The sequence below is a fragment of the Apium graveolens genome, chromosome 7, assembly GCF_009905375.1.
Source record: "Apium graveolens cultivar Ventura chromosome 7, ASM990537v1, whole genome shotgun sequence".
Lineage (NCBI taxonomy): Eukaryota > Viridiplantae > Streptophyta > Magnoliopsida > Apiales > Apiaceae > Apium > Apium graveolens.
The window spans coordinates 130557443-130629531 of NC_133653.1; the positions used below are offsets into that span (position 1 = coordinate 130557443).

At 37.2% G+C, this 72089-nt stretch overlaps 1 protein-coding gene and 1 non-coding gene across 3 annotated transcripts; both read left to right on the forward strand.

Annotated features, from left to right (window-relative positions):
- Nucleotides 1–34594: 34594 nt before the first annotated feature.
- LOC141676391 (small nucleolar RNA R71) lies at nt 34595–34701 on the forward strand. Its single transcript, XR_012556984.1, has one exon. It is a non-coding gene; the product is annotated as a small nucleolar RNA R71 (small nucleolar RNA).
- Nucleotides 34702–41818: 7117 nt separating this feature from the next.
- Nucleotides 41819–58600, forward strand: LOC141672466 (uncharacterized). Of its 2 annotated transcripts, XM_074479077.1 has the most exons (15): nt 41824–42282; nt 42645–47571; nt 47644–47832; nt 49168–49282; nt 49887–50940; nt 51157–51604; nt 51871–51924; nt 52004–54845; nt 54953–55066; nt 55213–55343; nt 55572–55664; nt 55775–56044; nt 56174–56753; nt 57455–57530; nt 57640–58600. In XM_074479077.1, exons 1-15 carry the CDS (start codon nt 42005–42007, stop codon nt 57737–57739), a joined length of 11271 nt encoding a protein of 3756 aa, XP_074335178.1. In that variant the 5' UTR covers nt 41824–42004; the 3' UTR covers nt 57740–58600. The 2 variants fall into 2 exon arrangements, 1 of the variants encoding a protein (XP_074335178.1); XR_012555536.1 differs by lacking the exons at nt 56174–56753; nt 57455–57530; nt 57640–58600 and having other exon boundaries at nt 41819–42282; nt 55517–55664; nt 55775–55912.
- Nucleotides 58601–72089: the final 13489 nt, after the last annotated feature.

Consider the following 72089-nt stretch of genomic DNA (forward strand, 5'->3'; position numbering starts at 1 on the left):
CTTTTTATCGACTTATAAGACTATAAGACTCTAGACTAACCTTTACCCCTACTATAATTACGATCACACAAACTTATGATTACACATAACTTAATCTCATACATATCAAGTAATTCCACATAGTCACATAATCACATAATGGCATGGCATATACTACTAGTTATTTATGAAAGGAATATGTCCTAAGTCCAATCATGTATTAGGATTTAGGAATAACTTTTATGTAATCTGTTTTGATTTCATTGATATTAATAAAAGACTTGTTTTGTTTTTATTACGGGCTCTATCTATTTAAGTGTTTAAATAAGATATATCATAGTTTAGAGTAAAGCTTTTTATAGATTATGATGATATCATAATAGTGAGACCTAAAAAGATGATAACTCTAAACTTAAATAGTTCCTGGTCATAGGATTACTAACTGGTAATTAATAATCCGCAAAGATCGGTACATACTATGCTTGCTTCATTATGAAGGATGTCTGTTCTCATAGACATTTATGTGGTGACACTATAGCTAGTATGTAGGTGCTTATTATAGAATAAGTTCACTGAACATGACTCGCACAGCTGAACAGCTGATGGAGTTCACTCACGTGTCAGCAGTTGTTCACATAGTGATAGTTGTACAAGTATCCTTAGACTTGAGGTCATCATAGTCATCTTGTGTACACTGAACTATGCTTTGGTTTAGTTCTTAGTCTCCAGGGACAATTATTAGGGCTCTACTGGGTATAGAAATTTGTACACGAAGATAGTGTATGATCAATAAAGGATCTACCCCTTCCAGTGAAGGAAGTGAATGTTCAAGGCTGATCCACTTATGCTAGTTCAAGAATCTCTGGCCAGAGTGAATGAAATTAGAAAGGAGTTTCTAATTTGCATAGAACTAAGCATAGTAAATAGTAAGCAAGTGATTGAATTAGATAGGCTTGACACGAGATCCATGCCTTGTATTTAATCGGGACATTGTAGGGTAGAAGGAGTTTATTGTACGGTAACTATTCACTGAATAGGTTCTTGGTATTCTAAGCAGTGAATTCATATTATCCGGATAGTCGCGATATGCTGAGAAGTATCCCTCACGATGTAGAATAAATGTGATTAATTAATTAATCATATTTAATAAATTAGAGAATTTATATAAATAATGATAAAATAGTTTTATTATTATTTATTTCTACTACCGGCTTAATATTGAACCTACAGGGTCACACCATAAAAAGAGAATGATTTAATGGTGAAGGAATTAATTAATAATGGCTAATAATTATTTATTTGTGAAATAAATAATTAATTGGAAAATTTAATAATTGATCAAATGAGATTTAATTGATTATAAATTAATTAAGAAAAGTTCTTAATATTATTAATTAAGGATTTAATTTTTGGAAATTAAATCAAGAGAGAGAATTATTTCTAAAGTGTTTAGAAAAAGGATTAGTAATTAAAAGGTGTTTTAATTATTAATGAGAATAATAAATGGGATGATAATAATAATATTTATGGGAAAATTTCAGCTGAAAATTTTGCCTATAAATACACTATTATAGACCCTATTTTATTCGAACCCACATCAAACCCGAAAACCCAAAAAGTTTGGAAAACCCAATTCTCTCCACCTCCTTCCTCCTCCTTAACATCGTTTTCTTGGTGGATACCGGTGGAGTGCTTCACACTTGAGGAGCAACTGCTATGGATCTCTGATCGTTGTCTCCGAATTATTTTAAAAGGTTAGATTCGATCCCTCGAATTTTTATTCATGATCTGTATGCTTTTATTTGAATTTTGTATGTATAAAAGTGTTTTGCCATGCCCCCGCTGCGTTAAAAATCCAACAATGGTATCAGAGCCAGGTTGTATGCATATAGATCTGTGGTAAAAATTTCAGAATTTTATGTGCTTGTATGAATTAATTATGATTTTTACAAGTTATATTATGGATTAATTTTGTCTGATGAGAAATCGTTTCTCAGAATAATTTTGATTGTTGATCTGGGTTCTACAAGTGTTGTAGATCGTCTGGGTATTTTTTTCATAATTTTATGATGTATAGATTTTTTATTATGAATTTTTGAAGTTATTTTAATTAAATTTGTAATTAAATAATCATATATATATATATATATATAAATTGCATGTATGTATATATATTTGTACTGTCTGTGTTGTATTCTCTCTTCTGCTGCACGGATAGAAAAGCTACCGGTACAGGTCAGTTGTCAGGCATGGCAACCGAGAAAAGAATCTGTCAGGCGGCTGTAAAATAAAAAATAACAAATAAAAAATATAGGGGTGTAACGCATTTCGGGAATGCGTTACACACCTGTGGCGCATTCACGGAATGCGTTACTCCCTTCTAATGGCTTAGAAGGGGTGTAACGCATCACCGGAATGCGTTACAGGCCTTGTAACGCGTTCCTGTAATGCGTTACAGCCCGTCTGTTGATTTTAAAATTGATTTTCTGGAAGTTTCGTAACTCCGTTTTGGGCGTGCAATATACCGTTGGATTCGTTTTTCCGAGACGGATCTAATGGAGTGATCAATTTTAGTTTATATAAAAGTTTTTGAACTGTTTATATTTCCATGAAGTGTTTTAAAGCTGTTTTTAACTGTTTTAACTGCTTTTAAATGCTTCATGTGATACATAGAGATGTATAATGCTTAGACTAATATGCTAGATGATGTAACATGCCTACCTTGATGTTTATTCATGTTGATATATGTGATATATGCTTAGTTTATCATGCGATGATAGATTTAGGTGAACTTAAATAAACATAAGGCGTTTGTTAGACAACCTAGTATAGTGAAATTGTTTCATAACCTTAATGATAATATTATGAATACAATCATGAGATTCTTGTGTTTATGAAACACGTAATTGAATATGAATTTTCGATATGAGAGAAAGGATGATTCTGTCAACAACAGATTTCTATCTGTAAGAAAGGGTTATTAAGTGACGCCTCTTGACAATGCTCCACCCGATCTGGGAATCATCTGATTATTGATTTGAAATATTTAATTTAAAAGGAAGAATCTCTTTATAATATGATTATGATTGTAACGTAATATAATCCCTCTAAAATTAAATAATATCAAGTAGTAATTGGCCAATGACACAACGGGCTTGTGTCGGTCATAGCCTTCCAACATGATAGAAAAGTAGTTCTTATTTTTGAATCACTGTCGGTTCGTGCTACAGCCGAGGGCTTTGATTTCGAAATAAGAAATACTTGTCTATTACATAGAGATGTGTACATTGAATAAGAATCTAAAGGTCGGTACGTGCTACAGCCGGGGGCCTTTGGGGACTGATTCAACTGTATGGAATGTTGGGTTAGACTTGACTTAGAATATTGAGTTTGTCGTGCTACAGCCGAGACTCAATTATTCAAGAGGCTAAAGTTTGATTAGGGAATAACATGAGATGCAATTGACAAGAGTTGTCTGCCTATTGAACATTACATGGCGGTTCGTGCTACAGCCGGGGTCGTGTAATGGAATGTAGGATCCCTATTCCCACTAGCATTACGAATGCTTAATTTTTCACATAGGGGGTTGAATAAATTAGGAAAACTAGTGGGAGCCACTTATGAATAAAGACCCGATTCATATAGTGTTTTGAAATGAAATCGAATATTTGCTAAGCGTTGTTATGTGTTTATCATTTACAGATTTACTTTGTACGTTATGTCTTCTGCACTATCACTCAGGAGCATACTAGATGCTCACAAATTGACTGGTCCTAATTATGCTGACTGGCTTCGAAACTTGAGAATTGTTCTCAGGATTGAGAAGCTGGAATACGTGATTGACTCACCTAAGCCTACTGAACCTGCTAGCGATGCGCATAATGATGAACATGTTGTGTATCGTAAGTGGATAGATGATACAAATGTTGCTCAATGCATCATGCTAGCTTCCATGAACATTGAGCTACAGAAGCAACATGAGCATATGGATGCTCACACTATCCTCATGCATCTACAAGAGTTGTATGATGTGGCGGGGAGGATAACTCGATAAGAGATATTGAAGGAGCTGTTTGGTTGTAGGATGTCTGAGGGATCATCTGTGAATGACCATGTACTTAAGATGATCAATTTGATTGAACGTCTTGGACAACTTGGTTTTGCCATGGATGGGGAGCTGAGCCAAGACTTGGTCTTGCAATCGCTTCTGAGTTCGTTCTCGCAGTTTGTTGTGAACTTTCACATGAATAAGTTGGATGTCAGCCTGCCTGAACTCCACAACATATTGAAGACTGCGGAATCGAATTTTCCCCCTAAGAAGAGTTCTGTTCTTCTAATTGGTGAAGGTTTCAATCCTAAGAAAAGGAAGAGGAACTCTTCCAAGAAGAAGAAAGTAGGTGAAGAAAAGCCGGTTCCACCAAAAGCTGAAGACCCTAAGAGCAAAGTTGTTTGCTTTCACTGTAACAAGGTGGGGTACTGGAAGAGTAACTGCAAGGTTTACCTTGCAGAATTGAAGAAGAAGAAGGGTAGTGAGACTACCGCTTCTGATTCAGGTATGTTCATGATAGAAGTGAATATATCATTAAATCAAATTTCTACTTGAGTATTAGATACCGCCTATGGTTCTCATATCTGCAATTGTTGCAGGGACCAAGGAGAAGTAGGACTCTTGAAGAAGAGGAGGTGATTCTACTGATGGGAAATGGAGCAAGAGTTGTTGCTGAAGATGTAGAATCATTTCATTTACATATGCCTACGGGCAAGACTATTGTTTGAAATAATTGTTATTTTGTTCCCTCGATTGTGAGGAATATTATTCCTATGTTAGACTTGGCTGGATTTTCATTTATTATTGAGAATAATGAATGTTCTATTCTTAGAGATAATATTTTTTATGGACTTGGTACTTTAAATAATGGTCTATTTATATGTGACATAATTTACTTCAGATTGAACAAACTAATAAAAGAAAAGGGATGATGAAAATCTCACTTTATAGTGGCACTGTAGTCTCCATTTAGTAGACATGGAGAGAGGGCTGCAAATTTGCTAGGAATGGTACACACAGATGTATGTGGACCAATAACTAAGCAAGCCATGGGTGGATTTTTATACTTCATTACTTTCATAGATGATAGATCTGGATTCGGATATGTGTTTGATGAAACACAAGTCTGAGGCCTTTGAAAAGTTCAAAGAATATAAGTATGAAGTGGAGAAACAACCAAACATAGTATTATAACTCTTCGATTAGATCGAGGTGGTGAATACTTGAATGGAGAGTTTCTAGATTATCTCAAAGTAAATGGTATAGTCTCCCAGTGGACTCCTCCAGATTGGTATCTGAAAGGAGAAATCGAACTTTGTTAGACATAGTTCGGTCCATGATGAGCTATACAAATCTTCCAGTATTCCTCTGGGGTTATGCATTGGAAACCTCAGCATATTTACTGAATAAGGTGCCTTCCAAATATGTTCCTCAAACTCCGTATGAGATATGGAAAGAAATGAAAATGAGTCTTAAACACGTTAAGATTTGGGGATGTCCAGCTTATGTCAAGAAAGTTGACCCAGATAAGCTGGAATATCGATCCGTAAAATGTAGTTTTGTGGGATATCCTAAAGAGACTTTAGGGTATTACTTTTGCACCGATCATCGGGTGTTTGTCTCCAGACATGCTACCTTCTTGGAAAAGGAGTTTATCCTTGAAGGAAACAGTGGGAGCAAAATTGAACTTGATGAAGTTCAAGAAGCACAAACTACTACGGATCAAGTGGAAACACCTGTTCTGACTGAACAAACTTTTGTGGAACAGCCCATTCATAGATCAGGGAGAGTGTCTCGCCAACCTGAGAGGTAAGATGGCCTTGTCATTGAGAATGATAATGAGTTGTTGATCATTGACGATGACGACCCTGTGACCTATAATGAGGCTATGAGTAGTGTTGACTCAGAGAAATGGCATAGTGCCATGAAATCCAGAATGGAATCTATGTATACGGTATACAAAAGATAGATTATAGCAGATGGCTAGGTGGAGACCTATAAGGCCATGCTTGTGGCAAAAGAATTCAAACAAAGGTAATGGATTGACTTTGATGAAACCTTTTACCTGTAGCCCTGTTAAAATCAGTTCGGATTTTGCTTGCGATTGCTGCTTACTACGACTATGAGATCTGGCAATTAGCCAGATGGTTTTCTTTCCAAGAGAAATGAAAACCTAGTGTGTAAGCTGCTGCGAACCATATGTGGTTTAAAGCAAGCTTCTCGAAAGATGGAACATTCGTTTTGATGAGACAATCAAAGAGTTTGGTTTTATCAAAAACGTAGATGAACCATGCGTTTACAAAAGGGTTAGTGGGAGCGCGGTAACATTTCTTGTATTGTATTGAATTAGAGTTGACACACATAACAACATAGCAGACCCACTCACAAAGCTACTTTATGAAAGTCACTTTGATCTTCATGAAGACAAGATGGGTATTAGATACCAGAGTGATTGGCTTTAGTACAAGTGGGAGATTGAAAGGAATATGTCCTAAGTCCAATCATGTATTAGGATTTAGGAATAACTTTTATGTAATCTGTTTTGATTTTATTGATATTAATAAAAGACTTGTTTTGTTTTTATTACGGGCTCTATCTATTTAAGTGTTTAAATAAGATATACCATAGTTTAGAGTAAAGCTTTTTATGGATTATGATGATATCATAATAGTGAGACCTAAAAAGATGATAACTCTAAACTTAAATAGTTCCTGGTCATAGGATTACTAACTGGTAATTAATAATCCGCAAAGATTGGTACATACTATGCTTGCTTCATTATGAAGGATGTATGTTCTCATAGACATTTGTGTGGTGACACTATAGCTAGTATGTAGGTGCTTATTATAGAATAAGTTCACTGAACATGACTCGCACAGCTGAACAACTGATGGAGTTCACTCACGTGTCAGCAGTTGTTCACATAGTGATAGTTGTACAAGTATCCTTAGACTTGAGGTCATCATAGTCATCTTGTGTACACTGAACTATGCTTTGGTTTAGTTCTTAGTCTCCAGGGACAATTATTAGGGCTCTACTGGGTATAGGAATTTGTACACGAAGATAGTGTATGATCAATAAAGGATCTACCCCTTCCAGTGAAGGAAGCGAATGTTCAAAGTTGATCCACTTATGCTAGTTCAGGAATCTCTGGCCAGAGTGAATGAAATTAGAAAGGAGTTTCTAATTTGCATAGAACTAAGCATAGTAAATGGTAAGCAAGTGATTGAATTAGATAGGCTTGACACGAGATTCATGCCTTGTATTTAATCGGGACATTGTAGGGTAGAAGGAGTTTATTGTACGGTAACTATTCACTGAATAGGTTCTTGGTATTCTAAGCAGTGAATTCATATTATCCGGATAGTCGCGATATGCTGAGAAGTATCCCTCACGATGTAGAATAAATGTGATTAATTAATTAATCATATTTAATAAATTTGAGAATTTATATAAATAATGATAAAATAGTTTTATTATTATTTATTTCTACTACCGGCTTAATATTGAACCTACAGGGTCACACCATAAAAAGAGAATGATTTAATGGTGGAGGAATTAATTAATAATGACTAATAATTATTTATTTGTGAAATAAATAATTAATTGGCAAATTTAATAATTGATTAAATGAGATTTAATTGATTATAAATTAATTAAGAAAAGTTCTTAATATTATTAATTAAGGATTTAATTTTTGGAAATTAAATCAAGGGAGAGAATTATTTCTAAAGTGTTTAGAAAAAGGATTAGTAATTAAAAGGTGTTTTAATTATTAATGAGAATAATAAATGGGATAATAATAATAATATTTATGGGAAAATTTCAGCTAAAAATTTTGCCTATAAATACACTATTATAGACCCTATTTTATTCGAACCCACATCAAACCCGAAAACCCAAAAAGTTTGGAAAACCCAATTCTCTCCACCTCCTTCCTCCTCCTTAACATCGTTTTCTTGGTGGATACCGGTGGAGTGCTTCACACTTGAGGAGCAACTGCTATGGATCTCTGATCGTTGTCTCCAAATTATTTTAAAAGGTTAGATTCGATCCCTCGAATTTTTATTCATGATCTGTATGCTTTTATTTGGATTTTGTATGTGTAAAAGTGTTTTGCCATGCCCCCGCTGCTTTAAAAATCCAACAATTTATACTATAATGTCATCTAAACACCTAAGCACATAAGCAAGTAACACATAAGAACTATTATTGACCTTGACTAACCCTAAAGATGATGTGCAACACTCGGACTCTTCACTTCTAAGTCCTAATTACAATGAACACCACTAAGGTTTCCGAATGCCACTCGAAAGGGTGCTCTCGGGTTTCTTGCTGGAAATGTGGTGTTTCCACATTGGGACTTCATTCCAAACCACTTCATACAGGTTGTTAAGACTCTAAACTAACTTCTAAAGTTTATGAGACTCAAAGGCCTCACTCCTAAAGGTTTACGAAGGTCAAAACTCTCATCGAAGTCCCCTACTAGCAACAGTTTGCACATCCTGTGCTCTTAAGCCGATATCTCAACTTCTACTCGGGAAATTCTAACAAAACCAATTCCAATAGATTCTTAAGACCTATACCTAACTCTAAAACTTGGTTTCAGGCCAAGGCCTCACTTAGGCCTCTCTAGGCTTCTGCCCAAAGTTGACACTTGTCCAGCCTTCCTCGAATTCACTCTGCCCTGTTTTCACTCAAATAAAACTCACTTTTATCATTCAATTTTTAATTCTAAAGGTTTTTTAAGCTTTCTAGAGATGCATTACACTTATTTAAGCCAAGGCCCCATGAAGGCCTAGGTCAGGGCATGGTTAAAATCGACCAAAGTTCAAGCTTACGCAATTCTGCCCTGTTCTGAGTTACTCTCAGAAATGTGTGTGTGTGCCTACCTAAATGCAAGTTTTTCAATGAATCAAAACCACTGGACTGAAGTACAACTCAAGTCCTAACTCCAGTAAACTTGGGCCTAGCAAGGCCTTACCACAACTCACCTAAAACTGCCTATACTTGTGGTGAAAAATTCTGCTACAAAGTGCCTAGTGTACCTCCTTCCACTTTAACTCCCAAATCAACGCCAAAACCAACATGCAAGGCCAAAAATCTATCCTAAATTGTACAAAACCCTAATAAATATCATTCTATGGAAAAATACGAGCATGAACTTAATCATAATAGTCATTAACCGAGGAAAAAACAAAGAGCATAGCAGAGTAGATTTTACGTATAAAATTTTAGGCAAATATTTGAACCAAAAACACATGGTAACAACTTGATGGCTACAAGATTTAATCATAAATCATTATAGCACATAACATACTAGCATTTTAGAGCAAAAACCGTGGCATGCATTGCACAAAAACTCATATTCAAATCTGAAAGAGATATGTCCTAAGTCCAATCACGTATGAGGATTTAGGAATAACTTTTATGTAATCTGTTTTGATTTCATTGATAATTAATAAAAGACTTGTTTTGTTTTTATTACGGTCTCTATCTATTTAAATGTTTAAATAAGATATACCATAGTTTAGAGTAAAGCTTTTTATGGATTATGATGAGATCATAATAGTGAGACCTAAAAGATGATAACTCTAAACTTAAATAGTTCCCGGTCATAGGATTACTAACTGGTAATTAATAATCTACAAAGATTGGTACATACTATGCTTGCTCCCTTCAGGAGGATGTCTGTTCTCATAGGCATTTGTGTGGTGACACTATAGCTAGTATGTAGGTGCTTATTAGGGAATAAGTTCACTGAATATGACTCGATAAGTTGAACAACTAATGGAGATTACTCACGTGTCAATAGTTATTCACTAGGTGATAGTTGTACAAGTGTCCTTAGACTTGAGATCGTTAAAGGTATCTTATATATAATGAACTGTGCTTTGGTTTAGTCCTTAGTCTCAAGGACATCCATTAGGTCTATTCTGGGCATAGGGATTTGTGTATAGAGATAGTTAATATCAATAGAGGATCTACCCCTTCCAGTATAGGAAGAGAATATCCTATGTTATTCTTAGTATGCGAGTTCTGGAATCTCTGGCCAGAGTGTATGAAATTAGAAAGGAGTTTCTAATTTGCATTAATATGAACTTTGCATTATGAATAAGAAATCATATGATTAAATTTGATAGGCTTGACACGAGATCCATGCCTTGTATTTATTCGGGATATTATAAGGGTAGAAGGAATTCATTGTACGGTAACTAGTCACTAACAGGTTCTTGATATTCTAAGCAGTGAATTCATATTATCCGGATAGTCGCGATATGTTGAGAAGCATCTCTCACGATGTAGAATAAATATAATTAATCAGTTAATTATATTTAGTGAATTTTAGTATTCATGTAAATAATTAATAAAAGTTTATTATTATTTATTTCTACTACCGGCATAATATTGAACCTACAGGGTCACACCATAAAAGAATATTTTCATTGATGAAATAATGAGAGAGAGAATTATTTTCTAAATAGTTAAGAAAAGAAATAATGATTAAAATAGTTTTAATTATTATTAAAGCATTTTATGAAGATAAAATATGGGGGTTAATATATATAAAGATATATTATAAAACCCTAGGAGAGCCCTATAAATAGAATGAGATGGATGGCTCATTCAATTGACACACAATTTTTGTTTTGTGAAAACCCTAGCCTCCATCTTCTTCGTCTCTCTCTCTCTCCCAAAAACTCCATTTTATAAAAGCTCGGTTTTATAAAACGTTCATCGAAGAGGATCGTTCTTGGTGGATACCGGTAGAGTGCTTCACACACTGAGGAGCAACTGCTAGCACTCCAATTTTATAAAGCTTTGATTCACGAGGTATGATTTCAATTCCTCAGTTTTTCCCTTTTATACGTTTTTCTATATGTGCGGTACATGGTTTTTACGGAATAAATGTTATTGCACGCTTCCGCTCATTCGTAAATTCCATCATTGGCATCAGAGCTAGGTTCTGCATATAGAGATTCATATAAAAAAATTTAGAATTTTTTATGCATGTATGGATTTATAATGATTTTCGCAAGTTTATTTGGATTTAATTATGAATTAATTCGAAATAATTTTTGCATGAGATTTTGACTACTGATCTGGTTTCTACAAGTGCTGTAGATTGTCTAGGTATTTTTTTCATAATTTTGTGATGTGTAGATTATTTGTTATGAATTTTTAAAAATTGTTTTAATTAAAATTCATGGAATAATTATGCATGTGAATAAATATGATTAAAATTTGCACTAGGACACATGGCTGATCTGGTAATTTTCTGCTATTCCCTGATTTAAGAAATCATATTATTTTGATTTTTATTAATTTATTAATTAAATGTTAATTGATTTATTAATAATAAAATTAAAATAATAAAAATATGAATAAAGAGTTATTAATAAGGGAGTAAAGGAAAGGGGGGTTATTTTTTTTTTGTAACAGCAGAAAGACAAACAGGCAACGACAGGAAAGTACAAAAGAAAACAAAAAAAAACCTGCTTCTGCTGCAACGGTCAGGGGCCTGGGCGCGTGTAGCGCACGCGCGGGGAAAAGGGGGTCGCACATTTACGGGATGCGTTACACACTTAAAGGCTCAAAAGTGTTGTAACGCATTACCGGAATGCGTTACAGCCCTTGTAACGCGTTCCTGTAATGCGTTACAGCCCATCTGTCTTCTTTAAATTTGATTTTTGGGAGTTTCGTAACTCCGTTTTGGGCGTGCAATATATCGTTGGATTCGTTTTTCCGAGACGGATCTAATGGAGTGGTCAAATATTTTTTATATAAAAGTTTTGAACTGTTTATATTCCCGAAAGTGTTTTAAAGCATGTTTTAATTGTTTTAATTGCTTTTAAATGCTATAATAAATCCATACATCATTATATCAATGTGTGACATGATATTAATTGCATGCTAACTTGTATATTTATTTTTATATATGAGATATATGCCTATGTTTACCATGCGATGATAGATTTAGGTGAACTTAAATCAATATAAGGCGTGCTCTAGAAAATCTAGAATAGGAATCGTTTCTTGCCTTGACAATAATATTATGAATACAATCATGAGATTCTTATGTTTATGAAACACATAATTAAATATGAATTTTCAATTTTGAGAGAAAGGATGATTCTAGCAACAACAGATTTCTATCTATAAGAAAGGGTTATTAAGTGACGCCTCTTGACAATGCTCCACCCGATCTGGGAATCATCTGATTATCGATTATTGATTTGAAATATTTAATTTAAAAGGAAGAATCTCTTTATAATATGATTATGATTGTAACATAATATAATCCCTCTAAAATTAAATAATATCAAGTAGTAATTGGCCAATGACACAACGGGCTTGTGTCGATCATAGCCTTCCAATATGATAGAAAGTGGTTCTTATTTTTAAATCATTGTCGTTTCGTGCTACAGCCGAGGGCTTTGATTTCGAAATAAGAAATACTTTTCTATTACATAGAGATGTGTACATTGAATTAGAATCTAAAGGTCGTTACGTGCTACAGCCGTGGGCCGTTGGAGACTGATTCAATTGTACGAAATGTTGGGTTAGACTTGACTTAGAATATTGAGTTTGTCGTACTACAGCCGTGACTCAATTATTCAAGAGGCTAAAATTATATTAGGGAATAACATAAGATGTAATTGATAAGAGTTGTCTGCCAATTGAACATCACATGACGTTTCGTGCTACAGCCGAGGTTGTGTAATGGAATGTAGGATCCCTATTCCCACTAGCATTATGAATGCCTAATTTTCACTTAGGGGTTGTATAAATTAGATAAACTAGTGGGAGCCACTTATGAATAAAGACCCGATTCATATAGTGTTTTGAAATGAAATTGAATATTTGCTAAGTGTTGTTATGTGTTTATCATTTACAGATTTACTATATTCGTTATGTCTTCTGCACTATCACCCAGGAGTATACTAGATGCTCACAAGTTGACTGGTCCTAATTTTGCTGACTGGCTTCGAAACTTGAGAATTGTTCTCAGGGTGGAGAAGCTGGAATATGTGCTTGACTCACCTAAGCCTACTAAACCTGCTAACGATGCACATAATGATGAACATGTTGTGTATCGTAAGTGGATAGATGATGCAAATATTGCTCAATGCATCATGCTAGATTCCATGAACATTGAGCTACAGAAGCAGCATGAGCATATGGATGCTCACACTATCTGAAAGGAATATGTCCTAAGTCCAATCATGTATTAGGATTTAGGAATAACTTTTTATATAATCTGTTTTGATTTCATTGATATTAATAAAAGACTTGTTTTGTTTTTATTACGGGCTCTATCTATTTAAGTGTTTAAATAAGATATACCATAGTTTAGAGTAAAGCTTTTTATGGATTATGATGAGATCATAATAGTGAGACCTAAAAAGATGATAACTCTAAACTTAAATAGTTCCTGGTCATAGGATTACTAACTGGTAATTAATAATCCGCAAAGATCGGTACATACTATGCTTGCTTCATTATGAAGGATGTCTGTTCTCATAGACATTTGTGTGGTGACACTATAGCTAGTATGTAGGTGCTTATTATAGAATAAGTTCACTGAACATGACTCGCACAGCTGAACAACTGATGGAGTTCACTCACGTGTCAGCAGTTGTTCACATAGTGATAGTTGTACAAGTATCCTTAGACTTGAGGTCATCATAGTCATCTTGTGTACACTGAACTATGCTTTGGTTTAGTTCTTAGTCTCCAAGGACAATTATTAGGGCTCTTCTGGGTATAGGAATTTGTACACGAAGATAGTGTATGATCAATAAAGGATCTACCCCTTCCAGTGAAGGAAGCGAATGTTCAAGGCTCATCCACTTATGCTAGTTCAGGAATCTCTGGCCAGAGTGAATGAAATTAGAAAGGAGTTTCTAATTTGCATAGAACTACGCGTAGTAAATGGTAAGCAAGTGATTAAATTAGATAGGCTTGACACGAGATCCATGCCTTGTATTTAATCGGGACATTGTAGGGTAGAAGGAGTTTATTGTACGGTAACTATTCACTGAATAGGTTCTTGGTATTCTAAGCAGTGAATTCATATTATCCGGATAGTCGCGATATGCTGAGAAGTATCCCTCACGATGTAGAATAAATGTGATTAATTAATTAATCATATTTAATAAATTAGAGAATTTATATAAATAATGATAAAATAGTTTTATTATTATTTATTTCTACTACCGGCTTAATATTGAACCTACAGGGTCACACCATAAAATAGAATGATTTAATGGTGGAGGAATTAATTAATAATGGCTGATAATTATTTATTTATGAAATAAATAATTAATTGGCAAATTTAATAATTGATTAAATGAGATTTAATTGATTATAAATTAATTAAGAAAAGTTCTTAATATTATTAATTAAGAATTTAATTTTTGGAAATTAAATCAAGAGAGAGAATTATTTCTAAAGTGTGTAGAAAAAGGATTAGTAATTAAAAGGTGTTTTAATTATTAATGAGAATAATAAAAGGGATAATAATAATAATATTTATGGGAAAATTTCAGCTGAAAATTTTGCCTATAAATACACTATTATAGACCCTATTTTTATTCCAACCCACATCAAACCCGAAAACCCAAAAAGTTTGGAAAACCCAATTCTCTCCACCTCCTTCCTCCTCCTTAACATCGTTTTCTTGGTGGATACCGGTGGAGTGCTTCACACTTGAGGAGCAACTGCTAAGGATCTCTGATCGTTGTCTCCGAATTATTTTTTAAAGGTTAGATTCGATCCTCGAATTTTTATTCACGATTTATATGCTTTTATTTGGATTTTGTATGTGTAAAAGTGTTTTGCCATGCTCCCGCTGCGTTAAAAATCCAACAATGGTATTAGAGCATAGGTTGTATACATATAGATCTGTGGTAAAAATTTCTGAATTTTATGTGCTTGTATGAATTAATTATGATTTTTACAAGTTATATCATGGATTAATTTTGTCTGATGAGAAATCGTTTCTCAGAATAATTTTGAATGTTGATCTGGGTTCTGCAAGTGTTGTAGATCGTCTGGGTATTTTTTTCATAATTTTATGATGTATAGATTTTTTATAATGAATTTTTGAAGTTCTTGTAATTAAATTCATAATTAAATAAGTATAAATATATGTATATATAGTATATATATATGTTTATATTGTCTTTGCATCTGCTGTGTTGGGACTTGAGACTGCTGTACTGATGCTGACAAGAGAAGACGGAGAAGTCTGACATGCACGGCGTTCGAGACAAGCAACGGCGGCTGCTCAAATAAAAAAAAATAAAAAATAAAAATAGGGGTGTAACGCATTCCGGGAATGCGTTACACACCTGTGGCGCATTCACGGAATGCGTTACACCCTTGTAACGCATCACCGGAACGCTTTACAGGGCTTGTAACGCGTTCCTGTAATGCGTTACAGCCCGTCTGTTGATTTTAAAATTGATTTTCTGGGAGTTTCGTAACTCCGTTTTGGGCGTGCAATATACCGTTGGATTCATTTTTCCGAGATGGATCTAATGGAGTGATCAATTTTAGTTTATATAAAAGTTTTGAACTGTTTATATTCCATGAAGTGTTTTAAAGCTGTTTTTGATCGTTTGAATTGATTTTAAATGCTTCATGTGATACATAGAGATGTATATTGCTTAGAACAATGTGCTAGATGATGTAACATGCCTACCTTGATGTTTATTCATGTTGATATATGTGATATATGCTTAGTTTATCATGCGATGATAGATTTAGGTGAACTTGAATGAACATAAGGCGTTTGTTAGACAACCAGTATAGTGAAATTGTTTCATAACCTTAATAACAATATTATGAATACAATCATGAGATTCTTGTGTTTATGAAATACGTAATTGAATATGAATTTTTGATATGAGAGAAAGGATGATTCTGTCAACAACAGATTTCTATCTGTAAGAAAGGGTTATTAAGTGACGCCTCTTGACAATGCTCCACCCGATCTGGGAATCATCTGATTATTGATTATTGATTTGAAATATTTAATTTAAAAGGAAGAATCTCTTTGTAATATGATTATGATTGTAACATAATATAATCCCTCTAAAATTAAATAATATCAAGTAGTAATTGGCCAATGACACAACGGGTTTGTGTCGTCATAGCCTTCCAACATGATAGAAAAGTAGTTCTTATTTTTGAATCATTGTCGGTTCGTGCTACAGCCGAGGGCTTTGATTTCGAAATAAGAAATACTTGTTTATTACATAGAGATGTGTACATTGAATAAGAATCTAAAGGTCGGTACGTGCTACAGCCGTGGGCCTTTGGGGACTGATTCAACTGTACGGAATGTTGGGTTAGACTTGACTTAGAATATTGAGTTTGTCGTACTACAGCCGAGACTCAATTATTCAAGAGGCTAAAGTATGATTAGGGAATAACATGAGATGTAATTGACAAAAGTTGTCTGCCTATTAAACATTACATGGCGGTTCGTGCTACAGCCGGGGTCCTGTAATGGAATGTAGGATCCCTATTCCCACTAGCATTATGAATGCTTAATTTTTCACGTAGGGGGTTGAATAAATTAGATAAACTAGTGGGAGCCACTTATGAATAAAGACCTGATTCATATAGTGTTTTGAAGTGAAATCGAATATTTGCTAAGTGTTGTTATGTGTTTATCATTTACAGATTTACTTTGTACGTTATGTCTTCTGCACTATCACTTAGGAGCATACTAGATGCTCACAAATTGACTGGTCCTAATTATGCTGACTGGCTTCGAAACTTGAGAATTGTTCTCAGGATTGAGAAGCTGGAATACGTGATTGACTCACCTAAGCCTACTGAACCTGCTAGTGATGCACATAATGATGAACATGTTGTGTATCGTAAGTGGATAGATGATGCAAATGTTGCTCAATGCATCATGCTAGCTTCCATGAACATTGAGCTACAGAAGCAACATGAGCATATGGATGCTCACACTATCCTAATGCATCTACAAGAGTTGTATGATGTGGCGGGGAGGACAGCTCGATATGAGATATCGAAGGAGCTGTTCGGTTGTAGGATGTCTGAGGGATCATCTGTGAACTCCACAACATGTTGAAGACTGCGGAATCGAATTTTCCCCCTAAGAAGAGTTCTATTCTTCTAATTGGTGAAGGTTCCAATCCTAAGAAAAGGAAGAGGAACTCTTCCAAGAAGAAGAAAGTAGGTGAGAAATTGCCGGTTCCACCAAAAGCTGAAGACCCCGAGAGCAAAGTTGTTTGCTTTCACTGTAACAAGGTGGGGCACTGGAAGAGGAACTGCAAGGTTTACCTTGCAGAATTGAAGAAGAAGAAGGGTAGTGAGACTACAGCTTCTGATTCAGGTATGTTCATGATAGAAATGAATATGTCATTAAATCAAATTTCTACTTGGGTATTATATACCGCCTGTGGTTCTCAAATCTGCAATTTGTTGCAGGGACCAAGGAGAAGTAGGACTCTTGAGGAAGAGGAGGTGATTCTACTGATGGGAAATGGAGCAAGAGTTGCTGCTGAAGATGTAGAATCATTTCATTTACATATGCCTACGGGCAAGACTATTGTTTTAAATAATTGTTATTTTGTTCCCTCGATTGTGAGGAATATTATTCCCATGTTAGACTTGGCTGGATTTTCATTTATTATTGAGAATAATGAATGTTCTATTCTTAGAGATAATATTCTTTATGGACGTGGTACTTTAAATAATGGTCTGTATAAATGTGACATAATTTACTTCAGATTGAACAAACTAATAAAAGAAAAGGGATGATGAAAATCTCACTTTATAGTGGCACTGCAGTCTCTATTTAGTAGACATGGAGAGAGGGCTGCAAATTTGCTAGGAATGGTACACACAGATGTATGTGGACCAATGTCTACGCAAGCCATGGGTGGATTTTCATACTTCATTACTTTCATAGATGATAGATCTGGATTCGAATATGTTTTTGATGAAACACAAGTCTGAGGCCTTTGAAAAGTACAAAGAATATAAGTATGAAGTGGAGAAACAACCAAACATAGTATTATAACTCTTCGATCAGATCGAGGTGGTGAATACTTTAATGGAGTGTTTCTAGATTATCTCAAAGTAAATGGTATAGTCTCCCAGTGGACGCCTCCAAATTGGTATCTGAAAGGAGAAATCAAACTTTGTTAGACATAGTTCGGTCCATGATGAGCTATGCAAATCTTCCAGTATTCCTATGGGGTTATGCATTGGAAACCTCAGCATATTTACTGAATAAGGTGCTTTCCAAATCTGTTCCTCAAACTCCGTATGAGATATGGAAAGAAAGGAAACCAAGTCTTAAACACGTTAAGATTTGGGGATGTCCAGCTTATGTCAAGAAAGTTGACCCAGATAAGCTGGAATATCGATCCGTAAAATGTAGTTTTGTGGGATATCCTAAAGAGACTTTAGGGTATTACTTTTACACCGATCATCGGGTGTTTGTCTCCAGACATGCTACCTTCTTGGAAAAGGAGTTTATCCTAGAAGGAAATAGTGGGAGCAAAATTGAACTTGATGAAGTTCAAGAAGCACAAACTACTACGGATCAAGAGGAAACACCTGTTCTGACTGAACAACCTTATGTGGAACAGCCCATTCATAGAACAGGGAGAGTGTCTCGCCAACCTGAGAGGTATTATGGCCTTGTCATTGAGAATGACAATGAGTTGTCTATCATTAATAATGACGACCCTGTGACCTATAATGAGGCTATGAGTAGTGTTGACTCAGAGAAATGGCATAGTGCCATGAAATCCAGAATGGAATCTATGTATACGGTATACAAAAGATAGATTAGAGCAGATGGCCAGGTGGAGACCTTTAAGGCCAGGCTTTTGGGAAAAGGATTCAAACAAAGGCAATGGATTGACTTTGATGAAACCTTTTACCTGTAGCCCTGTTAAAATCAGTTCGGATTTTGCTTGCGATTGCTGCTTACTATGACTATGAGATCTGGCAAATAGCCAGATGGTTTTCTTTCAAAGAGAAATGAAAACCTAGTGTGTAAGATACTGCGAACCATATATGGTTTAAAGCGAGCTTCTTGAAAGATGGAACATTCATTTTGATGAGACAATCAAAGAGTTTGATTTTATCAAAAATGAAGATGAACCATGCGTCTACAAAAGGGTTAGTGGGAGTGCGGTAACATTTCTTGTATTGTATTGAATTAGAGTTGACACACATAAAAACATAGCAGACCCACTCACAAAGCTACTTTCTGAAAGTCACTTTGATCGTCATAAAGACTAGATGGGTATTAGATACCAGAGTGATTGGCTTTAGTACAAGTGGGAGATTGAAAGGAATATGTCCTAAGTCCAATCATGTATTAGGATTTAGGAATAACTTTTTATATAATCTGTTTTGATTTCATTGATATTAATAAAAGACTTGTTTTGTTTTTATTACGGGCTCTATCTATTTAAGTGTTTAAATAAGATATACCATAGTTTAGAGTAAAGCTTTTTATGGATTATGATGAGATCATAATAGTGAGACCTAAAAAGATGATAACTCTAAACTTAAATAGTTCCTGGTCATAGGATTACTAACTGGTAATTAATAATCCGCAAAGATCGGTACATACTATGCTTGCTTCATTATGAAGGATGTCTGTTCTCATAGACATTTGTGTGGTGACACTATAGCTAGTATGTAGGTGCTTATTATAGAATAAGTTCACTGAACATGACTCGCACAGCTGAACAACTGATGGAATTCACTCACGTGTCAGCAGTTGTTCACATAGTGATAGTTGTACAAGTATCCTTAGACTTGAGGTCATCATAGTCATCTTGTGTACACTGAACTATGCTTTGGTTTAGTTTTTAGTCTCCAGGGACAATTATTAGGGCTCTTCTGGGAATAGGAATTTGTACACGAAGATAGTGTATGATCAATAAAGGATCTACCCCTTCCAGTGAAGGAAGCGAATGTTCAAGGCTCATCCACTTATGCTAGTTCAGGAATCTCTGGCCAGAGTGAATGAAATTAGAAAGGAGTTTCTAATTTGCATAGAACTGCGCATAGTAAATGGTAAGCAAGTGATTAAATTAGATAGGCTTGACATGAGATCCATGCCTTGTATTTAATCGGGACATTGTAGGGTAAAAGGAGTTTATTGTATGGTAACTATTCACTGAATAGGTTCTTGGTATTCTAAGCAGTGAATTCATATTATCCGGATAGTCGCGATATGCTGAGAAGTATCCCTCACGATGTAGAATAAATGTGATTAATTAATTAATCATATTTAATAAATTAGAGAATTTATATAAATAATGATAAAATAGTTTTATTATTATTTATTTCTACTACCGGCTTAATATTGAACCTACAGGGTCACACCATAAAAAGAGAATGATTTAATGGTGGAGGAATTAATTAATAATGGCTAATAATTATTTATTTGTGAAATAAATAATTAATTGGCAAATTTAATAATTGATTAAATGAGATTTAATTGATTATAATTTAATTAAGAAAAGTTCTTAATATTATTAATTAAGAATTTAATTTTTGGAAATTAAATCAAGAGAGAGAATTATTTCTAAAGTGTTTAGAAAAAGGATTAGTAATTAAAAGGTGTTTTAATTATTAATGAGAATAATAAATGGGATAATAATAATAATATTTATGGGAAAATTTCAGCTGAAAATTTTGCCTATAAATACACTATTATAGACCCTATTTTTATTCCAACCCACATCAAACCCGAAAACCCAAAAAGTTTGGAAAACTCAATTCTCTCCACCTCCTTCCTCCTCCTTAACATCGTTTTCTTGGTGGATATCGGTGGAGTGCTTCACACTTGAGGAACAACTGCTAAGGATCTCTGATCGTTGTCTCCAAATTATTTTTTAAAGGTTAGATTCGATCCCTCGAATTTTTATTCACGATTTATATGCTTTTATTTGGATTTTGTATGTGTAAAAGTGTTTTGCCATGCCCCCGCTTTGTTAAAAATCCAACACTATCCTTATGCATCTACAAGAGTTGTATGATATGGCAGGGAGGACAGCTCGATATGAATATCGAAGGAGCTGTTCGGTTGTAGGATGTCTGAGGGATCATCCGTGAATGACCATGTACTTAAGATGATCAATTTGACTGAACGTCTTGGACAACTTGGTTTTGCCATGGATGGGGAGCTGAGCCAAGACTTGGTCTTAAAATCACTTCCGGGTTCGTTTTCACAGTTTGTTGTGAACTTTCACATGAATAAGCTGGATGTCAGCCTGGCTGAACTCCACAACATGTTGAAGACTGCGAAATTGAATTTCCCCCCTAAGAAGAGCTCTATTCTTCTAATTGTTGAAGGTTCCAATCCTAAGAAAAGGAAGAAGAACCCTTCCAAGAAGAAGAAAGTAGGTGAGAAAAAGCCTGTTCCACCAAAAGCTGAAGACCCCAAGAGCAAAGCTGTTTGCTTTCACTGTAATAAGGTGGGGAACTGGAAGAGGAACTGCAAGGTTTACCTTGCAGAATTGAAGAAGAAGAAGGGTAGTGAGACTACCACTTCTGCTTCAGGTATGTTCATGATTTAAGTGAATATGTCATTAAATCAAATTTCTACTTGGGTATTAGATACCGCCTGTGGTTCTCATATTTGCAATTCATTGCAGGGACTAAGGAGAACTAGGACTCTTGAGGAAGAGGAGGTGATTCTACGGATGGTAAATGGAGCAAGAATTGCTGCTGAAGCTGGAGGATCATTTCATTTACATATGCCTACGGGCAAGACTATTGTTTTAAATAATTGTTATTTTGTTCCTTCGATTGTGAGGAATATTATTTCTATTCTCATGTTAGACTTGGATGGATTTTCGTTTGTTATTCAGAATAATAAATGTTCAATTCTTAGAGATAACGTTCTTTATGGAAGTGGTATTTTAAATAATGGTTTGTATGTATGTGATGTAGAGCATGATTTACTACAAATTGAACATACTAATAAAAAAAAGGGATGATGAAAATATCACCTTTTTGTGGCACTGCAGACTTGGTCATATTAGTGAAAATAGACTGCGGACATTGCATAAGGAAGGGTTACTTGACCCCTTTTGATTTTGAATCATATCCTACATGCGAGTCCTGTCTACTGGGTAAAATGACCAAATCTCCATTTAGTGGACATGGAGAGAGGGCTGCAGATTTGCTAGGATTGGTACACACAGATGTATGTGGACCAATGTCTACGCAAGCCATGGGTGGATTTTCATACTTCATTACTTTCATAGATGATCGATCTAGATTCGGATATGTGTATTTGATGAAACACAAGTCTGAAGCCTTTGAAAAGTTCAAAGAATATAAGCATGAAGTGGAGAAACAAACCAAACATAGTATTATAACTCTTCGATCAGATCGAGGTGGTCAGTACTTGAATGGAGAGTTTCTAGATTATCTCAAAGAAAATGGTATAGTCTCCCAGTGGACTCCTCTATATACTCCACAGTTGAATGGGGTATCTGAAAGGAGAAATCGAACTTTGTTAGACATGGTTCGGTCTATGATGAGCTATGCGAATCTTCCAGTATTCCTGTGGGGTTATGCATTGGAAACCTCAGCATATTTACTGAATAAGGTGCCTTCCAAATCTTTCCCTAAAACTCCATATGAGATATGGAAAGAAAGGAAACCGAGTCTTAAACACGTTAAGATTTGGGGATGTCCAGCTTATGTCAAGAAAGTTGACCCAGATAAGCTGGAATCTCGATCCGTAAAATGTAGTTTTGTGGGATATCCTAAAGAGACTTTAGGGTATTACTTTTACACCGATCATAGGGTGTTTGTCTCCAGACATGCTACCTTCTTGGAAAAGCAGTTTATCCTTGAAGGAAACAGTGGGAGAAAAATTGAACTTGATGAAGTTCAAGAAGCACAAACTACTACGAATCAAGTGGAAACACCTGTTCAGACTGAACAACCTTCTGTGGAACAGCCCATTCGTAGGTCAGGGAGAGTGTCTCGCCAACCTGAGAGGTATTATGGCCTTGTCATTGAGAATGACAATGAGTTGCAATCATTGATGATGACGACCCTATGACCTATAATGAGGCTATGAGTAGTGTTGACTCAGAGAAATGGCAAAGTGCCATGAAATCCGAAATGGAATCTATGTATACGGTATACAAAAGAAAGATTAGAGCAGATGGCCAGGTGGAGACCTTTAAAACCAGGCTTGTGGCAAAAGGATTCAAACAAAGGCAATGGATTGACTTTGATGAAACCTTTTACCTGTAGCCCTGTTAAAATCAGTTCGGATTTTGCTTGCGATTGCTGCTTACTACGACTATGAGATCTGGCAAATGGCCAGATGGTTTTCTTTCCAAGGGAAATGAAAACCTAGTGTGTAAGCTGATGCCAACCATATGTGGTTTAAAGCAAGCTTCTCGTAGATGGAACATCCGTTTTGATGAGACAATCAAAGAGTTTGGTTTTATCAAAAACATAGATGAACCATGTGTCTACAAAAGGGTTAGTGGGAGCGCGGTAACATTTCTTGTATTGTATTGAAAGAGAGTTGACACACATAACAACATAGCAGACCCACTCACAAAGCCGCTTTCTGAAAGTCACTTTGATCGTCATAAAGACAAGATGGGTATTAGATACCAGAGTGATTGGCTTTAGTACAAGTCAGAGATTGAAAGAGATATGTCCTAAGTCCAATCACGTATGAGGATTTAGGAATAACTTTTATGTAATCTGTTTTGATTTCATTGATAATTAATAAAAGACTTGTTTTGTTTTTATTACGGGCTCTATCTATTTAAATGTTTAAATAAGATATACCATAGTTTAGAGTAAAGCTTTTTATGGATTATGATGAGATCATAATAGTGAGACCTAAAAGATGATAACTCTAAACTTAAATAGTTCACGGTCATAGGATTACTAAATGGTAATTAATAATCTGCAAAGATTGGTACATACTATGCTTGCTCCCTTCAGGAGGATGTCTGTTCTCATAGGCATTTGTGTGGTGACACTATAAGTAGTATGCAGGTGCTTATTAGGGAATAAGTTCACTGAACATGACTCGATAAGTTAAACAACTAATGGAGATTACTCACGTGTCAATAGTTATTCACTAAGTGATAGTTGTACAAGTGTCCTTAGACTTGAGATCGTTAAAGGTATCTTATATATAATGAACTGTGCTTTGGTTTAGTCCTTAGTCTCAAGGACATCCATTAGGTCTATTATGGGCATAGGGATTTGTGTATAGAGATAGTTAATGTCAATAGAGGATCTACCCCTTCCAGTATAGGAAGAGAATATCCTATGTTATTCTTAGTATGCGAGTTCTGGAATCTCTGGCCAGAGTGTATGAAATTAGAAAGGAGTTTCTAATTTGCATTAATATGAACTTTGCATTATGAATAAGAAATCATATGATTAAATTTGATAGGCTTGACACGAGATCCATACCTTGTATTTATTCGGGATATTATAAGGGTAGAAGGAATTCATTGTACGGTAACTAGTCACTGACAGGTTCTTGATATTCTAAGCAGTGAATTCATATTATCCGGATAGTCGCGATATGTTGAGAAGCATCACTCACGATGTAGAATAAATATAATTAATCAGTTAATTATATTTAGTGAATTTTAGTATTCATGTAAATAATTAATAAAAGTTTATTATTATTTATTTCTACTACCGACATAATATTGAACCTACAGGGTCACACCATAAAAGAATATTTTCTTTGATGAAATAATGAGAGAGAGAATTATTTTCTAAATAGTTAAGAAAAGAAATAATGATTAAAATAGTTTTAATTATTATTAAAGCATTTTATGAAGATAAAATGTGGGGGTTAATATATATAAAGATATATTATAAAACCCTAGGAGAGCCCTATAAATAGAATGAGATGGATGGCTCATTCAATTGACACACAATTTTGGTTTTGTGAAAACCCTAGCCTCCATCTTCTTCCTCTCTCTCTCTCTCCCAAAAACTCCATTTTATAAAAGCTCAGTTTTATAAAAGGTTCATCGAAGAGGATCTTTCTTGGTGGATACTGGTAGAGTGCTTCACACACTGAGGAGCAACTGCTAGCACTCCAATTTTATAAAGCTTCGATTCACGAGGTATTATTTCGATTCCTCAGTTTTTCCCTTTTATACGTTTTTCTATATGTGCGGTATATGGTTTTTACGGAATAAATGTTATTTCACGCTTCCGCTCATCCCTAAATTCCATCAAAATCACATAACATATTTGTTCGAAATATCACTTATACTACGACATGCAAGAATTAACTTCAACTTTTTGTGTAAGAAATCATAGCATGCAAGGATAGAAACTTTGTAAAAACACATTTTAAAAGATCATAGGTTCTTTAAAAGTCACATGCAAAGCTTCTTACTTTTTGAAATCAAATAAAACTAACACACAAAACTCAAAAACCCATTCGGCTCCGTGGAGTCATTGCCGAATGCTTGAGGCCAAGATTATGGCTTGAAAGTAAAAGCATAACACTTCATCAAGACCATCTCTTGCTCAAGTTTTATAAGCCACAAATAGTTCAACTCTAGATTCACAAGAATCAAAGTTAAACCCTTGGCTTTAGCTACATGCAACTAAGAAAAACTCACCTTAAATGATGATATGAAACCAAGTGAAATTAACCTTGCTTAGAGGGGTTGAAATATGCAAGAAGACGAAGAAATGAAAAGAAAAAAATGAGAGGAGGGGTTTTAGGTTCGGCCGAGAGAGAGGGGGGAAAGAGAGAAGAGAGTGAAGTGAAGTGGTGGTGGAGAAAATGAGGTGAGTGGAGTGTATATGTTTGTTTATATCCCATTAAAATGGTAGTGGAGGTTGAACTTACCAATTTGTCCTTTATCCACTAATAGCCAACTATTGCATGCAAGGTTTTATTGGTCGTTTGCTTGGTCAAATGGAGTTAGTGGGGAGTGAAATAACAATCCTATCCTTGACTTCTATTTGAGTGGAAATTGCATGCAAGGGTATGCTTGTAATTTGATAACTAATAAAAGTAAAATTTAAAAGAATGATTTTTAGTAATTAAAATACAAATCCATAAATCACCAAATAAATACCATAAATACTATGAGATTTTAGAAATTTAATAAAATTGTTTTCAAAAATTTCAAATAAAATTTATATTAAAATAAATTTCTATTATTAATATACTAACAAAATAAATCACGAAAAATATAATTAACACACTATAAATCACACAAATAATTACAAGTAACTTGATTACATTCCATAATACTAAAATAAAAATTTATCGCCTAATCACAATTATTCAAATATTACTAAATCGCGAGAAATCTCTATTATTTACTAATCGCGTAGCGAAAATCTTACTCGCGTACGAAAATTACACGTTTAAAATATTCCAGCAATACTCGCATTGCCATACGACTAAATTACACACAATATATAACGAATTCGCATAATCGGCCTTATAACACAGGACATTTTTCGAATATATATATATATCGTATTTATAAAGATAGCTCTAATATTTACCAGTTGTCACACTTTCATCCCAACCTGGCGCGGCCGCGCGGTTCACCAGCGCCCGCCACGCGCTTCACCAGCGCGGGCGCGCCGGCCTTCTGGAAAAACTTATGATTTTGCTTCCCTTTTATTGCTGGTTCTTGACGGTCTTTGCGCAAGCGATCTTCATGACACCTTCTTAACACCCTTTTAGAATCAAATCAATGCTAAATCACCTGGATCCCTGATATATGCATGAAATACAAAACACTACAAAAACACATCAAAAACATAAGTATCTCGAGTACAAAACACCAATTCAAGCCTTTATAGGACGTTCTAAGTGGACATAAATGCCACTTAACACACCCTCAAACTTGAACCGATGTTTGTCCTCAAGCATAAATAGACCCAAAGAACAAGAAATAAAAATATGCATGAATGCAAATATATGAATGCAACGATCCCAATAGAATAACTTAACCAACCAACAAGCAACATATCCACAAATGCAGATATTCGCACAAGTTCAATTAAATCTCACAAATTAATTCACAAACCAGAAGCATGCGTGTGTGCAATTTCTTAACAGATATACTATCGCAACTAGATCAGTAATCATGACTAACTACTCATCAAGGCAATCACAAGGTTATAAATAGAATAAAAGCTAAACTCAAAATGACTTACAGCACTTCAATTCTTATATCAGAGTTATACATGGATTCATGCTTTTATTCACAACACATAAACAACACAAATATACTTATTTGACTGTGCAATGAGTGAGGCCCACAAAAGACTTATACAATAATACCCATGTAACGAGCGTTAGGTTAGTGGATCCCAGACTATAAAAGCCTTAGGTCACTAGGCACAAAGTCCCCTAAGAACTTAATAACTCGAGTATAAAGAACCCACTCGTGATCAATTATGCATAACACATTTTTTTTCTCTTTTTTTTTTCTTTTTTTTCACATAATTTATAAACGAGTGTGTTTCGCTCCATCTCGTTCAACCCTAGACTACTCATATAAAATGAGCCGACTACTAGCCATTTGACACCTAGCCACAACAACTAGCAATGAAATCCAATTTTTTCCAATTTTTAAATTTTTATGTTATTTAATCATTAAGAGAATATCCTAAATTCTAAATATAAACATGTGACTGAACCTCGACAAATAAACAAGACATGACCATGATCTAGCACGCAAGCAACCTATAAGACTTAACATTCCTAAATACGACATCACCATACTAGCATCAATATCACAAATCAGTTGGAAAAGTAAACTAGGGGATCATGTTATAATGCAAATGCATGAACTATATACAATATACTAAAAAAACAAAAAAAATTACTACATGGCAATTATGCAACTATACGAACTACACTATCATGAATATGTAAACTTTATGAGACACACACAAATATATATTCCTTAACTACTACCCCCAAAATTAAATTATTCACTGTCCTCAATGAAGGTAATAGTAAGGAATCAGGCATACCTACTCAGAATCAGGGTCATCACCCTCATGGTGTGGAGTGTCAAGAGTGTTTGGAGGCGGGTACACAGAGTCCTCACCGAATACTGGCCACTGGATATCAACTCATGTAGCTTTGAATGCAGTCCTCAACGCCTGGGTAAGGTCCTGTGCAAAATGACTATGGATGTCATGCATCGCATCCATCCTCCTCATCAAGCGCTTATACTACGCTAAACTCAAACCAGCATTATCATGTGCTTCCTCCTCCTGCCGATGCTGCTGTGATCACGAAGGACCAGCCTCTTCACCCAACTGAGCTCTCCATGATGCTCTCCTGGCCTGAGAAAAACCGCCAGCATACATCTGATCCGCTGGATGGCCACCCGATAAATGGTCATTAGAATAACCAAGCCCTTTCAGATCAGACTTACCACTGTACCACTCTTGCATACTCAACAACATCGAACTATCAATTAAGGCACTCAGAAGCTGTTGCTGCTCGTGTGTGGGCCAATGAACTTCAACCTCCATACACAGCTTCGTCACAATAGACGCATAGGGAATAGACCCCGTAGTACTGCCTCGCAGAAACCTCAAGATACCCTAATGAATCACCATCCCTAGATCCACATAGTCGTCCTGAAGAATCCCTCACAACAACCGTGCACGCTCTACAGTAACATCATGTACGTGAGAAGATGACATGATGTTGTCACAAATAAAGGAATTCCATGCACGTGCAAACCTGTTCATGCACGAGGTCGGGAAAGTGACATACTCGTTCGTACCCTTCTTGAACTTTCGGTGAGTCTCAGGCACACACAGTATAGCAACTATCAAATCCAAGTTAAAATCATCCCCCGTCTTCTCATTCCAGTTATCCTGATTCGGCCTCCTCTCGGGCTGCTCAATCACCCTCCGAATCACCTCAGCATTATACTCTGCAGTCAACCCCCTCACCACTGAAAATCCGTTCTTCTCCACCTTTGCATTCACGTAGAACTCGCGAACCACACGCATAAGTACCGCAACGGGTGTCTCAAAAAAAACAATCCACCCCATCTCCATAATCATCTCCAGCAACTTACCATCCCTCCCCGATGGCAAAAAACCTCGCTCCTTGGTTATAGACTTCGAAAGCAGCCTCGTATACTCCGCCTCAGCCTCCGGAGTTGAAAACCCAGGCCTCACACCACCCATACTCGAAGAATCGGTGGTGCTGCTGTTAACTTGGGTTCGTTGTCTTTTGGGTGCCATTGGAAGTGAATAAGAAGAGATGTGTGTACAAGAGAGATTTGTGTTTGAGAATTTGAGAAGTGATGGAGAAGTTTGTGTATGAGTGTGTGTGTGTGTGTATATATAGGAGATTAATAATTAGTTATAGAAAAGAAGTGGGATTAATGGGAGTAACGGGGGTAATGGAATTGATTTGGAATAGAAATTATGGGAAGTGGAGGAGTGAAATTCGGGTAGAAATTGATTTTGTATTCAAAATCCCGATTTTATGTTGCTTCTGCTGTCTTTTTTCGACTACAGGGATGCAGCGCGGCCGCCCCACCTGACAGCGCGGGTGCGCCGTATTACTGGAAAACCAGTGCGGCCGCCCCGCATATCAGCGCGGGCCCGCCGTGCTACTAGAGTTTCAGCGCGGCCGCCCCGCTCCTCGGTGCGGGCGCGTCATGCTTCTATAGTTAAAACTGATTTTTTTTCTTTTTCTGATTTTTTTTTCTCCTTTCTTTCTTCTTCCTTTATCTACTAATGTACAACAAACTTGGGTTTCCTCCCAAGAAGCGCTTATTTTACATCGTTAGCTTGACGTAAAAACTCGAGATCAAGTTGACAATAGAACAGTACTAACCACCTCACGGTTTTCCATATCCCCATAGTAATGCTTCAACCTTTGTCGATTCACTTTGAACGCTTGGCCTGGATCATTTTCAAAAATCTCCACCGCTCCATGTGGGAACACAGTTTTGATAACAAACGGCCCTGACCACTTCGACTTCAACTTTCTAGGAAAAAGACGGAGATGAGAGTTGAACAAAAGAACTTGTTATCGCGGCACAAATGATTTGAGCACTAGACCCCTATCATTCCACCTCTTAACTTTCTCCTTATACATTTTGTTATTCTCATACGCTTGAAGCCGAAACTCTTCGAGTTCATTCAATTGAAGCATTATTTTCTTAACAGTTGCATTCATATCAAGGTTCAACTTCTTCAAAGCCCAATACGCTTTATTGTCGAGCTCCACAGGCAAATGACACCCCTTACCATAAACCAACTGAAATGGTGACATACCCAGTGGAGTCTTGTATGCTGTTCTATCTGCCCAAACAGCTTCATCCAGTTTCAAAGACCAATCCTTCTTTGATGGACACACAACTTTTTCTAGAATACGCTTGATCTCTCTATTAGATACCTCAACTTGACCATTAGTCTGAGGATGGTAGGCTATAGTAATGCGATGATTCACATTATATCTCTGCATCATAGTAGTGAACTTGTGATTGCAGAAATGCGATCCCTCGTCACTGATTATGACTCTTGGAGTCCCAAACCTTGTGAATATCTGCTTATGAAGAAAATTAAGCACTACCTTCGCATCATTTATTGGCAAAGCCTTGACTTCAACCCATTTCGAGACATAATCAACCGCCAACAAGATATACTGATTATTGCAAGATGAGACAAATGGCCCCATGAAGTCAATTCCCCAAACATCAAAGACTTCAACCTTGGGAAGCACATTAAGAGGCATCTCATCCCTCTTAGACATATTACCCACAAGATGGCAGCGATCACACTTCAAAAAAACTGATGCGCATCCTTAAACAATATAGGTCAGAAAAATCCCACTTGAAGGATACGAGATGTTGTCTTCTCTCCACCATAGTGGCCTCCATAAGCAGTTGAATGACAGTCTCACAAGATCCCCCCAATTTTGCTGTACGGAATACATCTCCTGATGATTTGGTCAGCTTCTTGCCTAAACTAGAATGGCTCATCCCACATGTACCACTTCACCTCATGAAGAAACTTCTTCCTTTGAGCAGAATACAAGTCTAGAGGCATAATATTGCTCACAAGGTAGTTCACATATCTGCAAACCACGGTTCTTCTTCTTGCACACCAAACAACTGCTCATCGAGAAAAGACTCATTTATGAATGTCTTATCCTGTGAAGTCGCACTTGGATCCTCCAAACGAGAGAGATAATCAGCGACTTGATTCTCAGTATCCTTTCTGTCCTTGATCTCTAACTCAAATTCCTGAAGTAAAAGAACCCATCGAATCAGTCTAGGCTTCGAGTCCTTCTTCGAGATGAGATATCGAATAGCAGCATGATCAGTGAAAACTGTCACCTTCTTCCCAAGCAGATAAGATCGAAACTTCTCAAAATCGTAGATTATGGCTAAAAGTTCTTTTTCAATAGTTGTATAATTCAGTTGAGTACCATTGAGGGCATTACTAGCATAGTAGACCACATGAAATATGTTGTTCTTTCTCTGCCTAAGAACTGCTCCCACTACATAGTCACTTGCATCACACATCATCTCAAAAGGTTCATCCCAATTAGGTGTTGTTACGACCGGTGTCGTGATGAAACTCTTCTTCAAGATCTCAAAAACAGCTTGGCACTTGACATCAAACTTAAAAGGGATATCTTTCTCAAGAAGATTCCACAAGGGTTTAGAGATTTTTGAGAAATCCTTGATGAATCGCCTATAGAAACCCGCATGACCAAGAAAGTTGCGGACTCCCTTAACAGAAATTGGTGGAGGAAGGTTTTCAATGACCCCTACATTGGCTTTGTCCACCTCAAGACCTTTACTAGAGACCTTGTGCCCAAGAATAATGCCCTGTCGCACCATAAAATGACATTTTTCCCCAATTGAAAACCAGATTGGTCTCAACACACCTTTTAATAACGCCACCAAGATTTTGCAAGCATTCGTCAAATGAATCACCAAATATAGAAAAATCGTCCATGAACACCTCCACATTCTGACCAATCATGTCAGAGAAGATAGCCATCATGCATCTCTGAAATATGGAAGGTGCACCACACAACCCATAACAAACTCTTCTGAAGGCAAAAGTTCCAAACAAATAAGTGAAAGTAGTCTTTTCCTGATCCTCTAGAGCAATGCAAATCTGATTATAACCCGAATAGCCATCCAGGAGATAATAGTACTCATGCCCTTTCAATCTGTCAAGCATCTGATCAATAAAAGGAAGAGGGAAGTGATCTTTCCTGTAATCCATGCAAACTCTCCACCCCGTGATTGTTCGAGTAGGAATGAGCTCATTCTTTTCATTAGCAATAACGGTGATACCTCCTTTCTTCGACACACACTGAACTGGACTGACCTAAGAACTGTCAGAAATGGGAAAGATGATCCCTGCATCTAGCCATTTGAGGATTTCTTTCTTCACAACTTCTTTCATGATCAGATTAAGCCTTCTCTGTTGCTCAACAGTAGGCTTGCTACCTTCCTCTAGCAGAATTTTATGCATACAATAAGAAGGGTTGATTCCCTTGATATCTGCTATAGTCCATCCAATTACCAACTTGAACTCTCTCAGAATTCTTAAGAGCTTTTCCTCATCACTACCTGAAAGGTCAGATATAATAATAACAGGAAAAGTAGATGCATCACCTAAAAAAGCATACCTTAAGTGTTCAGACAATGGTTTAAGCTCAAGTGTAGGAGCTTCCTCAATAGATGGCTTGAGGCACTTTGGAGATTTGTTCAACTCCTCCAATCCAAGAGATTCAAAAGGCATATCTAGTCTTCGCTTCAAATGAGAAGCTTTCAAATACTGCAACTATTCATCACCTTCATCATCTTCACTATCTGAATTCCCCAACAAGGCCTTCTCTAAGGCATCAGACCTTAGCATTTGATCAAGTTCTGAAGTAATCACAAAATCAACGAACTCCACTTTTAAGCACTCCTCATTTCCAGTCGGGAATTTCATGGCATTAAACACATTAAAAGTCACATCCTGATCCATCACTCGCATAGTAAGCTCACAATTCTACACATCAATCAAGGTTCGGCCAGTAGCCAAGAATGGTCTTCCCAAGATTATGGGAATCTTCTTATCTCCTCAAAATCAAGAATTACAAAATCAGCAGGAAAGATGAGTTTATCCACCTTGACCAAGACATCCTCCACAATGCCTCGTGGATATATAATGGAACGATCGACCAACTGCAAGGTCATATAAGTAGGCTTTGGATCAGGTAAGTCCAACTTCTTGAAGATTGAAAAGGGAATCAGATTGATGCTAGCTCCCAAGTTACATAAGCATTTGTCAAATGGCACTTTTCCAATGGTACAAGAAATAGTGAAGCTTACATGATCTTTAAGCTTCGAAAGCAACTTGTGTTGCAGCAGAACACTGCATTCCTCCGTAAGAGCAACTGTCTCTAATTCATCAAGTTTCACTTTCCGACAGAGAATATCTTTCATAAACTTCGCATAACTAGGCATCTGTTCAAGAGTTTCAGCGAAAGGTATGTTGATATGAAGTTTCTTGAACACCTCCAGAAACTTCTCAAACTGCTTATCCAACCTTTTCTTTTGCAGCCTCTTAGGTAAAGGAGGTGGGAGATAGATCTATTTCTCCCCTGTATTACCCTCAAGAGGAGTGTGTTCCACAGTAGTCTTCCTTGGTTCCACTTCTGCTTCCTTCTGCACTTCTTCTTTAGCCACAACTTCTTCTTCCGAAACTTGAGATTTTTCAGGATTTGCAACCTTCACAGACCTCAATGTAATTGCCTTCACCTGCTCCTTAGCTTCCCTCCTTTCTGGAACATCAGTGTCACTAGGGAGTGTACCAGGTTGATGATTTAGCAAAGCGTTGGTAATTTGCCCAATTTGATTCTCCAAGGTCTTGATAGAAACCGCTTGGCTCTTGCACATGAGCCTTAACTCCTCCAATTCAGATTTTTCATTAGATTGTTGCAGCTGAAGTTGTTGTCTTGGTACATATTGCGGTTGTTGAAAACCAGGAGGGTTGTATTGCTTTGCTACATACTACTGATAAGGCTGCTGAACCGTATTCTGAGTATTGCTGCAGCTGAAGTTAGGATGATTGCGGTTGTTGGGATGATAGGTGGCTGGAACTGGTTGCTGCGACCTCTGAAAGTTGCTCACGAACTGAGCTGATTCACTAGAAATAGCACACTGCTCCGTCTCATGGGCACCAGCACAAAACTCACAGACACTAGTGATCTGATTAACTCTATAATTAGCCAAAAATTCCACCTTCATCGTCAAAGCCTTAAGCTGAGCAGCTATAGCAGTAGCTACATCTACCTCTAGAATTCCTGCTATCTTGACCTGAGGTAGTCTCTGAGTTGGGTTCTGGTATTCATTGTCAGCCATCAGCTCAATCAATTCATAAGCTTCATCTTAGCTTTTAGCCCATAAGGCTCCTCCTGATGCTGCATCAAGCATGAGTCTAGAAGTTTCACCCAAACCATTATAAAAGCTATTAATGATCATCCAGTCAGGCATCCCATGGTGAGGACACTTTCTAAGCATCTCTTTGTAGCGATCCCAAGCCTCACATAAAGATTCTCCAGATTGTTAAGCAAATTGAGTAAGTGCGTTTCTGATTACAGCAGCCTTCGCCATAGGGAAGAATTTAGTTAGGAACTTTTGAGCAAGATCCTCCCATTTGGTGATAGACCCTGGTGGTAGAGAATGTAACCAGCGCTTAGCTTTATCCCGCAGAGAGAATGGGAAAAGCCTCAACTTAATAGCATCTTCTGAAACTCCATTGAACTTGAAAGTGTCGCGGATCTTGATAAAATCTCTGATGTGCATGTTGGGGTCTTCTGTCGGAGAACCCCCAAACTGAAATGAGTTCTGTATCATCTGAATCGTGTTCGACTTGATCTCAAAGGTGTTAGCCGAGATGGCTGGTCGAACAATGCTAGACTGAATATCATTAATCTTCAGTTGAGAGTAATCCATCAAAGCCTTCGTATTCACTTCTGGTTCTCCCATTGCAATAAGAGCTTCTTCTTCAACTTTCTCCTCGACAAGAACTTCTTCAAAAACTTCCTTAGCTACTATAACTTCTTCCTCAGCTTGAAGTGTTCTCTTACGAGACCAAGAACGCGTATGCATACACGCTCGCTAGAGTACCTAAAACACGACAAAGAAATAAGTAAGTAACAATGTCCGAGTCAATGAACTTTAACGACCACTGATGACAAACACATAAACTAAAAATTAACATCGAGTCCCCGGAAGCGGCGCCAAAAACTTGTTAGGATGAAAACACACGTTAATATTCACGCAAGTATACGCGATCACAAGTAATATAGAATTATTTCTAGTTCATTCCCACAGAGACTGGTTTAGGTTAACTTCAATCAATGCACTTATGCAACAATGGTATGGTTATTATTCAATGCTAGGAGGATTAACAAATTGAGATTGTTTATAACTACGATTAACTAAGAGATTATACTAAAGAACATTAACTAAGATATTGAAAGGGGTGATTAACTATATGACAAAAACATTGGATTCTAACTTCATTACTACTTCATTCAATAGCCTTTTTGTTCTCAACCTTAGCATGCGATGGTGATGACACTAATCAGATAACACGTAACTAGTAAATTCCAACTTTCATTGTATGAATAGCCTACTATCAGACATCCACAAAAGAGATAGAAGATGAATAGACACCGATTATATTGAGACCCTATATGTCTATAGAATTTGACAATATAACGGTTTAATGCACAAGTTATCTATCATGATTACATATGACAAGTAAGATGGTTAAAATTACCTACGAATCATGCATAGCAAATACATGAACCTATGCTAGCATGGCAAGTTTTAAACCCCTATATTCACTTTCGCTTCAATATAGATTAACACGCTATCTTATAAGTTCGCGACGCTCATAAGACGAATAAGCACAACCAATACTAGGTTATTATACAATCACCACACACTAAGGTATCGAAACAAATTAACTAAAGAAATTTATAAGTAAATCCGCTAGAACCTCATGATAACGATTATCCCATAATTGGATTTATTATCAATGTGGTTTCCGATGAAAGCATGGTATAATAAACGTAGTCTTTATACTGAATAAATAATAAACCAAGTACGTAACAAGAGTATAGGTTCAACAAAACAAGAAACGAGCATCCAAGATTACAACTTAGAACAAAGATTCACAAGAATAAACTAGGTCTTCTTCGCCTTCGTTGAATTGTGCTATAGGTCTTCTCGTCAATCTCTCAGTAAGCTTTTTTATGTCATCTTATTGAAAAATGATCATAAGTTATTAGTATATAGCATCACATGCAGATTAGAAGCCCATAAATCAGAATGATAAGAGAATCAGGATTCTTTCATTTTGACCTGGCGCGGGCGCGCACTTCACCAGCGCGGGCGCGCTGACCTTCTCTACTTCTGGCGTGGCCGCGCGCTAGCCCAACGCGGGCGCACCGCCCTTCTGGAAAAACTTCTGATTTTGCTTTTCGTTTATTGCTTGTTCTTGACGGTCTTTACACAAGCGATATTCATGACACCTTCCTAGCACCCTTTTAGCATCAAAGTAATGCTAAATCACCTGGATCCCTAATATATGCCTGAAATGCAAAACACTACAAAAACACATCAAAAATATATCAAAAACACAAGTAACTCGAGTACAAAACACCAATTCAAGCCTTTATAGGACGTTTTAAGTGGACATAAATGCCACTTAACAAATATCCATCATCCTTTGATAAGTGATTGTCCTTCAACGGATATGCCTCACAGCAGTTATTCATTGATAGTCACAACTACACCTTCAACTGCTATTTCACAGCAGTTGACAGAGACTGCCCAAACACTTGATATCTTAAAATCTATAACAAGTGCAGATGACTTGGTGGTTGTCCAATAACTTCTAGGATTGAGGGAAGAGAGTAAATTGAGTGAGAGGCTATGTTGCTCCCAAGCAAAAAGAGAGGACGAGAGCTCAATAATGCACACTATTTCTTCTAGTATGACAAAAGTGAGTAAGAGTAGTTCCACCTTAGTAGGTGAAGGTAGGGGTGTGAGGATAGTAAGCCAGGGGGAGCCCCTGATGCAAGAAATGAGAGAAAATGAGAGAAAAACAGGTACAGGAGACATAAGGGTGACAACCGTTGCACATGAGTCAATGTATGCTAATGAAGATGAAAAGGAAAGGTTATATCAGCAACATTACAGAGCTGTTATAGACCCCATTTCCTTGGATGCTGAAATATTTACTCATCTTGTAACATCCTATCAAACTTTGGCTGTTCAGGGTAATGGGGAGGCAGAAAGGACATTGAATTTAGTACACAAAACTGAATCAATGCAAAGGGTCAAAGATGCAATCTCTAATATGCCTCATACAGCTGATGATGAATTTGAGTTTGAAGATGATGTTGATGATTCTGATAAAGAGTTTGGTGAAGATGCTGGTATGGACATAGGGGGAAATGAGGGCCCTAGTTCTACAACTAATACTTCTGATTGAATGCTCAATAGGGAGTGCAACTCTCATCATTTGAACTCCACTCTTTTCAAGCTCATCTCACAGACTCAAACAACTTTAGCAGCTATTTTAAACGCTAGTACAAGGTCTCTTTTACAAGCACATCTAGAGTCTCTGCAACTATATAGAATTGAATACCTCAAACAAGCTCTAAATTTGGATGATCTAAAACTATCAATTGATGAAGTCAAAAAGGACCTGTACAACAAGTTGGATGAGAAGCTTCCTGAAACTACAATGAGAGATCTACAGCAAAAGCTCAGAAAGGAAGGAGACCTATCTAGGAAAGTTGAGGCCTTGGGTACAAGATTGTCTAATGTTGAAGATTCCTTGGCCAAGATACTTCAAGGTCAAGAAACCCGTACTCAGTTGCTCCAACAATTGGTGGCTGGACAAACTTCAACCTCTACAGTTCTTCTTGATGATAACAAAAAGGGGGAGAAGATGTGCATTTACAAGTCATAAAGGTAATACTTCCTTCTATTACTTTGCCAAAGTGACCAGTAAAGGGGAAGTTGGACAACACAGACCTGATCAACCTAGCTGCAGTTGAATTGAAGCTTAAAGAAAATAAACAAAAAATAAATGAAAGGATAGCTCTAGTATTTGGCTCAACTACAAAACCATCAAAATTTGTGAAACATTTCACACAGTTGAAGCCTCTTACATCAGGTGAATTGAAGTCGTGGAGGGTGTAAAGGGAGAAATATCAACTGAAAATGAACTCAATCCTATTATGGTGCTCAAGCCTAAACCTTCAACTTTCAGATATTCAAACAAACACCCATTGGAGCTAGATTATTCACCTCCCAGGCCTGTTAAGTAGAAACTCATGGGCAAATCAATCGCTAGCTACAAGAAAACCAATGATGCAGCTTTGAGAAAGAGAATAACAGGAATTTACAGACATGGAGAAATGATCTGTATAATGAGTGAACATCCAAAGTTTATAAAAGCAAAGAAAGAGGAAACCCTGAGGTTAAAGTCACAGTCAAAGAAAAAGAAAAAGCAGGTTGTTAAGGAAGCTCAAAAGAAGATTGAGAAGCCTGCTACTGACACTGAAAAGGAATTGACTGATGAAAAGAAAGAGAATCTTGAGTGGCAAACATGCAAAATAATAAAAATGAGAGCTAAGAGGCCAAACAAAATTTCAGAAGAGAAATGTGAGCCATCTCAATCTATTCCTATAACTCAATCAACCGTGGTCAATGTGGAACCAGTTGAAATCAAGCTGTATAATGAGGTAAACTATCGTGGTGAACTAATAGTGCTTGAGGAAGAACCTATAGATTGGGAGAGCTTACCAATACCTGATTTGAACATCCCTTTTCCAACCAAGAAGAAAACTCCAAGAAGGAAGAAGAATCCAACCCTACAGCTAACAAAAGCCATCTCAAAACCACAAAAGCTTACTGTCAACAAAGATGATCAACTCTACATCCGTGACATCAAAGAATTTTCTGATATTCAACTCTATTCGGAAGAATTAGAAGAAGTAAGAGAAATTGATGCTACTACTAGACTTCCAAAGAGATTGATTTTCAGATACAAAGGGTGGTAATGAGATAATATGGCCATTCTATAGGATTCTTCAGGAAAGCTATAGTGTCTTAACCAAGGTATTTACTACAATGAAGAAAGATTTTGGATTCACAAAGTTCGCTAAATCAGAAATACTCAAAATGATCAATCAAATCAGAAAAGCTGGAGAGATCCTAATGCATTACCAAGGGTTCTAACCATTCCAAATACTGGAGATAGAGAGCACATGAAACCAAAGTGGATAATGGAGTTTAGAGATGAGAATTATATCCGAAGATTTTTTAGAAATGAAGACCGACTCAAAATCTCAAGTAATGAAACTCTCAAAGATATGCAAGATATGCTGGATATAAATGATGAAAATGAAGCTGAGTTTTATAGACAACTTCAACTCCAGATTGAGGAAAACAATGAGAAGTTGGGAAGGAAAACAAGGGAATCAAGGAAAAGAAAATAATCTACTCAGACTAGAGGAGCACCTTGACAATGGCATGTAAACTTCTTTTAACCATCTTTGTTCATTTTTATTGTAATATAACACTTTACAAACTGTCTACTTGTTAATGTATTAACTTTATAGGGTGTTTTGTTATCATCAAGTCAACCTGAATTTATGCCTATAATTTCATTAGACATAAATTGGGTGAGATTGTTAGGAATATGTTGTATTCTTGATGATAACTCACCAAAACACCTTAAGTAGAATTATTAAGTGTCATTTAGAAGACTTAACAGATAACCACAGTTTATCTTTTCGTTGAAGGAGTAGCTTATGTTAATAAGTATGTAGCACATTCTGTACACTATGATAACTGAGGGATTTGGTAGTTATTATAGTTTCTAAGTCATGTTGACTACTAGCAAGATACACAAAATAGTTGGGCTAAGTGTAAATATAAAATGCCTTTTTATTTTGTATAAGTGAAAGAGTATCAACTGCTAAGGAAACATCTTCAACTGCTAAACTACAAGTTTTAACAGATGATTGAATATGCCTTCAACGGATAAGCTAGTCAAGAGGTCTTCAACTGATATCAGATAAAGCTTCAACGAATGCTATCAAGAAATCTTCGACGGATGATACTAGTATAGTGTCAACGAATGACCACAATAAAGCTTCAACGGATAACATCAATGGAGCGTCAATGGATGATCTACAAGATAGCAGTTAATAGTGACTTGACAGTGGGCCGACAGAGTCACATGAGTTGATAGTGCACAAAAGGAATGTGGCAGCCTGCTTACAGGTTTTAGAAAAAATGAAGCATTTTCATTTTCATGCAAAACAAGGACATTCAAATATGCTATCAAGTGAATTCTTATTGTTGGGAAATAACAGAGATCAAGTGAATTAAATTCAGTGCTAGTTGTTTGTGAACCGGACCAGTACACTAAGTATCAACACGTATGAAAAGAATTGATTTAATCATGCAGAAGAAATGAAGTTGATAAATCACATAGTGGAGTAAAATGAAAGGAATTGAGCTTTGTTGATAAAAAGCAAGAAAAATTCCAAGGAAATATTCTCCTCTCTTGGCGCAAGTGGGAAAGATTTCTATGACAACAATTTTGTTTCTCCTCTTGGCGCAAGTAGAGAAAAGAATGGCAATAATCTAACTCCCTTTTTGGTGCAACTTAGAAGGGAACTCCCCTCTCGCAACTTGAATGGTTTTCTAAGGGAAAAATTGTATCTCCTCTTAACACAACTGAAGATATATTCTAAGGCATTATATTTCTTCCTTGTGTGCGCAAGTGGAGTTCAAGGACACCCTCTATGCGCAAGTGAACTTGGAATTCAAGGAAGCAGAAGATTATTCCTTGTAAGTGCAAGTTGATATATTTCCAAAGGTAATATAACTCTCTAGTCGCAACTAAAGGACTTGGAATAATTCATTGTTACAGAAACACAAATTCAATTAGTGTGGATGTACTTAAGCCACGTAATTCATACTGAGAAGACTACACAAATGAAAGCAGACTGAAATGAATTCATTCAGTTATCTTTTTCAACTCCCAACTGTATTTTTACGAAACACAATTGAATGCCAAATTTATTAGATTGTAAATATACTGTTATGCTGTTGAATTTATTGTAGCTAATCATTTGATTGATTAGAGTGTAGCAATCTCAAGGTTTATATTAATAAAATAATATATTTCTCGAACTGTTTTGTGTTTATTTTGATTCTATATATTTAACGAAGAACTTCAAAGAAATCGAAAAAGATTGTTGGTATCAAATTGTTTTGTGTATATTTTAAAATTAACATTTTTGGTTTCTAGGGTTTTGGGCCTAAGGGTCTTAAACCCTAGATTGAATTAGGGCTTAGGCTGTAGAGTTGAGGGCCTAAACTCTAAATCCTAAATCCTAAATTGGTGTACGTTATATTTATTTCATTTTTTAATACTTTTAAAATTCAAACAAGGATTGATAAACCCTAAAATGTTAAATATTATTAAATTATGATACATAATTAAATTTAAAAATAATTATTGAAAACGGAAGCATTGTTTTTGGGCAAAAAACAACGCTCAAATAAAGTTTGAAAGATAATATTTTAAAAAAAAGAAACCAACACAACGCAAGTAGCATGAGGTGTACATCTTAAAATAGGTGTTAACGCTAGCCAGCGATATTTAGGCCTCGCTCCCGAGTTTTTTAAAACCCGGAAACAACTTTCCTTACTAATTAAAACCCGGGAGCAAAGGGGTTACGTCTATTTCTCGGGTGAGGGGGGATGAGCGACAAAAGGCGGAGAAGAGGGATGCTCGTAAATCCGATTGAATAAAGCAAAAGCAAGCAAGAAGGGGGATATAGTAGGTAGTAGGTAAATGATGCAAAGTGTTCAGCATCAACAACAACAACAACAACTAGCCGCTCTTGTCTCTGCTGCTTTGCCCCCCCAAGACGACAACAACAATTCGTCTTCAACAACTCAGCCTGAATCATCAGAGAACAATAATAATAATATCTCCCAAGACATTGAATCTCGTCGTATCGGAGCCATCACTTCTCTCCACAGAGCTATTCTATTCCCTCCTAATTCTCTACTTGTTCACCACTCCGCTTCTTTCCTCTTCCAGGCCTTCTCTAAACTCCTCTCTGACAAGTAACTGTTTTCTACTACCAAGTTATACTTTTATTACTTTTTACCAATCACGGATGTGTGCCGTTATTGTTGTTTTATTCGGTGTTAACTCTTGTTTTCTTTTTCATCTGAATCATGCTATGCTATTGTGAGCTATATATATGTGTGTGTGTGTATGGTTAATGCGTCTTGGTGTGTTGTGTTTTCGTGAATTTGCACTGTTGTTCCCTACTAGATTTTACTTATGTTCATTTGCTTTTAATAAAATGAAGTTTGCTACTCTTTTGGATTACGATAGACTTATTGCTTTTTAGCACTTTGATTTGTAGGTGGTTGTAAACTTGTCGTTTTAATCTTTCTTTGTTCCCTTTAATGTGGTGCAGATCAAATGTTGTGCGTCAAGCAGCAGCCACATCATATGGTGCTTTCTGTGCTGTGTTGTGTTCAGTACCTATAACATCAAATGGAAGGCCAAATCACGCTCTACTCACCAACCTGGTTGATAGATTCATTGGTTGGGCGTTGCCTTTGCTCAGAGTTGGAGATGGGCCATCAGAACTGGCACTTGAAAGTCTCCGCGAGTTTATTAGTGTTGGGGATATTGGGGCTATTGAGAGATATGCATTACCAGTTCTTAAAGCATGTCAACAACTTCTTGAGGATGAGAGAACCTCCTTGAGTCTACTGCATAGGCTTTTGGGTGTTTTAACTCTGATATCTTTAAAATTCTTCAGATGCTTCCAACCTCATTTTGTTGATATTGTCGATTTGCTTCTTGGATGGGCAATGGTACCAGATCTTGCTGACAGTGATAGGCGTATTATAATGGACAGCTTTTTGCAATTTCAGAAACACTGGGTCAACAATTTACCCTTCTCACTGGGTCTTCTTTCTAAGTTTTTGGGTGACATGGATGTAATGCTTCAGGATGCAAGTCCTGGAACTCCCCAACAACGTCAGAGATTGCTTGTGTTGTTGTCTTGTTTTTCTACAGTTTTGCAGTCGACAGCATCCGGTTTGCTAGAAATTAATCTACTAGAGCAGATCTGGGAACCTCTTGTCAGAATGCTTCCTCGTTTACTGGCAGGGCTATCTATGGTTGGGAAAAAATTTGGGTGGTCGAAATGGATTGGAGAGTCTTGGAGGTGCTTGACTCTATTAGCTGAGATTCTGGGTGAAAAGTTTTCAAGCTTTTATTCTTCTGCAGTTGACATCTTGTTCCAATGCTTGGACATGGACATTACTAATCAGCGCTTTGGGGTTGCAAAAATAAATTCCTTTCAAATTCATGGTGTTCTTAGAACTAACCTTCAATTATTATCTCTTCAGAAGCATGGTCTTATCCCTTCATCTGCACGTAAAATCTTACAATTTAATGGACCAATTTCTCAGTTGCGTTTGCATCCAAATCACTTGGTCACAGGAAGTTCTGCCGCTGCTTATATTTTTCTACTCCAACATAGGAATAATGAAGTTGTTGAGCAAGCAGTGAACTCCTTAAGCGAAGAGTTAGAACTCCTAATGAGCATGCTTTTGAATACTGAAGCTAATGCCAAGAATCTTGGGAGTCCAGTGGCCTGCAAGTCCTTTTCAAGATCTGAATTGTTTGCTTTCCTCAAGTTTGACTTGAAAGTTCTATTAAGCTGTGTGTCATTGGGCGGGGATAACAATTTTATTAGCCAACCAGAAATAGTAAATTTTCATGTCAGTAGGTCTGATAAATTGATACAGTTTATTATTAAGAAACTGAATCCGTTTGAATTTCCTGTCAAAGGCTATGTAGAGTTACAAGCTACTGTTGTCAACATATTAGGCCAGCTAACTGCAATTGAGTTTTTGAACAAGTGTTCCACAAAGAGACAAAAAGACTTTCCAGGTCCAGGACTAGAGATTGAGAATGTTCTCCTAGTTAATAACTCAAGAGACGAACTCTTGATAAGAATCTTTGAGTATTTAGAGAAGTACACCACAATCCTTGTGAATGCTCTTCATATATCTTCCCCATTGGCGATTAAGCTAGAAGCAATACAATGGATCGAGAAATTTTGTGAAAGTGTTGTTAGTGAGTATGAGAAGTCAAAGGGAACAATTTATCCTTGTCAAGCATACGAGTGTACTAATGTTGTTAGCAATTTAGTGATCTCATTGTTAGATGCTGCATCAGATAACGAACCAAAAGTGAGAACCCACGTGTCATTAGTCTTGGAGGTGCTTCTACAAGCAAGGCTGATCCCTAGCACATACTTTTATGTAATTACCGAAGTTGTCCTCGAAAGACTAGGTGATGCAGATAAGGATGTGAGAAATGTGTTCATGAGGCTGCTTTCTGACATGTTACCTATGACATTATTTGCGTGTGGCATGCGTGATGATGGATTAGACAGTGCATGCACATTTGGAACTCGTAATTTACTCTATAAATCTAACTTGAACTGGAAACAAATATTTGCTCTCAGGCAACTTCCTCAACAGCTTCACTCCCAGCAGCTTGTTTCTATCCTGAGCTACATTTCACAAAGGTGGAAGGTGCCCCTATCATCTTGGATCCAGCGACTTATTTGTACCTCTCGGTACTCAAAAGATTTTGGTTTAACACTACCAGAGGAAACGGGTAATGTTAGTATTGGTGCCTTATGGCGGGACAAAGAAGTTGAAGGAAATATTCTTGAGAGAACATGTTCAGTTAATATTATCGCGGGTGCATGGTGGGCGATACACGAGGCAGCTAGATACTGTATTACCACACGGCTTCGCACCAACCTTGGTGGGCCCACCCAAACTTTTGCCGCTCTGGAACGCATGCTCCTGGACATTGCACTGGTGCTGCACCTTGATAGTGAGCAAAGTGATGGAAACTTAAACCTTGTTGGTTCTTCATATGCACACTTGCTACCTCTGAGGTTATTACTAGAATTTGTTGAGGCTCTTAAGAAAAACGTTTACAATGCTTATGATGGATCAATTGTTTTAGCATGTGCATCTCGTCAGAGTTCCTTGTTCTTTCGAGCAAACAAGAAAGTCTGCGAGGAGTGGTTTTCACGTATATGTGAACCAATGATGAATGCTGGATTGGCTTTGCAATGTCATTATGCTACAATTCATTACTCGACTTTGCGTTTGCAGGAGCTCAGTAATCAAGTGGCTACATCTTCGACAGAGAAGAACTTTCATAAAATTAAGGACAGGTTTTTTGGTGATGTGTTGAGGATTTTACGGCACATGGCATTGGCGCTGTGTAAATTGCATGACCCAGAGGCTTTGACTGGTTTACAAAAATGGGCCTGTATGTCGTTCTTTCCTTTGTTTTCTGAGGATAACCGGAGTCTTGTTGACCATGAGACTGCTGGACCTTTATCGTGGATTACGGGGCTCATATATCAAGCAAAGGGCCAGTATGAGAAGGCTGCTGCTCATTTCATTCATTTGCTTCAGATGGAGGATTCTCTAAGTACTATGGGTTCTGATGGTGTACATTTTGCAATTGGACGTATCATCGATAGTTATACTGCTGTTTCTGATTGGAAATCTCTGGATTCCTGGCTATCAGAGCTGCACAAACTTCGTGCTAAGCATTCTGGGAAGATCTATTCTGGTGCTCTAACTATGGCTGGAATTGAAATGAATGCTGTTCATGCCTTGGCACACTTTGATGAAGGTGATTTTCAGGCTGCATGGGCATACCTTGATCTGACTCCTAAAAGTAGCAGTGAACTTACCCTAGATCCAAAACTAGCCTTGCCAAGGAGCGAACAGATGCTTTTGCAGGCTATGCTTCTTCACAAAGAGGGAAAGTCGGACAAGGTTTCATCGGAAATTTATAAGGCCAAGTCAATACTAGAGGAAACACTGTCCATTTTACCACTTGACGGTTTGTCAGAAGCAGCAGCCCCTCTGAGCCATTTACATTGCATCTTTGCACTCGAAGAGAACTGCAAACTTAGTGGTGACCAAGATAAACAACTTCAGTCTGTATTAAGTTCATATATCCAAGCTATGCAATCTCCAATGAACAAAGTCCACCAAGATTGTAAGTCATGGCTAAAAATTCTACGTGTTTATAAAAGCATCGTGCCAGCTGCACCAGTGACTCAAAAGGTCTGTAAGAATTTATTGAGTTTAGCTCGTAAACAAAGCAACTTAATGTTAGCAAATCGTCTGCACACTTATTTGAGACATCACATTTTGGATTCCTTCAAGGGTGGCTGTTTCGATTCTATGATTTTAAGTGTAGAATATGAGGGAATCCTGTTGATGCATGCTGAGAAGAAGTTCGAAGATGCGCTTCTTAATCTTTGGACACTCGTGAAACCTTGCTTAATTTCGCCTGCAAGCACTGTTACTAGTGGGAATGATAACTTTATGTTGGCAAACGCATGCTTAAAACTTTCAGATTGGGTGCGACAGGAATATTCTGATACCATAATGGTGAACTTTGTTCTTCAAGTATTTGCGGAGCTTAAAGTAAATGAGAATTGTTCTTTCCGAGGGTCACTAAACTGTAACGATGATAAAGTGAGCTCTAAACCAAGTATCAATATAGTCATCGAGGAACTTGTAGGTACATTTACGAAGTTATCTACATGCCTTTGTCCCACTATGGGCAAGTCATGGATTTATTATGCTTCTTGGTGTTTTAGTCAAGCTAAAGCAAATCTCTTTGGTCCACATGAGACTGTGCTTGAGTCTTGTTCTTTTTCTCCCAATCTCGTTTCAGAAATTGTACCTAATAAGTTCAAGTTAACCGCAGAAGAGCTTACAAGAGTTATAGATATTGTTTCACAGTATCTTTTGGAAATTGATAATTCTAATAATTCTGATAAGGTACAGGAAGTTTGCAACTTGGATACTGAATCTTTTGAAAATGCAAGAGATGTTCTAGTGAAGCAGGTCATAAATTTAATTGAAGCTGCAGCTGGAGCGCCTGGAGCAGAAAATGTTTCTGGTGAATGCCTTTCCGTTACACTTGCTTCTCAATTGCAAAAATGCTTACAGTGTGATAATATTGGGATAGAAAGTACCAGATATGAATCCTTAATTAGTGATCTAGTCGATGTTTGGTGGTCTCTGAGAAGTAGACGAGTTTCTCTTTTTGGGCATGCAGCTCAAGCTTATGTGAATCACCTTAGGTATTCATTTTTTCGTGATTCAGATAGTCAGTTACCTGGCTCTAGTACTGATTTAAGGCAGAAATCTGCTGGTCACTCCTTGAGGGCTACACTTTATGTCTTGCATATACTTCTCAATTATGGGGTGGAGCTGAAAGATACGCTTGAACATGCACTTTTAACAGTTCCGCTGTTGCCTTGGCAGGTAATTATCAAGCTTCATTATCTTACATATACAATGGCAGTGTTACATTCTGACAGTTATTTTATTTTGAAGGATATAACCCCTCAGCTATTTGCTCGATTAAGTTCTCATCCTGAACCTGTGGTTAGGAAACAATTAGAAGGTATGCTGGTTATGCTGGCAAAGCTATCTCCTTGGTCGGTAGTCTACCCATCCCTTGTTGATGTAAATTCTTCTGAAGAAGAACCATCTGAAGAGCTTCAGCATGTACTGGCATGTCTGGTACGTATATCTTATTCTTATTTTACTATAGTGCTTCCACGAGTTCCCTCTCCTTCCAAGAAAACTGGTTCTGTACTTATTAGCAATTTTAATACATTGCACTTGCAAGCTTCTTGCACAGTAGACGAAAGTACCATTCACTATTATTATGTTAACCTATGTGCCTACCACCTGTTTAAAGATCTTTAATCATTTCGTCAGGAATTCAATATGTACTTATTGTTTAAATGAATGTTTTTGGTGTTTTCTGGTATGTAAGTGCAGAAATGTAAATGATACAGCTAATAGTAAAGATAATAGTTACAGAGATTAGAGAATTAAAGAGAGACTAGAGAAAGAGAGCAGATAGATTGAAAGAAAAGAGAGATCAGATAGGGAGAAGATAGATTGCAGAGAAAGAAATAGAAAGAGAGAGAAAGAGAAATTGCTGGAATGAAATTCCAGTTTTTGTATATTCAACATGCTTGTCTGTATACATGTCTTCATCTATTTGTCGATTCTTACTACACATATGAAAAGACTTGACTTACCCATCCATTACTAGTTAGTACTATTATCTAGTTCCTGACACATTTTTGTTTATTTGTAAGTTCGATTTGCGAAAATTGCTAGTTTTTTCAGATCAGGTCTGACCCAGTCATAGACTCATAGTACTCTTTATCAAATAATACTGAAATATGAAGTTGTTCAAATTTAATTCTAAAATACTGGTTTAGGACGGCAGGTAGTTGGTATTTCTCTGAAGACCATCATCATATTTGATTACTTTGGGCCTATTTGGCTCTCAATTTTTTCCCCTAAACGGCAGAAGTCTCCTTTGAGTTACTTATTTCTAAGAGGAGGAATACTGAACCTTTATGTGACATAAGTTTCTGGAATACATGTATTATGGTTCTTACACCTGGATACTCGGTAGATTAAGATCAACTGTATTCAACGACAAGGGATTTAGAAGCAGTTTGTGACCCTAGATCTAAACTGAAAAGAATGTCGTGTACTCGTGAGAGAGAGAGAGAGAGAGAGTCTCGTGGAGGTCTTTGAGAATCCTATTGGAACCACCTCCAGAAGGAAGAAGCATTCATGCTACCCGGAGATTGCATGAAAACAATATGTTAATAGGAACCTAATGTGATGCACTTTAGTTGGACTTGGACTTTCGCTTCCTTATTACCTAATGTACGTACACTCTGTTGTTTCTGGCGCCTCCGCCGATCAGTGAAAACCTTGTATCTAATCGATTCAATTCCCTCGTATACTCTTGCTAACGCGTGGAGCTTGAGTGTCCTTTATATTGGTAACCTGAACATAACTCAGCGCAGTGATATTTACATGCAGAGTAAGCTTTATCCCAGACTGATCCAGGATGTCCAACTTGTGATAAAGCAGCTTGAAAATGTGACAGTTCTTTGGGAGGAACTTTGGCTCAGTACACTCCAAGATCTTCACACAGGTAACTCATTTTGCTTGCTTACTATATGCACATGTTTTATGCTTAATATATCTGCCTAAGCTTTCTAATTTTGAATGAATTTGTATATTGATTCAAAGAAAATACTGTATAGAAGATTTTATTCTAAATTACTGTTGCTAATAAAGAGGCAACATTGAATGTGGATGTACAAAATATTTTTCTAAAAACAAGCGAAAATCTACCAGTCTATTTGAAGTTTTAAGTGGTGCATGATATGATTTAGGTTTTTTTTTAGTTTCTCTTGTCGCGAGTCTTGGAAATATGTTATCAAACTTAGATTTGGTGGACTAGTGGCTTTGTTTATGGTTTCAACAAAATTAATTGTTAACATGAATTTTACATGAAAAAGATTTCATGGAACCTGGAGAACTAATCGAGTCTGTCAACAATCTTGCTAGCCATTCTGATCTCGTACATTTTTTAAACAATAAGCCAGCATGTTTTTTTAACTAATAAAATCTACAGTATTTTCTACCTTACCATGTGATCTTGACACTTGTTGGTATTATGTGCTCTAATTCATTTCTTTTTATCTGTATTTATTGTGGACAATTTAACTAGTCTTCGAAATTCATATTTGTAGACGTAATCAGAAGGGCTAATTTGCTGAAAGAGGAGGCTGCACGTATTGCTGAGAATACTACACTTAGTCATGCTGAAAAGAACAAGATAAATGCTGCCAAGTACTCAGCCATGATGGCTCCTATTTTTGTAGCCTTAGAGCGCCGGTTAGCTTCTACTTCTCGGAAACCTGAAACGCCCCATGAAATGTGGTTCCATCAGGAGTATAAAGAACAAATCAGAATGGCAATTTTTAATTTTAAAACACCCCCTGCAACTGCTTCCGCACTAGGGGATGTTTGGCGACCATTTGACAGCATTGCTGCATCTTTGGCATCTTATCAGAGGAAGTCATCAGTAACTTTGGGAGATGTGGCACCACAACTGGCACAATTATCATCCTCTGTTGTTCCAATGCCTGGTCTAGAAAAGCAAATAACAATATCTGATTCTGACAGGGAACTCACAAATGCTATCCAGGGAATAGTTACAATTGCTTCTTTCTCAGAACATGTAACAATTTTACCAACTAAAACGAGACCTAAGAAGCTTGTAGTACTGGGGTCAGATGGTCAGACATATCCCTATTTGTTAAAAGGGCGAGAGGACCTTCGTCTTGATGCTAGAATTATGCAACTATTGCAAGCTATAAATGGTTTTCTTCACTCGTCATCTCCGAGTTGTGATGGGGTCTTTCAGATTCGCTATTATTCTGTGACACCAGTAAGTGGCCGAGCTGGTCTCATTCAGTGGGTGGACAATGTCACAAGTATCTACAGTGTCTTCAAATCATGGCAGAGCCGTGTCCAGTTAACACAGATCTCCACGCTGGCCGGAAATCTGAAGAACTCTGTTCCCCCATCTGTTCCTAGGCCGAGTGATATGTTCTATGGCAAAATCATACCTGCACTGAAAGAAAAAGGTATCAGAAGAGTAATATCTCGTAGGGACTGGCCGCATGAAGTCAAGCGTAAAGTTTTTCTGGATCTTACGAAGGAGACTCCTAGACAGCTTCTTCATCAAGAACTTTGGTGTGCTAGTGAAGGGTTTAAAGCCTTTAGCTCAAAGTTGAAAAGGTCCATATGTTAAATCATTTTTTTTATAATAATATTTAAATATGCTAAAGTGTTAAAACTGTTAATACATGGTATTTTCTTGCTCTAATTTTGAAGGGCTGATGGGTAGAAAAAGTGAAAAACAAATAAAGGTTTCACTTTTTTTCTATTTAAAAAAACTAGAGGAAAGATAATGAGGCTAGTGATTGACATGATAACATGATTATGTTGATGCAGGTATTCAGTAAGTTTAGCAGCCATGAGCATGATTGGCCACATTCTGGGGCTGGGGGATAGGCATTTGGATAATATTCTAATGGACTTTAGTAGTGGGGATGTCGTGCACATCGATTATAATGTGTGTTTTGATAAAGGGCACAGGCTAAAGATTGCTGAAATTGTGCCATTTCGCCTTACTCAAACACTTGAAGCAGCTTTGGGATTGACAGGGGTTGAAGGAACCTTCCGAGCAAACTGTGAAGCAGTTCTTAGTGTTTTAAAGAATAACAAGGATATACTATTGATGTTGTTGGAGGTTTTTGTTTGGGATCCTCTTGTGGAGTGGACACGTGGAGATTTTCATGACGATGCGGCAATAGTTGGTGAAGAAAGAAAGGGCATGGAACTGGCAGTGAGCTTGAGCCTCTTTGCATCTCGTGTTCAGGAAATTCGAGTTCCATTACAGGTGCTCCACAGTATATATAATTCTTGGTTGCGTGCCACTTATATCCTCCTGTCATGTTGCAATTTTTTGCAATTATCTCTAATTTTGGGAAACTCTTTGTACTCCCTCTTTTATAGATACTTAAAACATTGGACTCATCTGCTTGTATTTATTTGTATTTCATAGAGTGATAAATTTATTAGCCGAGCAATGTGCAGTATTTCCGTTTTTTCTTTTGGTTTCCCTCAGACAAACATTAATGATTTTTATCTTTCTAAATGTACCAGGAACATCACGATCTTTTAGTGGCTTCCTTCCCAGCTATTGAATCTGCTCTTATGGTATGTATAATCTTGAATATTCTTTTTTTCTGTTCTTATATTATGTCGATGTGAAACCAAATTTATATATGTTTTGCAGCGGTTCACAAATATCCTCAATGAATATGAGATCATATTTACTCTTTTCTCTCGTGCTGACAAAGAGAGATCTAACCTTGTTCACAAGGAAACTTCCGTGAAGTCAGTTGTTGCTGAAGCAACTACTAATTTGGAGAAAAGTCGTGCAACATATGAAATGCAGACTCGGGAATTTGCTCAAGCAAAGGCTTTGGTAGCAGAGAAAGCTCAAGAGGCAGCGTCTTGGATTGAGGAACATGGAAAGATTATTGAATCTATACGGAGTACTTCAATCCCAGAAATCAACTCCAGCGTAAATCTGGCTGGTAAGGAAGAATCATTGTCCCTTAAGTCTGCTGTTCTTGTGGCTGGGGTTCCCTTGACTATTGTTCCTGAACCAACACAAGTTCAGTGCCATGAAATTGATATAGAAGTCTCTCAGCTAATGTCTGAGTTTGATCATGGACTTTCCTCTGCAGTGAGTGGTCTTCAAACATACTCTTTAGCTTTGCAACGCCTCTTGCCTCTAAATTACCTTTCAACCAGCCCAGTGCATAACTGGGCCCGAGTTTTGCATGTCCTGGTAAACACCACCATCTCTTCTGATATACTGTCCCTTTCCCGAAGACAAGCAGCTGAATTTAATGCACAGATACATGCAGATGGATATGACTCTGTTGAGTGTCGTTATGATGATCTCTGCCACAAAGTAGAGAAATATGGAGTGGGTATTCAAGAGCTGGAAGAAGAGCGCTTGAGACTGGTCAATTCTATTGGTTCAGAGACTGATTCAAAAGCCAAGGATCACCTAGTATCAACTTTTATCAGCTACATGCAATCAACTGATTTCGAAGATGAAGATTTTCTGCCTTCTACGAGTTTTGGATTTCCAAATCATGAACGGACTCTTGAACCCAGATTAGAAGGGAAGATTGAAGAGGAGAAGATTATAACTGTTCTAAATATAGCAGTTAGTTCTCTTTATAACGAGGTTAAACATAAAGTACTAGACATCTTGAATCATACTGCTGATGGAAGTCAAGCTGGTACTGTAACTATTTTTTCTGAGTTTGCTGAGCAAGTAGAGAAGTGTGTTCTCCTAGCAGCTTTTGTTGATGAAGTTCATGAATATATCATTAAAGGCAATTTAGCTATTCCCAATACAAATCTGGAGGGTTTAAACCATTCTTTTCACAGGAACTGGGCTTCCTTATTTAATGCCAGCTTGATTTCTTGCAAGGGCCTGGTTGAAAAAATGCTTGATATGGTTCCTGATGCAATAAGGGCGGTTATCTCCTATAGTTCGGAGGTCATGGATTCATTTGGTTCTCTTTCGCAAATCAGAGGGTCCATTGATACAGCACTGGAGGATCTTATACAAGTTGAACTAGAGAGAGCATCTTTAAATGAACTGGTGCAGAACTACTTTCTAAAAGTTGGCCTCATTACTGAAAAACAGTTGGCTCTTGAAGAGGCTTCCCTGAAAGGTCGGGACCATCTGTCTTGGGAAGAGGCTGAAGAACTTGCTTCTCAGGAAGAAGCTTGTAGAGCTCAATTGGACAAACTCCACCACTCATGGAACCAGAAGGATCTGCGAAATTCTTCCTTGTTAAAAAGGGAAGCTAGTATTAAAAGTGTTCTGTTTTCTGCAGAACACCATTTTCAATCTTTGTTCAGCAATGAAGAAGATCGAGAACCTCAAATTTCAAAAGTCAAGAATCTTTTATTAGCTCTAATGCAGCATTTCTTTGACTTGGAATCGGTTGATAAATCATTCTCTTCCTTTGATGGACCCGTTTCTTCTCGGCCAAGTGATATTTTTGGCCTTAAAAATTTAGCTGAATCTGGATGTCCAATGTCTGAATGTGTATGGAAGTTTTCTGGCATGCTCAGTAACCACTCCTTTTTTATATGGAAAGTGGCTGTGATTGATTCTTTTCTTAATTCATGCATACACGATGCAGCTTCATCAGCAGACTACAATTTAGGATTTGACCAACTTGTCAATATTGTACGGAAAAAACTTGAAAGCCAACTTCAAGGGCATCTTAATCAGTATTTGAGACAACGAGTTTCCCTTGCTCTCTTAACTAGGATAGATACTGAAACTGAACTTCGAAAGCAAATAGCAGTGTCAGCCAAAAATATCTCATTTGATGACATGAAGAAAGAGTTTGGGGCTGTAAAGAGAGTAAAGCTTATGCTTGAAGAGTACTGTATTGCACATGAAACTGTCAGGGCTGCTAGGTCAGCAGTTTCCCTCATGAATAAGCAAGTGAATGGACTAAGGGAATCTCTTCTCAAAACTACTTTGGATATTGTTCAGATGGAATGGATTCATGATGTTACCTTTAACCCATTGTGCAATTACAGGCTCATATTCCACAAATTTCTTGCAGGTGAAGATAACTTCCTTCCAGTTATTTTGAACCTTAGCAGACCCAAATTGTTGGAAAGTATACAATCATCTGTAGCAAAATTAGTAAGGTCCCTTGAGGGTCTGCAGGCTTGTGAACAAAATTCTTCTACAGCCGAAAGGCAGCTAGAGAGAGCTATGGGTTGGGCTTGTGGTGGTTCAAATTCCACGTCAGCTGGAAATCCCTCTGTGAGAAATTCAGGAATTCCTCCTGAATTTCATGATCATCTTATCAGACGAGGTCAATTGTTACTGGCAGCTCAAGAAAAGGGGTCTGAAATGATCAAAGTGTGCATGTCTGTTTTAGAATTTGAAGCATCAAGAGATGGCATTTTTCAAAATTCAGGAGAGCTATATTCCTTCCAGAGTGGTGCTGAGGCCAGGATTTGGCAGCAAATTTACTTGTACGCATTGACAAGATTGGACGTGACTTATCACTCATTTATGTGTGAGTTCCTAAGGATGTTTAGTCATCTGACACTGCTTAAAGTTGTTCATTTTGTTAAATTATTATTTTTGTATAGAGATGAATGCATGCTTTCCTCACATCATCAGGTGCTGAACAAGAATTGCAGCTTGCACAGAGCAACATGGAAACTGCTTCCAGTAATTTATCTTCTGCAAGTAGTGAATTATCTATCGCTTCTGCTAAAACAAAGTTGGCTGCAGGTCTCTAATTTTTCATTGATTTTTCCTGCATATTTGTAGTTTTTTCGTACATGCATAAGATCATTATACCGTTAAACACATGTTTATCGATAATATTCAAAGTATTCTTTTGGTTGAGCTAAATTGCCGACTTTTTTTCTTTGCAGATAATTTGCAGAGCACTCTTGTTGCAATGAAGGATTGTGCCTATGAAACTAGTTTGGTGCTATCTGCTTTTGCACGTGTAAACCGGGCCCATGCGGCTTTGACTTCTGAGTGCGGCTCTATGCTTGAAGAGGTATGATTATGTGTGTATATATATGTGTGTGTGTGTGTCTGTATATATAGATGGCCGTGCTCAAATGAGAACCGGTGATTTATATTATTTATGTTGGTGATTTGATTGTTTATCATTGCAATTGTCATGGCACGGCCTCCTCCCACCCCAACTGCAACCTCCATCTTTGGTAGATACTCTCGGGAGGATATATCCATCTTCTGTGGCTTACACCTTGTGGTTTTCTAGGTTCTGGCTATAACTGAAGGCCTAAATGATGTATACAGTTTAGGGAAGGAGGCAGCTGCATTACACATTTCTCTGATGGAAGGTCTTACTAAGGTTTATGTCTCTTTTGTTTATGATTTCAAAAAAAGTTTTGTCGAGAAACTCAATTTTCTGACCAATTTTATTGAATCAAAAAATTTATGCACTTCTTTTTCCATGATCAGGCAAACGCCATTCTGCTTCCCCTTGAATCTGTGTTATCTAAGGATGTTACTGCTATGACTGATGCCATGACAAGAGAAAGAGAGACCAAAATGGAGATATCTCCGATTCATGGACAAGCTATATACCAGTCTTACTATTCAAGGATTAAAGAAGCCTGGCAAGCCTATAAACCTTTGGTTCCATCTCTCACGTCCTCTGTGAAGGGACTGCATTCAATGTTGACTAGGTTGGCGAGGGCTGCTAGTCTCCATGCAGGGAATCTTCATAAAGTAATGTGGTTCATGATTTGATTTATTTTTTTATTATCCATTCTGGTAATGCTTGTAGAATAATTGTCCTGGGCAAACAAACTATTATATTTAGTGAAAGATTAATAATCTTGTTTCTTCTTCTAACAGGCTTTGGAAGGACTAGGAGAAAGCCAGGAGATAAGGTCTCAAGATGTGAATTTGTCAAGGCCAAACGTGGAAGAAAATGACCCAGATTTTGACAACAAAGATGTCAATGTTGTCTCTAAATCTGATCGAGAGTTTGATGAGGATTTCGTAGACATTAAGCTGTTGTCCGTGCAAGACAAAGGATGGATCTCTCCTCCCGACAGCATCTACAGTAGCAGCTTAGAATTTGATGAAATGTCAGCGGATGCTAATGAGAAGAATGTTGGTGACTCCGGTTTAAAGGAACAACTTTCCAATGGACATGACTTCAGGGAGACCAATAATGTTATGAGCTCTGTTTCATTAACTGAAAACAGTATTCCAGAAACAACGCAGTCAGAGTCTCTTGTTAAGAGCAGTGGTAAAGAAGACTTATTGAAGGAACAACAGCCGAAAACTCGGGTGTCACCTTCACATTCTTTAGTCTCAGAAGAAATAGAGGTGAAGGTTGTTGAAAGATCTCTTCGGAATCAGGATAAAGTTGAAGGGGATATTAATCAGGCTCCTCTTCCTAATATGGATGTCATCAGAATCACAAGGGGTAAAAATAGTATTAATTCTTGAAGTAGAACTTCGATCGTACTAATTTTTCCTCTAAATTTTCTTGGAAAATCTTTTTAATTTTACATGCTTAAAATTTAAATCCATCGTGCTGCTGCTGGTTTCACTGCTTGTATCAAGCTTGCGTCTTTTATATTCCATTTATATAGAGAAATATACATTCCTGCTCTGCTTGCAAGCATGATCTAATCATCTGATTCATGTTAAAGCCCTAGGAAGTTTAAAAATCTTGCATATTTGCGTCTTTTGATATACTTCACTTTAGATTTGTTTTATATGGAAGAAAAGATGAAATACAAAACAAAGGAGTTTGGTTCTTTCTTTTTGTACTCATTACGGTATTTGGATAAGAATGTCAATGTGAGATGTGTATGCTGTTAGATTATCTTATTCCAGTCTAAAATATCTCTTAGTAACATAGTGAACAAACAATTGGATTGGGTCAAGAAAATAGTAGTATGCTAGGATATCTTGATTGTAAACTTTGATTAATGTGATCGGAATGTTCTTTTCAGTTTTATACTCGAAACGAGAGTTTTTTGAGATTATTTTTTTGCCGCATCTTTATTTTAGTCTGTTTTTGCTGCTTATTTATAACAAAGAGAACAGCTTCCTTGATTGCCGCAGAGGTGATGATATATTCATTGTCTCATTGTTTTCTTTATAATTACTGTACTCCAGGTAAAAATGCTTACGCATTGTCAGTTTTAAGACGGGTAGAGATGAAGCTAGAGGGTCAAGATATTGCAAATAACAGGTGCGTACTTCCAGATACATTCAGCCCTTGGGTTATATTGGTTTTTGCTAATGTTGCGATTTATTTATTTATGATTCTATTGTTTGTTCTGGGTGGGTTTTGTCTTCAGAGAAATTAGTATTTCGGATCAGGTGGACCATCTAATTAAGCAAGCCACTAGTGTGGATAATCTTTGCAATATGTATGAAGGTTGGACTCCATGGATTTGATGATCTGAAGCTGTCATATGATGCAGAAGTGTTCCTGTGTCTCCAAGTTGAACTCATTCTCCGGGTGAACTGTTTCATCAATGTGGATGGAAGCATGTACTCCTAGGTTGTAGCAAGCATTAGTTGTAACTTCATGCTTGTTCCTTGTTCCTTGTCCTTCTCGGTCAAAAACTTGCGATAAAAATATATGGGGATAAAAGCTTCGAGCTTTTCTAGAACATGCTAGCATGACTGCATCAACTGTGTTCCTCTTGATTCATGGACCAGTTAGCCTCTGGCAAAAAGCGAACTCCCAAGCACATACACTATGAATAATGTCTGGAACTACGACTGCAGTATGATTTTACAAGGAATTCAGAAACCAGCACTATTTTTAAATGCTTGAAGCTGATCACTCAACAGCTATTATAAAATGTTGCTCTTCCTTTTCATGGAAGTTGTCCACAAAATGTCCCTAATATGTGCTGCTAACTTGCTTCTCTTTTGCTGGGATATCTGATACTTGACAACAGCTAGGAGCAAACGGAGCTATAAGTCGTAAAACATGCTCTGCTGAGCTTTCGTCACCTCGTACCTCCCTTACAGGACCTAGAAAGAGTTTAAGCTATGTCTTGTCGGCCACACAAGAGAAAATTGTTTGCTTCTGCCAGAAGAAATCACCTCTTAATGCAATTGCTCTCATGTCTCATCCTTTGTATACACACATAAATCCATCTTTAATAAACCTTACAATTGCTGATACTACACTATCTATCATCGAAAGAATCCTATTTGATGCATGTTATGAAGAAGTTTGAAACATTATTGTACTTGCAACTATTGTATTCAATCACCGGATATTATGATCAAATCATTACTTTATGCTTTTGTATCATTACTTCATGCTTTTGCAGTTAATTCAGTTCTTTCAATGTCTTGTATAATTTTGATTACAGTAATCAGTCGCGTGGCGACCTAAATTTCTATTTATAGTTATGCAGATGGACTTTAATGTCAAATTAAGACTTTTTTTGGTCTAAGAATTAATGTTTATTTGTGTGCAAATAAACTTAAATTCGATCTAGTTTAAACTGAAAGACAAATAACTTAAATAATATCGAATTGAAATATGAACCTTATTAGATTACTACAGATTGATTGTCGAAGAAAAAAAGTTGAGAACATTGAAGAGTACGGGGTTGTCGTTTGCCAAACAAGGAACCGGCTGGTGGTAAAACTAGATGGTCAAGTTGCTCGACTCAAGCTGCTATAGAGGAAAACTAAATATTAGTATGTTATTTTAGAAGATAATAATAATAATATAATATATGTAGTGTACATTAGAAAAAAAATTATTAAGGACATACGGGTTGTAAAAAAATGGTTATTGTGTAATATAATAATAATGTTAACCATAAATTTCTTAATTTTAAAGATATATAACTAAAGTAATGAGACACGCTACATATATTTCATTTTTTATTCAGGTTTATCTTTTACGCTTTTATTACTTTTATTATTATTATTATATTAATATTTATCATTCACTATTCCATATTTGGCATATTACGTGCTCATGCATTCGTGTTTGGCATAAAATATTGCTATAAAGTATAGACCAAAAATTAACTCCGTATAAAATGAAAAAGTTTAGCATGATACACATTTCGAAACAAACGCAATACTTTGATAAAACATTACAATACATGGTAAAACTTTTGATCAAATTGATCGAAAATATGGGTGGGCACTCAATTTCTCTTCACAGGCGGAATTCTGAAAATTTTACTACCAAAATTTGTATTACACAAAATTGAAAAGCTTCAATTTTATTAGGATTTCGATTTGTGTTGCTATTAGAGGTAATTTTTGTTTTGAGCATTAATTTATATGTATATGTGTGTAGATGTATGATAATTCCGGTGAGTGGGGCGTCTCCTTCCGACGCCGTGTCTGAACCTTCTTTAGCGGGGTGTAGCTGCTGTTGGGTATCTGCAAAACAACACCGGAGGGAAGTTTTGTCCCCGCGGCGCCTCTGGTGTAAAAATAAGAGTCTGGTTTTGAAAGATAAAGATAAAGAGGACTTGGGTGGCTGTGTGTGTATAGGCTGTGTACATGAGAGTGTGTGTAATGAAATGTGTCTAACCCTTAAACCCTTCATCTTTGGGAGTATATATAGCCCAAAGGTAGGGTTTAGGGGTTGGTACCTCTATATCAGGGCCATTGGTTGTTCGAGGCGGAGGACGCCTGACTTGGGTAGATTGCATACACGTGTTCAGGCGAGGACCACCTTCAGGGTGTCCTAACGATACTCTGACACGCGCCGTGTTTGTCTGATATGTTGGTTGTTGATAGATGTCATTGTCACGTGCCCACGTACCCCTCCTTGGAGGGTTGTGGGGCGTGCATGTGTTTGTAGGCCCCCCCGGGTCTACTCTATCTGGGTGATCCTGGGATTGGGATGGATCCAGGTTGGTAGATGATCCAGGTCCTGGGTTGGCACCTGAGCCTAGGTCACTTCACTTGGATGCTATAGGTGAGGGGGGTCTTGGTTCACCAGTTGAGCCTGCCTCACCCTATATCTGGGTTGGGCTCTAACCAGGTTGCTTATATCCTATCATTTGCCCCCCACTCCCTTATGCAGATTTTCTGGATGAGGGGGTAGAGTAGTTTCACATAGCTGTTGTCATGGAAAAATTCTGCTTCCTTGTTGCCCACCAATCCGGGTCTGGTGTAGTAGAAACAGATCTGGAATAAGGTTGATGAAACTGGCTGCCTAAGGAAAAAATCCGCATCTTTGTTGTCCACCAATCCGGATCTATCCGGATCTGGTGTAGTAGAGATAGATCTGGATTAAGGTAGGTGAAATTTACTGCCTTAGAAGAAATTCTTCTTGATTGTTGCCCCTCAATCCGGGTCTGGTGTTGAAGATACCAATCCGGATTGAAGTAGGAGAAAATGGTTGCGTTGGAAAAAATTTCTGATTGATTATTACCCCCCAATCCGAGTCTGGTGTAGTTGAGACGGATCCAGATTAAGGTACATGAAATTTACCGCCTTAGAAGAAATTCTGCTTGATTGTTGCCCCTCAATCCGGGTCTGGTGGAAAATGGTTGCCTTGGAAAAAAATTTCTGATTGATTGTTGGCCCCCAATCCGGGTATGGTGTAGTTGAGACGGATCCGGATTAAGGTACATGAAATTTGCTGCCTTAGAAGAAATTCTGCTTAATTGTTGCCCCTTAATCCGGGTCTGGTGTTGAAGATACCAATTCAGATTGAAGTAGGAGAAATTGGTTGCCTTGGAAAAAAATTCTGATTGATTGTTGCCCCCCAATCCGGGTCTGGCGTAGTTCAGACGGATCCAGATTAAGGTACATGAAATTTGCTGCCTGTTGTGCATATGTTGTGTACTTGATGATTTCATAAACAAAACATCTAAGTAGATTTTACTTAGTGAAATTATGTAGCACTCGACAGATAAGAATTATAGTCCCGACGGATAACTCATTATAGTCCCGACGGATGATGACTTATTATCCATCGAGTGAGTAGCTTATGATATAATGAGTCTGTAGCACAGTTCTGTATACATCTTTGTATAGATTCTGTAGTAGCCTATAAGTCATGTTGACTTCAACTAGATATGCAGAATAGGTTGATTAATTGTATATAAATGATGTCTTGTAATTCTGCATAAGTGAAATGAAGTCAAGTGCTAAAATAGCTACCGACGGATGATTAACAAAGCCATCGACGGATGATCAAATGACTATCAACGGATGTTTAATATAGCAGTCGATGGATGATCAATGAAGCCATCAACGGATGTTCAGAAAGTCAACGGATGATCATATATCCAACGGATGTTCATAAAATCCAACGGATGATCTTATAAAGAATTCAAACAGCAGTTGAACAGTGAAAGCTGAGCACAGCCGTCGAGATGTATACAAATTTACTGTGGAAGCCCATTAACTGGGTAATAAAGGACGAAAAGTAGCAAAGCTTAAGACTGATAGTTGTTATATTTATTCAGTCTTTTTGACTTTATAATCTTGGTAATATATAAACCAAGAACGTAGCAAATAGAAATGAGATAGCTGAGATACAAAAACAGAGAAATCTTTGTAAGCAGAATCTTTAGCATTTCCCTGTATTCTCAGTAGTTCAATTTGTAAGCAGCTGTGAGCATTCTTGCACACAGAGTTCTTTCGATATATAATATATATCTCTGGTGGAATTGTTTAAATCCACCATAAAGTTTTTAAAGACTCTTATTTTTAATTACTTATGTTTTGATTCAATTAAGTATCTATTCCGCATTGTGCTAATTAAAACACTTATATCTATATTCGAGTTGAACATTTTTATTTCGAGAAAAAGGTTCAAGAATTCCATTCAACCCCCCTTCTGTAATTCTTGCTATATTGTTAAGGGACTAACAATTGGTATCAGAGCAAGCTCTTAATCTACAAAGAGTTTAAAGATCAAAACAATTCAGCAAGATGAACAAGAAAGACGTTGGAGTCAAGATTCCTTTTCTAGAAAAAGATAATTACCATAATTGGAAGGTAAAGATGCATCTTCATATGCTTTCTCAAGATGAGGCCTATGTGGACTGCATAGAAAGAGGCCCTCATGTTCCAATGAGAGCTGCAACAGGAAACGAGCCATCAGTTCCTAAGCCAAGGCACGAATGGTCTGATCCTGACATTGAACAAGTCAGGAAGGATAAAAAGGCCATGAACATTCTGTTCAATGGAGTTGATGCAGACATGTTTGACAACATTATCAACTATAAAACTGCCAAGGAAGTCTGGGATACTATACAGATAATCTGTTATGGCACTGAGCAAGTTAGAGAAAACAAGGTGCAACTCTTGATTCAGCAATATGAGCATTTTCACAATGAGGAAAGTGAGTCACTCACTGACATTTTTAGTAGATTTCAAAAACTACTAAATGCTCTTAAGTTGCATGGAAGAGTCTATCAGACTAAAGACTCTAATCTGAAATTCCTTAGATCTCTTCCAAAGGAATGGAAACCAATGACAGTCTCATTAAGAAACTCACAAGATTATAAAGAGTTTACTTTGGAGAGACTGTATGGCATCCTGAAGACCTATAAGCTTGAGATAGAGCAGGATGAAAGGATGGAGAGAGGAAAGAAGAAAGGAGGATCCATTGCACTAGTTGCTGATTTAGAAAAGGAGAAGGAAGTGAAGATGGAAGCTGTTGAGTCAACTTCTAAGGTCTGTGAGAATAAGGGCAAGGGGCTTGCAGTAGAAAGTGAAGATTCATTGAGCCAAGATGACATAGAGGACATTGATGAGCACCTAGCATTTCTTTCCAGGAGATTTGCCAAGCTCAAGTTCAAGAAGAACTTTGGAGCAGCCAAGCCAAATAGAAACATGGTGGATAAGTCAAAATTCAAATGTTTCAAATATGGCTTGGCAGGGCATTTTGCAAATGAGTGTAGAAAGTCAAATTCCAGTAAGAAAAGGTTTGAGTCTGTGGATTATAAGCAAAAATACTTTGATCTACTCAAACAAAAGGAAAGGGCTTTTATTACACAAGAGAATGACTGGGCAGCAGATGGTTTGGATGAAGATGAAGATGTCAGCTATGTCAATCTTGCCCTAATGGCCAAGTCTGATGAAACAAAAATAAGTTCCTCAAGCAATTAGGTAATTACTACAAACCTTACACATTTATCTAAAGCTGAGTGTAATGATGCCATAAATGACATGTCTACAGTCTTATATCATTTGCGTGTTACACTTAAGTCTCTTACTAAAGAAAATGCTAAAATCAAAGAAAACAACTTGTTTTTAAGTGAGAGGAATAATGTGCTTGAGTCTCAGTTTGTTGATTTTGAGAAACTAAGAATTGAGTGTAAGATTGCCAAGGAGGAATTAACTGAGTCCTTGAAAAAGGAAGAGATTTTAAAGAAGCAGCTCGAGCGTGAACAAGAGGTGATTAAAGCATGGAAAACATCCAGGGATGTCCATGCTCAAATCACCAAAGTTCAAGGAATTGAGTCTTTTTGTGATGAAGCCTGGAAAAAGAGCAAAGAGAAACTAGAACCTAATTTGGTAGATGGTTTGCTAACAGATGTAGACTCGACGGATGATGAGGACTAACAAAAAGTGTTATCCGTCGAAAGATGAAAATCCTCATCCGTCGGCTGTGAGCAAGCCCATCAGCAAAGCCAAACTAATCAAGCTGAATGAGAAGTATGGGTCTGTTTCCAAGTACTTTGTTTCAGGAGAGTCAAGTCAAGTTAAGAAAGGGAAAAAGGCTAATGTTGGTCACATGACTGTCAAACAGTTAAGTGACAGACTTAAGAAAATTGAGGTAAAAACAAAGACTAAAAGGAAAAACAATAGGAATGGTAAAGTAGGGATTAACAAACACAATAACTACACACCTGATAAATATGCTCCTAGAAAAATCTGTGTCAAGTGTGGTAGTGTAAATCATTTGTCTGTTAATTGCAAATCTGCCATGCCTACTCCCTTTTCTGTTCAGTCTCAATTTCCTAACATGAATGCCATGCCTCCCATGCCTGTTAATGCTATGCCTACACAGAACATGAATGCACAGTTTGCTAATATGCCATTTGCACCTAATCCATATTATGCTGCATACAGTATGCCTCAAATGCCATTTAGCATGCCTTACTGGAATAACATGTTTACACCAAGCATGCCATTTTCTGTTAGCCATAATATGCATGATAATTCTGTTGCATTGAATGGTTTCAAAGGTCCAACCCAAATGACTAAGGAAGAATCTGAAATTCCTAATTCAAATGAGATAAGACCTAAGAAACAGAAGAAAAAAGCTAACAAGGCAAGACTCAAGGAAACTTGGGTACCAAAATCAACTTGATTTGATTTTGATATGTGCAGGGAAACAGAAGGAATCTTTGGTACTTGGATAGTGGTTGTTCAAGACACATGACTGGTGATTCTACACATTACTTTTGGAGATGACAACAAGGGTTATACTGTGGGATATGGCTTGATTTCAAAGGACAATGTCATCATTGAGGAGGTTGCCTTAGTGGATGGTCTCAAACACAATCTATTGAGTATCAGCCAGCTTTGTGACAAAGGCAATTCAGTAACCTTCAACAAAGAAGCCTGTGTTGTGACTAATAATCAAAGCAACAAAGTGGTTCTCACTGGTATGAGAAGAGGAAATGTGTATCTAGCTAATTTCAACTCATCCAAAGCAGAATCTGTAACTTGCCTTCTCAGTAAAGCAAGTCAGGATGAAAGTTGGCTATGGCACAAAAAGCTATCCCATTTAAACTTCAAGACCATGAATGAGCTGGTAAAGAAAAAACTAGTAAGAGGCATTCCTCTAGTGGAGTTTACAAAGGATGGACTATGTGATGCCTTCCAAAAAGGGAAGCAGATTAAAGCATCATTCAGGAAGAAACTTGATTCAGCAATTGAAGAGCCTTTGTAACTGCTTCACATGAATTTGTTTGGACCAGTCAATGTATTGTCAATCTCAAGGAAAAGATTTTTCCTAGTAATTGTAGATGATTTCTCAAAGTTCTCTTGGACACATTTTCTAAAGTCTAAAGATGAGGCTAGTGAATTTTTCATCAATCACATAAGGCAAGTCAACAATCATCCTGATTTCAAAGTTAGAAGAATCAGGAGTGACAATGGAACTGAGTTCAAGAATTCTGTCATGAGAGCATTTTGTGAAGAAAATGGGATCCTGCATGAGTTTTCAGCAGCAAGGACTCCACAATAGAATGGAGTAGTGGAAATGAAGAACAGATCACTTATTGAAGCTGCAAGGACAATGCTTGAAGAATCCAAACTACTAACATATTTCTGGGCTGAAGCTGTAAATACTGCATGCTACACTCAGAACATTTCTCTGATTAATCAAGCAAGATACATGACTCCCTATCAATTGTTCAAGAACAAGAAGCCAACTCTAAACTTTCTTCATGTCTTTGGCTGCAAATGCTATATCCTGAGAAATCAAACTGATCAAAATGGGAAGTTTGATGCTAAAGCAGATGAAGGAATTTTTGTTGGATATGGTGTTGGTAAAGCATATAGAGTCTACAGTCTAAGAACCAACATTATTGTGGAATCTATACATGTTGTGTTTGATGATAAAAATATTGAAGGACTGAAAGATGGAGATTACCATGAGAGCCTCAAATTCGACAATGTGGAGATGGTTAGTGATGACAGTGATGATGAGAGTGATCAAGAAACAGTGTCTAAGGATAATGCAGACAAATCTACCACCAATGAAGCACAAAACTCAACATCCGTCGAGTTGCATAATGCTTCATCCGTCGGAAGGCAATCTGTGTTATCCGTCGGAAGACAACCTGCCTCATTCGCCGGTACTCAAAATTCACCATCCGTCGGGTTATCAAAAGGAGCACGAGGTCAAGACAGATCACCTATAGAAAATTCCCCTTTGTCAAATCAAAGATCCACAAACTTAGGGGGAGTTTCCAGCAATCAAAACTCAATCACACATCAAGACAACCATGAGGTCTCTTCATCTAGAGCTAATCTACCTCAACAAAGGAAATGGACAAAAGATCACCCCTTTGAGCTTATCATTGGTGATGTTTCTTCTAGAGTTCAAACAAGAAGAGCAACTCAGGAAGAATGTCTATGCAGCAGCTTTCTGTCAAAGGAAGAACCAAAGAAGGTAGAAGAAGCTTTGTTGGATCCTGATTGGATTTTAGCTATGCAGGAGGAGCTAAACCAATTTGAAAGGAATAATGTATGGAAGCTGGTACCCAAACCTAAAGGAAAGAATCCAATAGACACCAAGTGGGTATTCAGAAACAAGATGGATGAAAATGGCATAGTAATCAGGAATAAAGCTAGATTGGTTGCTAAGGGTTATTATCAGCAAGAAGGAATAGATTTTGATGAAACTTTTGCTCCTGTTGCAAGACTTGAAGCCATCAGAATCTTCTTAGCCTATGCAGCCCATGCCAATTTCAAGGTCTATCAAATGGATGTCAAAAGTGCCTTTCTAAATGGAGATTTGGAGGAAGAAGTGTATGTTAGTCAACCTCCTGGTTTTGAAGATCCAAATTTTCCAGAACATGTCTATTATATTCTGAAAGCACTTTATGGACTGAAGCAATCACCTAGAGTCTGGTATGACACTTTATCAAAGTTCCTTTTGGAAAATCATTTCACAAGAGGTACTGTAGATAAAACTTTATTTTTCAGAAATATTAATGGCTCTAGTATACTTGTTCAAATCTATGTAGATGATATTATTTTTGGCTCTACAGATGAGAAACTGTGCAAAAAGTTTGCCAAATTGATGCAAAGTAAGTATGAAATGAGTATGATGGGAGAACTAACTTACTTTCCTGGTTTGCAAGTTAAGCAAGTTAGTGATGGAATATTCATTAGTCAAACTAAATATATTTTTGATCTTTTAAAGAAGTTTGATCTAATGGATTGCACATCTGCAAAAACTCCCATAGCCACTGCAACTAAGCTTGAATTAAACACTACTGAAAAGTCTGTGGATATTTCAAGTTACAGAGGCATGGTTGGCTCACTTCTGTACTTAACAGCTAGTAGGCCAGATATAATATTTGCTACATGTTTATGTGCTAGATTTCAGGCTGATCCTAGAGAATCTCACTTGATAGCCATTAAGAGTATTTTCAGATATCTCAAGGGAACACCAAAACTTGGTATTTGGTACCCTAGAGATTCTGGTTTTGATCTAACTGGTTATTCAGATGCAGATTATGCAGGTTGTAGAATTGATAGAAAGAGCACAACATGAACTTGTCAATTTCTAGGAAACAAGCTTGTGTCCTGGTTCAGTAAAAAGCAAAATTCAGTTTCTACTTCAACAGCTGAAGCTGAATATATTGCTGCTGGCAGTTGCCGTGCACAAATTTTATGGATGAAAAATCAATTGCTAGACTATGGTTTGCAAGTTGAGAGGATTCTTATTTTCTGTGATAACACAAGTGCAATTGCCATCACTGAGAATCCAGTGCAACATTCAAGGACAAAGCACATAGACATCAAGTACCATTTCATAAGGGAACATGTGATGAATGATACTGTGGAATTACATTTTGTTCCTAGTGAAAAACAACTTGCAGATATCTTTACCAAGCCACTGGATGAATCCACCTTTTCAAGGTTGGTAAGTGAATTAGGTATGCTTAATTACTCTTAAATTTATCTGAGTTATTTTGCAAGTTGTAATATAGCCAGAAATTTAGTTGATTTTTAAGTCTTGGATGAAATTTTGGATAAGTCAAAATTTGCATCTCGACGGATGACCCTTATCCATCGAGTTTAGTCATCCGTCGATATACTACTTGCTAATAAAAGTCAATTATTTTTCTGGAATACTTTATGTCTCGACGGATATCAGTTTATCCTCATCCGTCGAATTGTCTAAATCTCAGCCGTTAATTCCCTGAACATTATCCATCGAGTATACTTACAGATTGTAAGCATTACACGACAGATAATGGGTGGAATTTTTACAGTTTACTTTTAAACGACTATTTCAGGCAATTTCTATTGGTTAATTTACTTTTCTTTATTATTTTTATCAGTTATTTTTGAGATAGTATAAAAGCTTATTTCATTTCAATTGTTTTCTTTTATCATTCTCAAATTCAACTGCTTTTATTTCATTCTCTCTCAAGCAAATATTCTCTTTCTCTTTAAGCTTTCATTCTCTAACAATGACACCTGTAGTAAAGATTATGTCTCAAACTGGGAAGAACAACTTCACTGCTTTGGTCAATAAGGGTATTCAGCAATCAGAGGACTATCACAAGATGATGGACTTTGTGAAGAATTGCAAGCTAAATTACGCCATGCTGGAGTCACCCATAATCTTCTGTGAAGTTGTTAAAGAGATGTGGACCACTTCTATCTACGACTCTGCTGACAAGACCATCACTCTAACCATCAAAGGTAATGAGTTCTGTATCAATAGTGATGTGATAAAAGCATGTTTCAAAATTCCTGATAATAATATGACTTCACCATACAATGACACTGATATTATCAATATGCTTAATTCCATGCATTATGCACTTCCTACTACTAAACTAAGTGATATTAGGAGATTGGGTCTTAGGAAGGAGTGGAGTTTCTTGTGTGATGTGGTTACTAAAGTTTTCTCTGGAAAAGTCAGTAACTTTGATTCAGTGAATATTTTCATGCTTAACATGCTATACATGCTAGTTACAGATAAATTTTGTAATTTCAGTGACCTTGTCTTGTTTGAGTTAGGTTTTAAACTAGGTGAGTTAGCTAAAAGAGGAAATAATGTGTATTATGCTAGATTTTTCATGTTATTGGCTAACCATCTATGTCAAGAGATTGTGCTTGAGAACCCAAACAACAAACTGGCTTGTTGGGTTCAAGAGAGAAGACTCATTGCAGATTTGAACAGAGCCAACCATCACAGGGATGTGCCAATATTCTATTTTCCTCTAATGCAGGCACCTCAGGTAAGTGAGGTAAGTTCATCTATCCCTACAACTATTCCAACCTCCACTATTTCTTTGACTTCAGGAGTAGCTATGGAAACTGTGCCAATGACCAAACAGTTTCCTACCAAAGCCTCCAAACCCTCTACAATTTCCAAATCTAAATCAAAGAAAACCCCCTCTGGCATCTCTCAAAAGATGCCAGTTAAAAAATCCACAAAAGCAAAAGAGGGTTGTGTGAAGGAGGGAAAGTCAGGTGAGGGAAGGGGTGAACATCAAAGAAACCCTAAGAATAAGGATGGAGAGTTGAGTGAATCCCAGCCTAGCCACACTGCAGTTTCCCAATAAACTGCAGTGCTTAAAAAGGATAAAAGCTCACTTCTAGCTACATCCTCCCAAAAGGATGCAGTTATTGAACAAAGCTCTCAGCCAAGAGCACAGGCCAAAAGGGTTAGGAACACAAGCTCACCCCAAACTTACACAAGAAAGAAGAAATCTAAAACCTCTAGGGATGCACAGGGCACACACACAGTGCAAACTGGTGCTAAAGACACAGTCCCTGCACTTTCTCAAATTCAGTTTGACGTGGCTCCAATAAATGTGGAGTCACAACCAAAATATCTAATAATAGAAGCATCTGAAACACCATACTCACCAACAAACTCTCTGGAAGTGGATATGATAAACACTTCAATTCCTGATTCCCCTTCTTTAACTCTGTTGGGGAAGCCAAAATCTAGTGCAAGTGAGCATCATCTTTTAGATGATTTGTTGGCTCACTTGCCAATTCTTTCAGATGCTATTGTGACATCTGTGCCCCAAATATCTTCAATCAACACAGAGTCAACAATAGTTTCTCTTCCCACCTCATTCATTTCTACTCTCTCGATGGATGTTGCTCATCCGTCGAGTAGTGATTGTATCCCGACGGATAAGCTTAACAGCAGTTATCCGTTGGATAGCATTACCACTCACTCGATGGATATCACTTATCCGTCGAGTATCTCTGCACAACTTCAAACTTCAATTATTTCAAGTGCAGAAGATTTAGTGGTTGTACAGTCACTCTTAGGACTGACAGAGGAGAGTGTATTGAGTGAGAGGCTGGGTTGCTCCCAGGTTAAAGGAGAGGAAAAGAGTGAAAATCAGCAATCCATTCATTCAGGATTGGCAAAAGTGAGTGAGAGGAGTCCCACCTTAGTAGGTGAAGGTGAGGGTGTGAGGGTGGGGAGCCAGGGTGAGACCCTGATGCAATAAAAGAGAGATTATGAGAGAAAAGCAGGTACAAAAGTAATAAGGGTGAATACAGTCATTGCTTATGAGTCAATGATTGTGGATGATGCTGAAAAGGAAAGACAATTTCAACAACATTACAAGGCTGTAATTGATAACATTTCCTTGGATGCTGACACTTTTACTCATCCTGTGTCAGCCTATCAATTGTTGGCTGATCAGGGCAATGAAGAGGAAGAAAAGACATTAAATTTGGTGCATACTTCAGAATCTCTAAAAAGGGATAAAGCTGCTGTCAATTTAATGCCTCCTACAGCTGATGAGCCATCTGAAGAATTTGGAGTAAATTCTAATGATGATGACTCTATTTCATTTGATGGAAGCATGAACTTAGGGGGAGATGAAGGCCCAAGTTCTATTCCTGATCTACCTGAATGGGCCTTGACTAAGGAATCCACACCTGGATAATTCAATGTATCCTTGGTCAAACAAATCATGTCTATCCAAAAGGCCATTCAGAAGAGCTCAAATGCTGGTACCAAGGCTGTTCTTCAAGCTCACCTAGATTCTTTACATCTAATGAAGCTACAACAAGTCAAACAGAATCTGAGTGTAGATGAAATCAAAAAGGATATAGCTGACTTGAAGACCTACAACTCTGAGAAGCTGGATTTAGTCATGCCATATGGTACCATGCAGGATCTATTACTGAGACTGAGGAGAGAATCAGATTCTAAAAAGAAGCTGGCCAAGCTGGAAGATAGAGTTCAAGTTATTGAGAATTCTGTGGCCATCCTTCTTCAAAATCAACAGTCTCAGACAAATCTTCTCATGCAACTGGCTAAAGCACAACTCCTAACTCCTCAACTTGATGATAATAAAAAGGGGGAGAGAGAACCAAGTAAGGGGGAGAAAGGACCAAGTGAGGGGGAGAAACTTCAAGTTAATATCAGCAAAGTAATTATACCTTCAATTACTGTCTCCAAGCCACCAGTTGCAGATGGTATAGATCTAATTAAAACAGCAGCAGCAAACTTGAAAGTTGCTGAGAAATGAAAGTTGAATTTGATCAACTGGGATAAGATTGATGAGGAGATACAGAAAAAGTTTGAACTTGTCAAGGAGCCAGTTAAGTCAGCCATCCATCACTCTCAAGTCAAGCCAATCAGTGTGAATGAGATGAGCATGAATTATCTGGAAAAAGGGCAATCTTCCTGCATTAAATCTCCAAAGGCTGAAATGATTCTTAAACCAAGGGAAAATTATTCAAAATCATCCTTAAAGAACCCCTTGGATATTGTGTTTGAAACACCCAAACCTGATGAAAAGAAGCTTCTGTCAAGATCAATTGCTTTCTATAAAGATCCAGCTGATTCAGCTTTAAAAAGAAGAATGGCTAAGATATTCAGAAATGGAAAGGAAATTTGTGTGATAGCTGTACATCCTCAATTTGCTCAAGCAAAGAGAGAAGAAAAGGCAAGATTAAAGCAGGAAAAGAAGCAAGCTGCTCTAGATGCAAAGAAGGCTAAACAAAAAAAAAGCAGATTGCTATCTTAGCCAAGCTACAGGCTATAAGTTCATCTCAACAAATTCCCTCTCAACCTTCTGAAGCCACTGAATCAAGGAAGCAAATTGAAGAA

Bases quoted from the DNA above. Each gene is read 5' to 3' on its own strand.
- LOC141672466 (XM_074479077.1), top strand. From the start codon at position 42,005: ATGATGCAAAGTGTTCAGCATCAACAACAACAACAACAACTAGCCGCT. The intron at 42,283-42,644 runs GTAACTGTTTTC...AATGTGGTGCAG, and splicing joins TCTAAACTCCTCTCTGACAA to ATCAAATGTTGTGCGTCAAG. The intron at 56,754-57,454 runs GTAAAAATAGTA...ACTGTACTCCAG, and splicing joins TGTCATCAGAATCACAAGGG to GTAAAAATGCTTACGCATTG.